This window comes from Patiria miniata, unplaced genomic scaffold (assembly GCF_015706575.1).
Source record: "Patiria miniata isolate m_02_andy unplaced genomic scaffold, ASM1570657v1 HiC_scaffold_9, whole genome shotgun sequence".
Taxonomy (NCBI): Eukaryota; Metazoa; Echinodermata; class Asteroidea; order Valvatida; family Asterinidae; genus Patiria; species Patiria miniata.
The window spans coordinates 8,732,156-8,804,244 of record NW_024037076.1 but is presented as its reverse complement, the minus strand read 5'-3'; the positions used below and the strand labels follow the sequence as shown (position 1 = coordinate 8,804,244).

The 72,089-nt window shown below is 40.2% G+C and overlaps 2 protein-coding genes and 1 long non-coding RNA gene across 3 annotated transcripts; 2 read left to right on the top strand and 1 right to left on the bottom strand.

The window, feature by feature from the left end:
- Positions 1 to 19,304: 19,304 nt before the first annotated feature.
- LOC119720559 lies at positions 19,305 to 28,275 on the top strand. Its single transcript, XR_005270098.1, has 4 exons — positions 19,305 to 19,577; positions 23,420 to 23,589; positions 25,656 to 25,734; positions 28,067 to 28,275. It is a non-coding gene; the product is annotated as an uncharacterized LOC119720559 (long non-coding RNA).
- Positions 28,276 to 33,831: 5,556 nt separating this feature from the next.
- On the top strand, positions 33,832 to 58,835 carry LOC119720558 (neogenin-like). The gene is made up of 10 exons (XM_038190272.1): positions 33,832 to 34,184; positions 37,957 to 38,088; positions 41,547 to 41,733; positions 44,032 to 44,153; positions 46,086 to 46,394; positions 47,377 to 47,679; positions 49,032 to 49,298; positions 53,984 to 54,130; positions 54,890 to 55,030; positions 57,289 to 58,835. The coding sequence occupies exons 1-10, from the start codon at positions 33,983 to 33,985 to the stop codon at positions 57,747 to 57,749; spliced, it is 2,271 nt and encodes a 756-aa protein (XP_038046200.1). The 5' UTR covers positions 33,832 to 33,982; the 3' UTR covers positions 57,750 to 58,835.
- Positions 58,836 to 60,439: 1,604 nt separating this feature from the next.
- On the bottom strand, positions 60,440 to 66,270 carry LOC119720425. Its single transcript, XM_038190090.1, has 5 exons — positions 65,850 to 66,270; positions 64,155 to 64,259; positions 62,729 to 62,827; positions 61,164 to 61,418; positions 60,440 to 60,687 (listed from the first exon to the last, which is right to left on the bottom strand). Exons 1-5 carry the CDS (start codon positions 65,962 to 65,964, stop codon positions 60,440 to 60,442), a joined length of 822 nt encoding a protein of 273 aa, XP_038046018.1. The 5' UTR covers positions 65,965 to 66,270.
- Positions 66,271 to 72,089: the final 5,819 nt, after the last annotated feature.

The following is a 72,089-nucleotide window of genomic DNA, read 5'->3' as shown; positions in this document are numbered from 1 at the left end:
ACTGTCTGTCATTTACGAAGAAACTTTGAAAAACCCTGCTCATCTACATGTAATTATGCCCCCCCCCCCAACAAAAAAAAAAACAACCAATTTTTGTCACACTATAGCGCTGCATAAGCGACAATTCAGGTCCCTCAATAATAAAAACAGTTGACGTGTGTGTATAAGAAACACCATTTGATAAATAAATTAAGGTACTCGAATCAAGATTAGCGCTCCAACGGCTCCATCATTTCGAGGATTTGTTTTACCCCGACTTCGCGCGAAAATTTAACGCAAACGTAAATTTTTAAGGAAAAAAACTGATACCTGGTGCACGTTTATATTCGACCATGTTCTTTCCGACAGGACGAAAGTTCGCCAAAAATCAGTGTTTCGTATTGTTTACCAGCAATATTATTTTCATCTGGGTCACCGAAAATCCAATAAATCATGCCTTAAAATTTCCCACATTTATGGAGAAAATGTTGAAACACCTTGTTTGGTTACATCTGATGTGGTGGTTTGTTGGCATAGCCTGCACGTATTTCCAGCAATGATAATAAAGCCATCGAAATTTGACCAAACTGGCAACATTCATGTCAATGATCGATCAGGTTCTACGTTTGTTTGAGACACACCTAGCATAGACCTAGGCCTATACATACAGTTTTTCTGTTGGAAGAAGCTTCTTGAAAAGAAGCATATGTGACTGACTCAAATTTAAATTATGTATCCAGAAATTCATTCGCACGGTAATTACAAAATGTACACGCATGCCGCCGAATTGTCAAGGTGTTATTGTGGGGACGTTTGTGCTGTACTATCCCTAACTATCCCCACATCATGAAAACCGCCATTTAGAGCCCCAAAGGGCGCGTTCCGGACGAAAGTGTCCCTTTAAATTCTTCAGGGTTAACTCTTTAATGCCGGGAAAATTATCGATATTGAGTGACTTTATATTAACCATGTTGTACCAGTGAATGATTAGAGAGAACACACGTCTCATCTCCAATGGTTTTTCAAAAGTTCCATGCGAGAAAAAAAATGCTACCTCTGTCAAAAACAATTTCGCAATGATTTTGTCAAACCTTCCCCAGCTTTCTCTATGGGGCAAGACGGGATCGCAGTACGTCCATGATACGACCCTCCCCTTTTCCCCTCGCTTTTATACCACGCACACTATAAACTAACAAGGATCTAATAACAAAAATTATGTTTTAAAGCTAGTGGTCTTTCTTTTCCCTCTACCTATCGTTAAACAAGACGTATAGTTACACATGCATGGCCACGCACAAATTTCATGTATGACTATGAACTTGAACACTACTAAAAGCGAACCAACACATCAACTTACCTCTAAATCCGCAGTGAACGTATTGAAAGCAGCACAGCTGTGTTACCAAGAACAGAAGACACATTTCTCCCTCAGAACCCAATCGCCAGTGAAGACGATTCCCTTCCTTCAGCATTTTGAATTTGTATTCCTTTCATCTATTCCTCAGTGGATGAAAACTTGAAATGGAGGAACGCTTGCACAGCTTTGCCGATCGCTCCAATTCACCCTAATGGTACTGATCAATTTTATGGCGTTGGCACCTTCGCGTTCAATTAATAATGAACAGTTCCCTTGGCAACGAACTCCGTTTTATGAGGCATTTACCGAGAGATCTGACTTTTACCGAACCTCCCAATTACCCGGGCTATCAAACTAACGGCGCAGCTTGCTGGCCGAATTTTTCTTCACAACATTGTAGCTATGTTTATTAATTCAAAAACAAGCGCAGCACGTTGACGATTGAACAATTATAGAGATCTATGTCTGTTTGCAACAGAACATAGGGCTTTTCTACGGAAGCCCGTTCGTGCCAGATTTTAAAAGTGAAAAAAAAAATATTTTTATTGCGAAATAACGCAATAGTTTTGTGAAATAACGCAATAGTATTGCGAAATAACGCAATAAATGTATTGCGAAATAACGCAATAAATGTATTGCGAAATAACGCAATAGTATTGCGAAATAACGCAATAGTTATTGCGAAATAAAGCAATAGTTACTGCGAAATAACGCAATAGTTTTGCAAAATAACGCAATAGTATTGCAAAATAACGCTTGCGAAATAACGTAATAGTTCTTGTTCAATAAACCCATTTTTTTTTGAGAAAAAATGCATGAGTCTGAATGATTGAACCTATAGGCGTACTTAGGGCTACTTTAGGCCTACTTATAGGAAATTCTCACGTCATATTTTTCTGACAGATAAATTTTTATGGTGTATAAAACCCACTCTGCATGGCGGATCCTGGATTTGTAAAGGGGGTTAGCGGAGGACAAGTAATAAATAGGACCAACGAGATTGTTATTTCACGAATCTTAGGAAACATTGGGATTTTCTACCCAGTTGGCATTTTTCCAGACGGAAGATGATGGTTAATCATCCCAACCATCCCCATAACCCACCACTGCCTAATGACCCCCATAAAACACGTTTTAGCTTTGAGAACAAATGGAGACTTAAAAGTACAGTTCTTTTTTTAAAAACTTTTAAAAATTCGTTCAGTTCTTTAACAAGCTTAAAAAACTCTTTTTTAATTCATATCAGAATACGGCTTTGGTGATTATTGATGCAAGGCATCCTTTTATCAGTTAAAGTTGAATGGACCGGTTATGTAATTTTGGGAGGGGGTTATTGCGGGGAAAACATTTTAAAGTTGGAAAATCATTCTTATGTAATTATCATTCGTTTAAATGTATTAGTTTTCTTCAGCGTGGTGGAATGCTGAGCGTATTATTGATGCATCCCCCAACCCAAACAACCATTCCTCAAAACATATCATTATGTCAGTACAATTTCCCCTGCATTGTTACAATACGAATGCACTGTGGATGCACCATTAAATTCAAGTGATTATTAACATTCTAAAGTTTGTTTCCTTCAGGTGCATGGGAAAAACGCAGTACTTGTAGTTGCGAGGGAATCATTCAGTTCTCTTCTGTCAGCACGCGTTTGTGCTTGGTGGCCATATTTTGAGTCGGTTGTGTTTAAAAGAAAAATCAGAACGCACATGATTCAATAGGGGGGTGTGAAAAGATAATAAAGCCCTTAAAACTTGTTGCCCCTTTCCCCCCGGGCAAACATACCACAGAAATGTCTTTTATGGCAACGTTTTCTGAAAAGATCAAACATAGGCCTTCTGGTTTTCAGCACCCCGCCCCTTTCAAGCAAAACCGTACCAAGACAAGAGCACAATGGATAAAAACGCAATGACGAACAGGAACTTCAAGAACATTTCATCAAATTTAAAATGGACAAATAATAAAGGCCAAACTGAACATCCGGGGTGAAGTTTGTGCAAGACAGTATTGCGTTATCTCGCAATTTGTATTGAGTTATATCGCAATAAGTATTGCGTTATTTCGCAACACTATTGCGTTATTTTGCAATAGTATTGCGTTATTTCGCAAAACTATTGTGTTACTTCGCAAAACTTCGCCGCTTTGTCAAATGCTGGCAAGTTAAGTCACGATGGCCTTGGCGAAAGGCTAAGGGAAACTCGGCATGAATCTCCACGAGAGACTATTAATTATATTTTAGCCAGTGACTGAAATGTATATACGATGACCCAGAGGGGACATTGGGAACATGAAGATTTTTGCTACGTATTACGTACGTACGTATAATACCTGCATACGTATAACACGAAACAAAAAATCGTCATGTCCCCGATGTCCCCTTTGAGTCTTCGTATTAAGTAATGCGTGTAGCGAGGCCACAATACAAAAGTGATCTGATAATATTTCTTTGGATCGCTTAAGAGTTGGGGGCTGTCAGATAAAAAAAATAAGTACCATTTAACGGCACCGTCGTTCAAGGATAGAACACGACAATGGGGAAAAGTTTTTTTTTTTTTTAGATGAGTTGGACAATAGGAGACGCCAATGTGATGACGTGGTTCGAAAGAAAGAATCTCAAGTCTGAACCGTGTGTATTCAATCCACCAAACCTTTCCTGTTTTTGCTGGTACAAGAGGGCCAGCCGAAAATTCTCTTTGTATCTATTGTAAGCCCAGATCTAGAAGCTCAATTAATTTTAATTGCATTCTCCCGGCGTTGACATCTTTATGATATTTTAAATTACTTTGTGGTCCACACAGACAGTTCTCAGAGACTCTCTGTCTCCATTTGTAAGGTAACACTGGGCTTGGTCGTAGAACCTAAAACCACATCCTAGATTCTTAATATTTGCTGTCCTTGGTTTAATGAACTTACACACAATCCATTTTGTTTCATTTCTGTATTTAATCAGCCCCTCTCCCCTTAAGTCTTCACTCCTCTCCTCTCGTCTCTTGTCTTCTCTCACTCTCGTTCTGAACGTCCACCAGAACCAGCTCTCTGTCAAGTGATTTTAGTCTGTGCTTCAAATAAAAACACATAGACGCGATGATCCTTGTCAGGAGTTTTATTTCTTCAAGTGTTCAAATTTTTGTTCTGTTCAACTTCTTCTATCCGCTCTGGCTATACCCGCGCTACGCGGAGACATCATTTTGAAAACATCTCTCCTGTTGATAGTAACCAAGACTCTAGCACTATGGCGTGTCAAACGTTGCAATATTCAATATTTTGCAATATATATGTTGGATGTTCAATATGTGTTTGTTATCTTTTACATTTATGTGCGATGTTCAATATAAGTGTGCGATGTTTTATATTTATATGCGATTTTCAATATGTGCAATGATTTTGACGATATAAATGTGCGATATTTTCAATATTATGTTCGATTTTTTGCATTAAATGTGCGATGTTTTTCGATACAATTGTGTGTGTTGTTTTACAATATATTTGCGATATTCTCAAATATGTTAGCAATGTTTTACACATATGTTTGACATTTCGAGCTATTTGTATTCGAAGTTTCATCGGTATGTTTGCATTCGATCTTTTGCAATATGCATTTGATGTTTCCCTTTCCTTCGATGTTTCGTTAAGAGTCAAAGTCTGGTTACTAGACCGCAAAAGTCTGACCATTTTGCCTAAAGTCAGTGTATGAGACGTCAGGGGATCGCGTAAAGTGATTAGAGCCAGACCTAAACGGTAAAAACCGGAATTGTGGGTAATTCTTTAAGCATACGCAGTGCGTTCATCATTGTTTGGGCAGTACCCCCAGCTCTGCCTGTACAACCCATGGTGTTATGTGCATCATCTATGCATTGAGGAGTGCATGACACATGGTCTGAGCTCCAAGGCCGATGTGCACCTGTCCCGTTTAATGATCCAGTTACCTGATAATTTGTTAGCATAAGCTGAATGTAAAATTGGGCAATATTAGATGTTTATGAAAAAATTCAAATTGTAAAGGGTTAACCTTGCATTTTTTTTTTTTGCAAAATAGGACACAGTCAGATGATTCTGGAAAATTGCAGATTGTTGTTAAGGCTAAACCCTGTATTTCTAGCAAAATTGGGCAAAAAGAAATGTTTATGGCAAATTTTAAATTGTAAGAAGTGTACCTTGTATATTTAGTAAAAATTTGGCAAAATCAGATTTGTATGAAAAATCTAAAATTTGGAGCATATTTTAATAAAATTGGGCAAAATCAGATGCTTCTAAAAAATCCAGATGTAAAGTTTCCACAAAAACAGCTGTTGAAAAAGAGCCCAATGATGAACTTTACTGAGTCTGAGGTCTATCGAGGGGACGATCCTTATTTCAACTCCTGGAGATTCGCTGACTGTCTCTATTTTTCTTTTTAAGAAAGTCGAAATAGCTGAAGAGGGAGGTGAGAATCTATATGTGCCCAGATACAAAGAGTAGAAATCTACGCATCTGCCTTTTGAAAATACACAATTGCGGTGTTTATTGTTGCGTAATGATCCGCCTAGCACACGACTGTTTTGCACATTAGGCTGTGTTATGCAGCTTCCTAACAAACCAAACACACTGGGCTCATTATATCGACTTGTTTTTACCCATTAAGGTAAAGCAAATGGACCCAGTAATCTTCCCGGCGCGTTTGCTCACCTATAAAGACAACTTTTCTCAGATTAAGTAAAATTCTAAGGTAACGAAATGGCCGAGTGGTTACGATTCGTCGTCCACGGTTAGCGGGGTCCCGGGTTCGAATCCCGCTGGTGTCTTTTTGGTTTTTAACGAATGAGTTCAATTATTCACTATAAGAGATTTAATTTCCCGTCGTCAAGTACCAACAGTACCTTAGCTTAATCGGTAAGCACTGCTGCTGGTACTGTCCGCGAGTTCCAGGTTGGCGCCTTCGTACAGGTTCAGGGCATGTGGTCCACTCGGAGGATCAGGGCTTAGGGGCCGCCCTGTTCCTCCCTTAGCTCTTTGCTTTTACATGGTGCCTGGCCCTCCGGGGTTATATGGATGGATAGGGAAGGAAGTGTGTATTGGTCGGGGACGCCGAGACCCCGGAAGAGAACTAAGGGATCGGCTGGGGCATTGTTATGGCTCAGACCGATCCCTGAAAGCTTGACTAGCACATAACTTTTTGATTTTTTTTACCCTTTATCTTTTATACTTTGGGTTAGTTTGATATCTCCTGCTGCTCGGCAGGTCTACAGGAAGTATCAAAATTGAAACAAAGGTGTATGTCATAAATCAATGAATATTTCATAATTGACTATAATCAAAACGGAGTCTCGTTTGATCAATTTGACTATCATTATAAAATGACGCGATTGCCAAGTGACGTAAGAAACGCCATAAATTATACCGGGAAAGAATAAAGATGTACATTGTAATATAAAAATTATTCATACATCTTTCAAATAACGTGTCTTTAATTGTGAGCATTCCAAACAATACAGTAATTCGCAATGGTATTAGAATGGTATATGATAGCACGATCAATGCGTCTCTATTAAATTTAAAAAAATATATAATTAAGGCCCCTATGTGTGAAATATTCTTTGATTGACTATGAGCATTCCATACGAATGAGTTGATTCGCAAAATATAGCAACAACAAAAGAGAAAGGAAAAAGAGAAAATTCCTTTACCCTAAGACACTTCATGTATTGATTTAACAGTTTGCAAGGGGTTAACCTTACATTTTAGCAAAATTGTGAAATATCAGATGTTTCTGGACAATTGCAGCTTGTAAGGGATTAACCTTGCATTTTTAGTAAAATTTAGACGTTTATGAAACATTTCAAATTGTCAGTGGTTAACCTTGCATTTTTTAGCAAGATAGGGCAAAATCAGGTGTTTATGGAAAATTTCAGTTTGTAAGGGGTTAACCTTGCTTTTTTTAGTGATATTTGGCAAAATAAGATGTGAATGAAAAATCAAAAATTGTTAGGGGTTAACCTTGCCAAATTAGGGCAAAATCAGATGTTTCTGGAAAATTGCAGATTGAAAGGGGTTAACCTTGCTTTTTTAAGCGAAATTGGGAAAAATCAGATGTTTTTTGAAAATTGCAGATTGTAAGGAGTTAACTTGTCATTTTAAGCAAAATTGGGCAATATCAGATTTTTATGAAAAATCTCAAATTGTAAGGGGTAAACCTTGTATTTTTAGCGAAATTGGGCAGAATCAGATTTTTCTGGAAAATTTCAGTTTGTAAGGGGTTAACCTTGCTTTTTTTAGTGATATTTGGCAAAATAAGATGTGAATGAAAATTTCAAATTCTAAGGGGTTGAACTTGCATTTTTAGTAAAATTTGACAAATTTAAATGTTGATGAAAAATCTCAAATTGTAAGGGGTGAACCTTGTATGTTTTAGCAAAATAGGGCAAAATAAGGTGTTTATGAAAAATGTCAAATTGTTAAGGGTTCACTTTGCATTTTTAGCAAAATTGGGAAAAATCAGATTTGTATGAAAAATCAAAAATTGTAAGGGGTTAACCTTTGCCAAATAAGGGCAAAATCAGATGTTTCTTGAAAATTGCAGATTGAAAGGGGTTAACCTTGCATTTTAAGCAAAATTGGGCAAAATGAGATTTTCATGAAAAAACTCAAATTGTAATAAGTGAACCTTGCATATATTAGCAAAATTGGGCGAAATCAGATGTTTCTGAAAAAAATTTCGATGCAAGGAATTAACCTTACTTTTTCTTTAGTGAAATTTGGTAAAAATTAGATGTTTATGAACAATTTCAAATTGTAAAAGATTACCCTTTGCCCAATAGGGAAAAATCAGATTTGTATAAAAATCAAAAATTGTAAGGGGTTAACCTTTGCCAACTTAGGGCAAAATCAGATGTTTCTGGAAAATTGCAGATTGAAAGAGGTTAACCTGGCATTTTTAGCAAAACTGGGCAAAATGAGATTTTTATGAAAAATCTCAAATTGTAAGGGGTGAACCTTGCATTTTTAGCAAAATTGGGTAAAAACAGATGTTTCTTTAAAAGTTCAGATGTAAGGGGGTGAACCTTGCTTTTTTTAGTGATATTTGGCAAAATAAGATGTGAATGAAAATTTCAAATTCAAAGGGGTTGAACTTGCATTTTTAGTAAAATTTGACAAATTTAAATGTTGATGAAAAATCTCAAATTGTAAGGGGTGAACCTTGTATGTTTTAGCAAAATAGGGCAAAATAAGGTGTTTATGAAAAATGTCAAATTGTTAAGGGTTCACTTTGCATTTTTAGCAAAATTGGGAAAAATCAGATTTGTATGAAAAATCAAAAATTGTAAGGGGTTAACCTTTGCCAAATAAGGGCAAAATCAGATGTTTCTTGAAAATTGCAGATTGAAAGGGGTTAACCTTGCATTTTAAGCAAAATTAGGCAAAATGAGATTTTCATGAAAAAACTCAAATTGTAATAAGTGAACCTTGCATATATTAGCAAAATTGGGCGAAATCAGATGTTTCTGAAAAAAATTTCGATGCAAGGAATTAACCTTACTTTTTCTTTAGTGAAATTTGGTAAAAATTAGATGTTTATGAACAATTTCAAATTGTAAAAGATTAACCTTTGCCCAATAGGGAAAAATCAGATTTGTATGAAAATCAAAAATCAGATGCTTCTTGAAATTGCAGATTGAAAGGGGTTAACCTTTCATATTAAGCAAAATTAAGCAAAATCAGATGTTTCTGGAAAAAAATCCAATGTAAGGTATTAACCTTGATTTTTTTTTAGTGAAATTTGGTAAAAATAAGATGTTTATGGAAAATTGCAGAATTGTAAGGGGTTCAGATTGCATTTTTCTTTAGCAAAATAGGGCAAAATCAGATGTTTATGGAAAATTTCAAATTGTAAGGTGTCAACCTTGCTTTTTTAGTAAAATTTGGAAAATTTAAATGTTTATGAAAAAATTTCAAATTGTCAGTGGTTAACCTTGCATTTTCAACAAAATAGGGCAAAATCAGGTGTTTATGGAAAATTTCAGATTGTAACGTTAACTTTGCAGTTTTAGCAAAATTGGGCAAAATCACATTTGTATGAAATATCTAAAATTGTTACGGGTTAACCTTGCCAAATTAGGGCAAAATCAGATGTTTCTGGAAAATTGCAGATTGAAAGGGGTTAACCTTGCTTTTTTAAGCGAAATTGGGAAAAATCAGAAGTTTCTTAAACAATTGAAGATTGTAAGGGGTTAACTTGGCATTTTTAGCATAACTGGGCAATATATGATTTAAATGAAAAATCTCAAATTGTAAGGGGTGAACCTTGTAATTTTAGCGGAAGCTTTACATCTGGATTCATAGAAGCATCCGATTCTGCCAAATTTTAGTAAAATATGCTCCAAATTTTGCTAAAAAAGCAAGGTTAACCCCTTACCATTTTAGATTTTTTATACAAATCTGAATTAGCCAAATTTTACTAAATATACAAGGTACACCTCTTACAGGTTAAAATTTTTCATAAACATTTCTTTTTGCCCAATTTTGCTAGAAATACAAGGTTAGGCCCTAACAACCTACAATTTTCCAGAATCATCAGATTTTTTTCCCAATTTCGCTTTAAAAATGCAAGGTTAACCCTTTATAATTTGAAATTTTTCATAAACATCTAACTTGCCAAAATTCACTAAAAAAGCAAGGATAAACATCTAATTTTCCCAATCTTATTCAAAAAGCAAGGTTAACCCCTTGCAATCTGCAATTTTCCAGAAACATCAGATTTTTTTCCCAATTTCGCTTTAAAAATGCAAGGTTAACCCTTTATAATTTGAAATTTTTCATAAACATCTAACTTTGCCAAATTTCACTAAAAAAGCAAGGATAATCCCTTACATCTGAAATTTTCCAGAAACATCTGATTTCGCCCAATTTTGCTAAAATGCAAGGTTAACCCCTAACAATTTGAAATTTTCCATAAACATTTGATTTTGCCCTGTTTTGCTAAAAAAATGCAAGCTGAACCCTATACAATTCGCAATTGTTCATAAGCATTTAATTTTTACCAAATTTCACTGAAAAAAAGGAAGGTTAATTCCTTGCATCGGATTTTTTTTCAGAAACATCTGATTTTGCCCAATTTTGCTAATATATGAGATTTTGCTAATATATGCAATTTGAGATTGTTCATAAAAATTTCATTTTGCCCAATTTTGCTTAAAATGCAAGGTTAACCCCTTTCAATCTGCAATTTTCCAGAAACATCTGATTTTGCCCTAATTTGGCAAAGGTTAACTCTTACAAAGTTTGTTTTTTTCATACAAATCTGATTTTTCCCAATTTCGCTAAAAATGCAAAGTTAACCCCCTTACATCTGAAATGTTTCAGAAACATATGATTTTGCCCAATTTTGCTAAAAATGCAAGGTTCACCCCTTACAATGTGAGATTTTTCATGAAAATCTGATATTGCCCTGTTTTGCTAAAAATGCAAGGTTTAACCCCTTTCATTCTGCAATTTTCCAGAAACATCTGATTTTGCCTTAATTGGGCAAAGGTTAACCTATTACAATTTTTGATTTTTAATACAAATATGATTTGTCCTAATTTTGCTCAAAATGCAAAGTGAACCCTTTACAATCTGAAATTTTTCATGAACACCTGGTTTTGCCGTATTTTGCTAAAAATGCAAGGTGAACCCTTACAATCTGACATTTTTCATAAACACCTGATTTGCCCTATTTTGCTAAAAAATTCAAGGTTCACCCCTTACAATTTGAGATTTTTCATCAACATTTAAATTTGCCAAATTTTCCTAAAAAAACAAGGTTAACCCCTTACAATTTGAATTTTTTCATTCACATCTTATTTTGCCAAATATCACTGAAAAAGCAAGGTTAACCCCCTACAATCTGAAATTTTCCAGAAAGATCTGATTTTGCCAAACGCGCTAAAAATACAAGGTTCACCCCTTACAATTTGAGATTTTAAATATAAATCTGATATTGCCCTGTTATGCTAAAAATGCCAAGTTAACCCCCTACAATCTTCAATTTTCAAGAAACATCTGATTTTTCCCAATTTCGCTTAAAAAAGCAAGGTTTACCCCTTTCAATCTGCAATTTTCCAGAAACATCTGATTTTGCCCTAATTGGGCAAGGTTAACCTCTTACAATTTTTGATTTATCATACAACTCTGATTCGTCAAAGTTTGCTAAAAATGCAAAGTTAACCCCTTACAATCTGAAATTTTCCATAAACACCTGATTTTGCCCTATTTTGCTAAAAAAAAAAAGCAAGGTTAACCACTGACAATTTGAAATGTTTCATAAACATTTAAATTTTCCCAATTTTGCTAAAAAGAAAGGTTAACACCTTAAAATTTGAAATTTTTCATACACATCTTATTTTGCCAAATTTTACTACAAAAGCAAGGTTAACCTCTTGCAATCTGAAATTTTCCAGAAAGATCTGATTTTGCCCAATTTCGCTAAAAAATGCAAGGTTCACCCCTTACTATTTGAAATGTTTCATAAACATCTAAATTTTACTAAAATTGCAAGGTTACCCCTTACCAGCTGCAATTTTCCAGAAACATCTGATTTTTCCCGATTTTGCTAAAATGTAAGGCTAACTCCTTGCAAACTGTTAAATCAATACATGAAGTGTCCCATTTGACCTTTTTAAAACAAATTATTTTTCCAGTTTTTAGGGTAAAGGAATTTTCTCTTTTTCCTTTCTCTTTTGTTGTTGCTATATTTTGCGAATCAACTCATTCGTATGGAATGCTCATAGTCAATCAAAGAATATTTCACACATAGGGGCCTAAATTATATATTTTTTTAAATTTAATAGAGACGCATTGATCGTGCTATCATATACCATTCTAATACCATTGCGAATTACTGTATTGTTTGGAATGCTCACAATTAAAGACACGTTATTTGAAAGATGTATGAATAATTTTTATATTACAATGTACATCTTTATTCTTTCCCGGTATAATTTATGGCGTTTCTTACGTCAATTGGCAATCGCGTCATTATATAATGATAGTCAAATTGATCAAACGAAACTCCGTTTTGATTATAGTCAATTATGAAATATTCATTGATTTATGACATACACCTTTGTTTCAATTTTGATACTTCCCGTAGACCTGCCGAGCAGCAGGAGATATCAAACTAACCCAAAGTATAAAAGATAAAGGGTAAAAAAAATCAAAAAGTTATGTGCTAGTCAAGCTTTCAGGGATCGGTCTGAGCCATAACAATGCCCCAGCCAACCCCTTAGTTCTCTTCCGGGGTCTCGGCGTCCCCGACCAATACACACTTCCTTCCCTATCCATCCATATAACCCCGGAGGGCCAGGCACCATGTAAAAGCAAAGAGCTAAGGGAGGAACAGGGCGGCCCCTAAGCCCTGATCCTCCGAGTGGACCACATGCCCTGAACCTGTACGAAGGCGCCAACCTGGAACTCGCGGACAGTACCAGCAGCAGTGCTTACCGATTAAGCTAAGGTACTGTTGGTACTTGACGACGGGAAATTAAATCTCTTATAGTGAATAATTGAACTCATTCGTTAAAAACCAAAAAGACACCAGCGGGATTCGAACCCGGGACCCCGCTAACCGTGGACGACGAATCGTAACCACTCGGCCATTTCGTTACCTTAGAATTTTCCTCAAACTGAGAAAAGTTGTCTTTATAGGTGAGCAAACGCGCCAGGAAGATTACTGGGTCCATTTGCTTTACCTTAATGGGTAAAAACAAGTCGATATAATGAGCCCAGTGTGTTTGGTTTGTTAGGAAGCTGCATAACACAGCCTAATGTGCAAAACAGTCGTGTGCTAGGCGGATCATTACGCAACAATGAACACCGCAATTGTGTATTTTCAAAAGGCAGACGCGTAGATTTCTACTGTATCTGGGCACATTTAGATTCTCACCTCCCTCTTCAGCTATTTCGACTTTCTTAAAAAGAAAAATAGAGACTGTCAGCGAATCTCCGGGAGGTGAAATAAGGATCGTCCCCTCGATAGACCTCAGACTCAGTAACGTTCAACATTGGGCTATTTTCAACAGCTGTTTTTGCGGAAACTTTACATCTGGATTTTTGTAGAAGCATCTGATTTTGCCCAATTTTATTAAAATATGCTCCAATTTTTGCTAAATAGCAAGGTTAACCCCTTACCATTTTAGATTTTTCATACAAATCTGATTTTGACAAATTTTACTCAGTATACAAGTTACACCTCTTACAATTTAAAATGTTTCATAAACATTTCTTTTTGCCCAATTTTGCTAGAAATATAAGGTTAAGCCCTAACAATCTGCAATTTTCCAGAAACATCTGATTTTTCCCGAATTTGCTAAAAAAAATGCAAGGTTAACCCCTTACAAGTTGATTTTTTTCATAAACATCTAATATTGCCCAATTTTACATTCAGCTTATGCTAACAAATTATAAGGTAACTGGATCATTAAACGGGACAGGTGCACATCGGCCTTGGAGCTCAGACCATGTGTCATGTACTCCTCAATGCATATATGGTGCACATAACACTATGGGTAGTACATGCACAGCTGGGGGTACTGCCCAAACAATGATGAACGCATTGCGTATGCTTAAAGAATTACCCACAATTCCGGTTTTTACCGTTTAGGTCTGGCTCTAATCACTTTACGCGATCCCCTGACGTCTCATACACTGACTTTGCAAGGTTAACCACTGACAATTTGAAATGTTTCATAAACGTCTAAATTTTACTAAAAATGCAAGGTTAATCCCTTACAAGCTGCAATTGTCCAGAAACATCTGATATTTCACAATTTTGCTAAAATGTAAGGTTAACCCCTTGCAAACTGTTAAATCAATACATGAAGTGTCTTAGGGTAAAGGAATTTTCTCTTTTTCCTTTCTCTTTTGTTGTTGCTATATTTTGCGAATCAACTCATTCGTATGGAATGCTCATAGTCAATCAAAGAATATTTCACACATAGGGGCCTTAATTATATATTTTTTTAAATTTAATAGAGACGCATTGATCGTGCTATCATATACCATTCTAATACCATTGCGAATTACTGTATTGTTTGGAATGCTCACAATTAAAGACACGTTATTTGAAAGATGTATGAATAATTTTTATATTACAATGTACATCTTTATTCTTTCCCGGTATAATTTATGGCGTTTCTTACGTCACTTGGCAATCGCGTCATTTTATAATGATAGTCAAATTGATCAAACGAGACTCCGTTTTGATTATAGTCAATTATGAAATATTCATTGATTTATGACATACACCTTTGTTTCAATTTTGATACTTCCTGTAGACCTGCCGAGCAGCAGGAGATATCAAACTAACCCAAAGTATAAAAGATAAAGGGTAAAAAAAATCAAAAAGTTATGTGCTAGTCAAGCTTTCAGGGATCGGTCTGAGCCATAACAATGCCCCAGCCGATCCCTTAGTTCTCTTCCGGGGTCTCGGCGTCCCCGACCAATACACACTTCCTTCCCTATCCATCCATATAACCCCGGAGGGCCAGGCACCATGTAAAAGCAAAGAGCTAAGGGAGGAACAGGGCGGCCCCTAAGCCCTGATCCTCCGAGTGGACCACATGCCCTGAACCTGTACGAAGGCGCCAACCTGGAACTCGCGGACAGTACCAGCAGCAGTGCTTACCGATTAAGCTAAGGTACTGTTGGTACTTGACGACGGGAAATTAAATCTCTTATAGTGAATAATTGAACTCATTCGTTAAAAACCAAAAAGACACCAGCGGGATTCGAACCCGGGACCCCGCTAACCGTGGACGACGAATCGTAACCACTCGGCCATTTCGTTACCTTAGAATTTTCCTCAAACTGAGAAAAGTTGTCTTTATAGGTGAGCAAACGCGCCAGGAAGATTACTGGGTCCATTTGCTTTACCTTAATGGGTAAAAACAAGTCGATATAATGAGCCCAGTGTGTTTGGTTTGTTAGGAAGCTGCATAACACAGCCTAATGTGCAAAACAGTCGTGTGCTAGGCGGATCATTACGCAACAATGAACACCGCAATTGTGTATTTTCAAAAGGCAGACGCGTAGATTTCTACTGTATCTGGGCACATTTAGATTCTCACCTCCCTCTTCAGCTATTTCGACTTTCTTAAAAAGAAAAATAGAGACTGTCAGCGAATCTCCGGGAGGTGAAATAAGGATCGTCCCCTCGATAGACCTCAGACTCAGTAACGTTCAACATTGGGCTATTTTCAACAGCTGTTTTTGCGGAAACTTTACATCTGGATTTTTGTAGAAGCATCTGATTTTGCCCAATTTTATTAAAATATGCTCCAATTTTTGCTAAATAGCAAGGTTAACCCCTTACCATTTTAGATTTTTCATACAAATCTGATTTTGACAAATTTTACTCAGTATACAAGTTACACCTCTTACAATTTAAAATGTTTCATAAACATTTCTTTTTGCCCAATTTTGCTAGAAATATAAGGTTAAGCCCTAACAATCTGCAATTTTCCAGAAACATCTGATTTTTCCCGAATTTGCTAAAAAAAATGCAAGGTTAACCCCTTACAAGTTGATTTTTTTCATAAACATCTAATATTGCCCAATTTTACATTCAGCTTATGCTAACAAATTATAAGGTAACTGGATCATTAAACGGGACAGGTGCACATCGGCCTTGGAGCTCAGACCATGTGTCATGTACTCCTCAATGCATATATGGTGCACATAACACTATGGGTAGTACATGCACAGCTGGGGGTACTGCCCAAACAATGATGAACGCATTGCGTATGCTTAAAGAATTACCCACAATTCCGGTTTTTACCGTTTAGGTCTGGCTCTAATCACTTTACGCGATCCCCTGACGTCTCATACACTGACTTTAGGCAAAATAGTCAGACTTTCGCGGTCTTGTAACCAGACTTTGACTCTTAAAGAAACATCGAATGAAAAGGGAAATATCAAATGCATACTGCAAAAGATCGAATGCAAACATACCGATGAAACATCGAATACAAATAGCTCGAAATGTCAAACATATGTGTGAAACATTGCTCACATATTTGAGAATATTGCAAATATATTGTAGAACAACACACACAATTGTATCGAAAAACATCGCACATTTAATGCAAAAAATCGAACATAATATTGAAAACATCGCACATATACATGTATATCGTCAAAAACATCGCACATATAAATTGAAAATCGCATATAAATGTAAAACATCGCACACATATATTGAACATCGCACATATATTGTAAAACATCGCACAAATATATTAAACATCGCGCAAATAATAAAAAACATTGCACACTTACATTGAACATCGCACATAAATGTAAAAGATAACAAACACATATTGAACATCCAACATATATATTGCAAAATATTGAATATTGCAACGTTTGACACGCCATATAGGACTGGTATAATCAATCACCGCCTACGATAAAATACTTGTGTTACACTATCTCAACGACTCATTAACTGACAGTTACTGAGAATCGGGTGATTGGGAACCACTAGTCTAGTAGTAGTAGGGAACCACTACTACTAATGAATCCTTTTGTAAAACAATTGTTTTCAATCGACAGAGGGCGCACTTCACAGGACCACAGCGCGCATATATCGCGAACGATATCCGCGGTACATTACAGAAGTACAGAATCGTTCGCGCTAGAATCGATACTCGTTGAATAAACACAGTGAATAAGTATCGAATACATTGCAGAATCGACAACAGGTTTTTCATCGCGGGCTGTGCCTGTACTAGTGCAATATAATTTTCGCGCGGAGAAAAATATTCAACGAAGGTTTTGGAACCAAGACTATGGTACCACCCGATCACAGTTTTAATTAATGTTTTGTTTGATAAGGTCCGTTAATTAACTCCGCCAAGGAGGTCATGTTTTCACCGGAGTTGATTTGTGTGTTGGTTAGTTGGTTTTTCTGTGAACAAGATAACTCAAAAAGTTATGAACGGATTGTTCATAAAAATCTTTTAAAGGATGGTCATTGGTACCAGTACAAACGGATTAGATTTTGGAATTGATCCGAACCTGCGTCTGGATGCAGCATTTAAAAAAAATCATTTGTTTTACCCATCATATGGGAAAACTTTCACCAGATCGCTCTGTGTGAGCATGAGCTCCGTGTGCGTGGCACTGACCCGGTCACTCTGTATTATCACCCACCTAATCTAACCACACAGGTCAATAGACAAGACCATTTTATACAATGGGGGAGTGGAAAGGTAGACTGCAGTTTGAGTTGAAGAATGTGTATTACTGTCTTACACGATATAAAGCGGCCAACATTGCTATTTTTCCATAAATGTTGACATTTTAAATGTGCAATATAATATGGAAATCCAGTGGATATGTGAGTATTTCTTTTGGGTGTACTGACAATATGGCGTGGAATGGAGGAGTACTTTCTAGTTGTAAATGTTCCTTATCATAATTATGGTGAATGGACATGAATCAAATCAAATTAAGGGGGAAAAAACAAAACCCGATCACTGTTTTCAGGTCGTTAACTTTTGTTATGGACGATAGTTCCTCGCGGCTTTAGTAAACGTCCTCACATCGGCGTCTGTAATTGTCAAACTCATCTAAAAAAGAATCGGTTAGGCCAAAAAAAAAATATGTCGGTCTCTGGTCAGCGCGCGCGTCGATTTTGATCATGCGCGTCGATCTTTTTTTCCCCAAAATGTTCCGCGGTAGCTTCAACAGCGCCCTCTATTTCCGCACCTCCTCATTTTTTTTTTACCCAAGAGCACCAAGGAATGGGAAATTGCACCAAGGCAAATAATCGAAAGCACCAAGGCAAATTATGGAGGACACCAATGTACATGAGGACACCAAAAGAAGCAAAATAGTACCCCACCTTGTCTGTACAATCCAAGCTTGAAGAAAAAAAGAAAAAAAGAAAAAAAAAAAAAAGCCGCGTGGCCGCGTCAATTCCGGAACTTTGGTCTGACCAGAGACCAAACATTTTTTTTTTGGCCTTATTTGCGTTTTCTATATATCCTTGTTGTTCCTCATTGCGCAAATGTCTGCCAAAGCGCGACCTCATCCGGCATTTGGCAGACGCGCTCAATGCCAACCTTTTTTTCCAAGAAACACTACTAATGAAGCTACTCCCTCCATGTGAATGTGGTTAGGGAAAAATCTCTACCACTGCCGTCCTTCCTAAAGCAAAATAGAGCCGTATCCAATAATATGTAACATCTTTTAACAGAACATTTATATAAAATGTATTTTGTTGCCATTTTTATGTTTTTGAATAAAAAAAACTAATGCGTTGAATTGGCAAAAAAGGGTACAACTCAATTCAATAGGATATTCTCTTTTTTTATATATATATTTATTGGTGTTGGAGTGGTAAGATGGCGGACGATGACGTCACTTCTGACACTCATTGGGCTCTTCAGGCGTTGTATCAAATACAATACCTACATATGCATTTGCACCTTCGTGTTGGTGATTTAATTAATACTCCATTACTAAGCGTGGGCCCTATTTCATTCGTTGTCTCTCTTTTAAAGGTGAATAACTTTTGTACTGCTAGAAAAAAAATAGCAATTATTTTGTGAAACTCTTTCGAGCCAAAAACTCGGAAATATCAGAGGGGCAGTAGCTTTAAAGTTTTAACATTCAATATGAAATATCTCCTTGGGGGGGGGGGGGGGGGGGGGGCTTTACAGCCTGTTTAAAGGTCATGAAATAATACAAGCACTGGATATCCTGTGTAAATGCCAGATATTACAGACATTAAAACCGGACATTTTGCAACCGGACACTAAATGTATTGCCATTATAAAGGAGCTTATCACACAAGGGAAAACCCGGGGAAACTCGGACGGAACGGGGAAACCCGGCGACAGAACGGGGAAACCCGGCGACAGAACGGGGAAACCCGGCATGAACTTTACGAAAGACTATTGATTTTATTAGCAGCCATGACTGAAATGTATATACGAAGACCCAGAGGGGACATTGGGGACACGAACATTTTTGCTACGTATTCCGTACGTACGTATAATAATACCTATACATACGTAACACGAAACAAAAAAATCGCCATGTCCCCGATGTCCTTTTTGAGTCTTCGTAATAATGCGTGTAGCGAGGCCACAATACAGAAGTGATCTGATTATAGTGTAAGTTCCAGACAAACCTGTTGATATTCGTGTGACTGACTCTGGCAGATATTACGCAGCATTTATTCTGTAGGCCGTTGTGTGAGTGGAGGACTATTTTGGCCAAGGTAAGTCATATATTATTCCGTAGGCTACTAATTATGGTTGTTTATGGTATATATAGCGCATGTTCGACGTTTGATTCATGGTCGACGTATAACTTAAAAAAAAAAAATAATCTCCTGTTATCGGAATCGGTTATATGTTATGTCGTATCTTTTAAAAATATGTTTGGAGCCGCCGTGCTGATGACAATTCTTTTGCTACACAAGCAGTACACACTTGACTACAAGCCAGTGTTGTAGGACTCGAGTCCAGGACTCGGACTCGAATCGGACTCGAGTCACATTTTTCGTGACTCGGACTCGACTCGAGTCACATTGGAAAATGACTCGGACTCGGACTCGACCATGATGACTCGGACTCGAGCTTGGTGACTCGTGACTCGTGCCACGTATATTCATTAAAAGAAAAAAACATAACGTTGCGTATTTGTGCGACGAACGTAGCATTCTTTTTTACACCATGCAGGGCTCTGTGCCATGCCAAAAATTGTCCGGTATCATGGAGGAGCGTTTTTAGGGATGGGAATTAAAAGGAAAACACATTTTGGGTATAAACAACATGTGCACACACAAGGTGAACTGTATACACTGAGATTTGAATGGATGATTGAAAAATAATTTTAACCAAATTGATTGGTTTGGTTAACAACTAATTAGAACAAGTGACTCGTGACTTGGACTCGAGGCTTGTGACTCGAGACTCGAGACTACATGGGCGTCGCCAGGTTTTTTTCTAAAGGGGGGCAAAATTTGTTTTTGCCAAAAAATGCTTGTATTTCTCAACGCATTTTCGATTTATCAATTTAAGAGGGGGGCAGGGACATTTTGCCCCCCCCCCCCAACTCATTAAATTACACCACTTTGTCTTCGCGCCTCTTTTTCGTTTTTCTTTTTTTCTTTTTTTTTCTTCATTTTTTTTCTTTCTTTTTTTTTGCTTTTCCGGGGGGGGGGGAAGTGCCCCCCCTTACCCCCCTCGCGACGCCCTTGCTTGTGACTCGTGACTCGGACTCGGACTCGAGGCCGAGGGTCGTGACTCGTGACTCGTGACTCAGACTCGGACTCGAGGCTTGTGACTCGTGACCCGATCGGACTAGAGGCTAATTGTGACTCGGACTCGGACTCGACGTTGGTGACTCGACTACCACACTGCTACAAGCAGTAGGCCTATATTCATAAAAAAAAAAACGACACCCGTGCAGCTTTGCTGAAACTCGAGTATAATAAGTCAGAAAAATGAGCACAGTCACATATTGTCAAAATGTCATGTTTTTAATAATGATTATTTATAAGTTTTTATTTTTGCCTACGTTTACGTTCTCCTGCGATGTATGTCCAGATATGGCCGCCGTCTTGGTTTAAAAAGCTTGTCAGTATATTTTGTGGAGTACTTGTACTGAAATCAGACAACTACGTTCACAATGGCACAATTATAACCCCTGTAATGTGTCACAATGGCGAAGGTTGCACTTCTCAATGGATTTGTACAGAGGTCAAGGCTCAGTCTGGCTTTTTGTATCGACGCAGTGGTGCGATCATTTTTTTTTTATTCACCCAAATCACCGTGTTTACCAATTGAACCGATAGGTTTTCTGCTAACTAGCCAACCAAGCTTTAGTTCACACACCCAGTGCGTTACGGTACGTTTTAACCTGATCTGCTGCGTTCGACACGTACGGCATTATAGTCTTGTGGTGTTGTTTTAAATTCTAAAAGGTTCAAATGGCAACTATCTGCTGAAAAAGCATACGACCCCTTTGCGACGAACTGCGGTGGAGGATCATGATATAACAACGTTCAATTTCCAAACGCACAAGTCTGCAGTTAATGTAAGTGTTGCCGTGTGTAGGGCCTACATCAATGCGGAAGGAATTATTGAGCGGCCGGAACTCCTTATTAAAATGTTCGTTTTTTTTTTCTTTTTTGAGGGGAACAATCATGGGTCAATTCTTTTTTTTCTTTAGTTATATTTAAGCCAAATTATTGCCTTTATATGCCCAAAATTGGCCCAACCTGCAAAGCACGGACAAAAACAGCATTAACATTTTTGTTTTCTTCAATAATCTCGCTGAAAAAAAATGTAAATAATTCGTATACAGGGCGGCTATTTTTTGTTGCCAAAGTTTTTTTTATAGTGGGGGTGAATGGGCGGGGAGGGGGCAAAATAAAAGAACGCGAATCGAATTTCAACGCCCGTTGCACTGCTGCAAAAATATTGCTCTTTCCCATTCAACACTTGTCTGTATCAGTATTTTTATATCAGTCAGTTTCCATGTTTTTGTGTTTTCGTTGAAAATTTGTTAAGCATTTTATGTGCTTGCTGCAGTGCAATTTCACTTGCACATGGATAATATAAACATCGCCGTGCATTTTGTTCATGTTTCTTACATTTTTTGTTCAGTTCCTCTTTCGGTTTACTTGTACTTTTGCTTTTGCTCGCACATTCTCTTGTTAATCATTACTCGTCTTGATTGTTTAGGTAATACTGCGAGGTCATTGCTCGGCCAAAGACAATAAAGTGTTTGTTTTTCCTCGTTAGTCGTATGACTATAATGTTCTGACAACCTTTCAGCAACCGAAAAATAACCCGGAAAACTAATGCCCAGGATCTATAGAATCACATTTGGATCGTTTTGAAAGCTGCTGCTATGCCAAAATCAATGTAGCTGTAAGATCTCAATCTCTGATGGCTTCCTTTATCATAAACGTTTCCTGGTGGTAAACTCTATCATGGGCGTCGCTAGGATTTTTTTCTAGAGGGGGGCAAAACATATTCCTTTTGCCAAAAAAATCCTGAACTTCTCAACATATTCTCGATTTATGAGTTTTAGAGGGGGCAGGGACATCTTGCCCCCTCCCCTCTCCCGCCCCAACCCGTAACATTTACACCAATATGACGTGGCGCCTCTTTTTCTTTCCTTTCCTTTTTTTTTTTCTTCCGTGCGTGTGAGTTTGTTTCTGCATTCAATAGGGGACGTTGAACAATAGAGGACAATAGGGTACGTCTCCAGTTTCCCGAAGTTTTTCAATTTACGACCGTGTACACTTTAAACATTCGTAATCTTCATTTTGCAAACAATTTGGCCCATACAGGTTTTTTGAAAAACAGTGCAGTGTTGAACCGTCGTCCGGTTCATGTGTACAAGAATTTTTCAATTGGTTTCATAATGCTTTAAGGTTTTTCCTTAATAACGAAAATCAGCTTTCGCACCGTGATTCCGATATGTTGGTATATCTTCGCTGGTCCCATACAGTGGGCCAGCCTGCAGGCCTTTTCTATCTCACTGACTCAACCACTGACTGACTCACTCACCGGCTGCCACTTGCTCTGGGAGTCGGGCAGTGCTGTTGTATAGGATTATCCCGTAACGTGGGCTTAATTCGGCCCAGTTTGTAAACCAGATGCATGAAAAGACTTCCGGTGAACAGCACCATTCTGAATTACTTGAACCAGCTTTACTAAGCGTTTCTGGTCTGGTTTGGTTATTTTTTAATAAATATTTTCCTGGCCGGTTTTAAACACTCTGTTTGAGACTGGTTGGAGTCTGTATGCTGATGATTACTCGAGCGATTTGAAATACCGTATTGCGCATGCCTACGTGAGGATTGCGAACGTTCAACCAATAAAACGGTAAAAGGCGCCGGATTTCATATAGGAGTTTAAATTTAATGTGACACTGGAAAAGTGTTAAAAACCAGCTAGCCGGTCTTTATCGAACGTTTAACGGCCACGTGACGGGCTCTCGACCAGTGGGAATGGGTAAACTGTCTTAGGTTTTCTGAATGGTTAATTGATGTATGTATCATACGCCATGAACCATAAATCTCTGTCGCCTTTTTTTCTCCAGGTTGATCAAAGATGGCGTGTACGATCCGGCACCTGCAGTTAATGCTGGTAACGGTGAGCGTCATAGTGACATCATCGGTTGTATCCAGCCAATTGACGAATGATGAGTCCAACGCATACGATGAGGCATGCTTCGTCCCTCCGTCAAATCGACCTGTTGACGTAGACAAGGTCATTAATTGATCCATCAGATAATTACTTTTTTCGGGGGGGGGGGATGTTGTGTTGGGGGGCCGCCCGGTAGTCCGATAGTCTGAAGGTTATTCTTTAGTCAGAAGGTTCGATAGTCCGAATGCACAAAATTTCCATAAGAGGAGGTTTGTTAGTCCGAAAATGAAATAAGGTTCGTTAATCCGAACATTTGATGCAATAGTCCGAAGGTTCATTAATCCGAAGGTTCAAAAGTCTGAAGGTTCATTTTTCCGAAGGTTCGATAGTCTGAAGGTTCATTTTTCCGAAGGTTCGATAGTCTGAATATCGAATAAGTATAATCAGTCCGAAGGTTCATAGTCGGAAACGAAAATAAGGTTCAATAGTCCGAAGGTTCATTATTCCGAATTGACAATAAGGTAATTCGAGAGTCCGAAAATACTATAAGGTCAGACTGTCCGAATCGACAATAAGGTCCGATTTTCCGAATCAACAGTAAGGTTAGATTGTCCAAAGTGTCGTACTGACGAACTGCAATGCCCATTCGGACTATCGAACCTTTTTGTCGATTCGGACTTTCGAACCCTATCGTCTATTCGGACTAACGAATCTTCGGATTAATTAATCTTATTCTATTTTCGGATTAATGGGCCCTCGGACTATCGAACCTCGGACTATTGAACCTTCATAACGAACCTTCGGACTAAAGACTCTTCAACCTTCGGACTGTCCAACCTTCGGACTATCGGGCTGTAACCGTTGTGTTGACAACTGCACCAGAGCAGGAGCCATAGGTCGTGGGTGTATAAGTCCCACTCGATTTAACATGTCATTTTTTTGTTCGCCAGCTGTCTGAAAGCACAGTATACGGGCGAGTCAGAATGATCTGGACCCAAATTAAAAAAAAAATGATAAATATATATAGCAATAAATTATCAAAACAAGTGCAAATGAGATATGCTACAGGCTGGTAGTTTGGATAAATTTCGCGATAGTTTCATGTACATGTATATCCATTGTACCATTTAGAAGAAAAGCGCCAATAAAGAACACAAAAGCATCCCGACCACGGTTCCATGTTTCAACACATTTATAGAAATCGTGTATTGATGTGAAGAAGGTGCAATAAATAAAGCTATAGTCTTATGGTGACTGACTCACTTGAAGTTATTGACACATTTAGGGAAACAAAAGGCAAAACCAATTCCGTGTGCATACTGGAAAATGAGCCACTTAAGTGAAAATGGCATAACTCCTCACCACAGCCACTAAAGTATTTGACAAATTCAAAATTCCTGTGGAATCAAGATAATGACCATTCATGTGAAACACTCAGTTTTTCTCAATATATTCTATTTGCCAAAACAAAAAATGGTGAAATTGGGTCCAGATCATACTGACTCATCCTGTACTCATAGCCGAAGAGCAAATCTCAACATTTAAAGGCATATCGGAGCATTGTTTTTCGTGCAATTTGTTCGTTTAATTCTAACACCACTCAAAGTCGAAAGGATAAAAGAAAAATGTTCAGAACCCACCTCATATTACACTATTTGAGAAAAGTAACAGTGAAAAGAAACACGGTTTCATCCACAGAACTCTGTAAACACTAATGGGTAAAATACTGTTGGGCAATATAATTTTACCCAACATTGGTTTGAAATTACCTCATTTGGGTAAAAATTGTCCAACTATTTGGGAAGAATTTGCCCAAGAATTCAACCTGTTGATATGTTGACCAACGATGGTCTATACATATCAACCCATTTTGCAGTATTAAAAAAAAATCACCTACATTTCTCGGTTTCTTCTAAATGACAGCAATGCAGGTGGAACAGTTTTACGGGGTGTTTAGCACCAGTTATAGTAGTCCTACGATATTGAACGCAATTAAGGTTTATGATAATTAGGTATACTTTTGGGATAAATGCAAATGATCCTATATGCCTTTAAAGAAGCCACATTTACTTTTTCATTCCAGCGTCAACTTCATGTTAACGAAGTAATGCAGACAGCTAGCTCAACGAACCAACCAACCAACAAATACTAATTTACTGAACCGCATTTCTATCTTTTGTACACTTTAGCTTTTCCTGATAAACGTTTCTCTTCCATCATCCGTGACACATGTGGATTTGAGATACTTGAGCTACCCTAACGGATCGTGTGAGTGGCTTGCATAGTTTGTCTTTCCCGTGACAAGTTGGTTAAATTTGCTGCCAATGTAGTAGTAATAATACAAATTTACTTTTAAAAAAAATATGAAAATATTTTTTTTTTATTACACGGTGCTATTTACGACTTATGCAAATTAGTCACCATTCCCAAAAGAATGTCGGTGTCACCTTTTCTAAATATCGTCTTTAGGGCTGTAAGAATCTATCTGCCGAGCTTGGTGCTTTGGACCAGTCGGTCACGATTCCGACTATATGCCATCTTATACTCGCGCCATTCCCTAGACTTAGCGTAAGTACAAGAAAAGATGATTTTTCCCCCCAAGCTATAAGGGAGCTGAATAAGAATCAGACAAACAAACAAAACTCCCTCGTAAATATTTGTAAACGGGTCAGAAGCTCAATATTTGTAAACGAAGAAAGGGATTATCATGAACTTGCTAGAATTTCACTTCAAAAGGATGGAACCCTCATCAGCGCAATGCCACCGCCGGACGATGGTCGCGCGTCGCGAAACAGTTAATGAGACAGAATGGGGCAAGCCTGGTTAGGTTAATTGCTTGTACGAGAGTGGCTCTGAATAGTCAACTGCTTTATACGAATGAAATGTATCGAAAAGAGTGACGTAACAGCATTCATGTGAACAGCGCGATGCAGTTTTGCGCAGCTAGCTTTGAAAAACAAAGCAACTCCCACTGCGGGAATCAATGGCCCGATCTTATTGCAACTGAATACAATGCACATCGTGTTACAGAGAAGCGCCCACTGAAATAGCCTAGTGGTTAAGCTGTCTGACAGCAGACCCAAGGTTAGGGGTTCGAATCCCCACGGTGTCATTTTTGTTTTTCAGCGCACGCGGCTTTGTTATTTAATTTAAGAGTATTAGTTTCCCGTCGTCATTCACCAACAGCAGTTAGCTCGGTCGGTCGGTAAGCTGACTCACAAGTTGGGACTGTCTGCGAAGTCCAGGTTGGCGTCTGCGTATAGGTACGGGGTTCTTTTGCTGACTCGGCAGCAAGGCTTAGGGTGCCACCTCGTTTCCTCCCTTTATGGTGCCTGACTTTCGAGTTACATGGATGGACAGGGAAGGAGGTGTGGTGGGCTGGGTACCGAGTCCCGGAAGAGTTCTATATGGAAGTCGGTAAGGGGCTCATTGAGTTAGGGTCATAAGTCCGACTCCTGAAGACTTGGCCATCGCCACATAACTTTTTTTGTTTTATTTTTGTCTATCCAAGCTAGGATGATTGCAAGAATGATTAATATGTTATATTGAGAGCTTGTTCTTGCTTGAAAATCCAATGCATATAACGTAATAAATAAAGAATTGGCCCCCTCGACACCGAAAGTCTAAACATTTGTTATATTTAGTACCCCAGCAGGTTCCGTATAATCGTGGGTCGCGCGCAAATCGTCGCAACTAAATTTTGCATCAACATGTTGGTAAAAGACTGTGCTATAAGCAAATGTAGGAATGAAGGCGGAAATCGGCAGCCATCTGTAGACCTATTTCCCATGTTGTCTGAAAAGACTTTTGAATTTGAAGTTAATTTTGATACATCGGCAGACGGAATGCGACTGGCCAACGTCACTGCACCGGTAGTCGCGGTAGCGGCAGTAGACGCGGAAAGGAACTGAAGATGAGTAGGAACTGATGACACCTGTAATAAGGCTGATGGGGAAATTAAAGTGGAATTATGAAAACGAAACTTGTTGGATAAAATATCACTGGAAGTTCAGAGCGTGTGCAGTACGGGGCCGGGGCGGCGGAACCGGGGGGGGGGGGGGGGGGGGGGGGAGGGGCAGAGGTTTGTTTGTTTACCCAAGCGGTCCCGCTTGCGGACATAAGTTTGCCCCTCGAGCATAAATGTGCCCCCTCCAGATAAAAACAAAAGTGGCCCTAAAATTTCTGATAATTTGTTTTCAGTAGCCATTTCCAAAAAATGGTATAGAGAGTTCTGATACGAACGAGGAATATGAAAACCGAGCCCCAAAACCGTTACATTGTGCCCCGACTTGAAAATTGGCACATTATGCGTAGTTTGCGGAATGGCCGGGTTTGAAGAGCGCCCCCTATTTTGGAAGATGGTACCAGGTCCCCCTCCCAATCTACTGCTTGATTTTACGGAGGCCAGGTGTCAGGCGAACAAAAAAACGTGTTGACATTTCAGCACAGATGTGCCAAAAATAAAAAAATACTGAGCAAGTGCCCCTTTTCGGTGATGCCCCCATCTCATTTAACTATACATTTTTTATTGAATGAGAAATTGTACATTTTGCAACATTTAATTAACTGCTGTCTTTTGTTTCGTTTTGCGTTCCCGTAGGTGGACTCGACATATATGTACTTGTGCCGAATACTAACCTTTACATCGAGTTCAAGGGACTAATTGAAAGGGAAGCAGGGCAATTTTTTAGCCACTGCAATTACACCGACGACATCAAGCCACAACAGTTCCATGGCAAAATATTGTCACTGGGCCTAGGTATGTAGCCAACAACATACAATACTATATCAAGATTGTCAAAGTTCGTCTTCACGGTGGCTCTACTGAGCACATCCTCTTCATACAGTAAACAACTGCTTCGGCTCATGCTTCCGAAACTGCAAAATCTCCTAGTAGGGCTATTCCAAAGTTGCAGGCGTAAGGTGGCTTCCCCCCCCCCCCTACCAGTGATGAAATCTTGATCCTGTGAAGTTGAGTTTTGTTTCGATTGATTTGGGCTTCCCTGATATCTTGAGGTAGGAGATTCCATTGTTCATTGGGAAGGTTACACATTCGGTGTAAATTGCCGGGCCGGCCACCATACCATGGCTCCTTGAGAGGAAAGCTGACTTGATTAAAACAGTCTTCATCACTCTTTGTTGCACGGTGGGTGAATGAAGGTGAAGATGATTTCCGTGTTTTTATTTGTAGGCCTACCCCTTCTGAGTTCCACCAATCAAATGACAAGGATATGTATATCGGTTGTTTAAAGACTACTAATATAATCTGGCGATGGCATATAGCCCCATAAATGTGGCCAATTTACTGGACTACCTCCGTAAATAAAGGCCACACTTGGAACATGTACCCGAAAATGTAGAACTTTGTCAAGTTTTTTATATTCAAACTGAGACTTTTGTGTAGTTTATTTATGCTTTAGAAGCACACTCACCCTCTGTAAAGCGATAGAAAATGTATTCCCCTTTTGCAGACATATATTTTTCGTGTAATTTCGTGTTGGAATTTAGGTATAGTATACGCTAACGTGTGCAAAATGAACCGATCGAGTATGAGGACAACACTGCCCTATGCACCGTGCTGGTGCTGTGAACTCTAGGCCTAAAGCATTTTAAATCTTGCGTTTATACGAACGATTTGCTTGTATCTACAATTAATTCCACTTTCTCCCATCACAGTCTCTCAGAAAAGCATTCCTGACTGATCCATACATATCTCTTGAAAAAAATTCGGAACAAATGGTTTGTAGGACCTCTGGAATGAACGCCCTCTAGTAAAAAATCCATAAGAAAGATGAACACTTTTTTTGTGGTGGCGCGCCTCGGCCTCGTTTTATCCCTAATAAAAGTAATAATCGACAACGTAAACACGAGTGCTGGTTTGTAGCTGTTTTTTTTGCATGATTTTTGCATCAATTCACTTGGAAAACATACGATTTTTTTTAACTAAGATATATATTGTTTTGTAGAAGTTCTGGGTGTAAGGATTGTTCAGAAAGGAGGAAATTGAAATGGAATTTTTGGAACCAAATGCTAAAATCGTTCATACTTTTCATAATATCGCGTCCCGGCCCCTGTCATTAACGGGAACGCTATAGAACTCTTTTTTTCTTCGAATTTTGTCTTTGGTCGGTCGTACTATCGCCCCCCCCCCCCCAGCCGTTTCAAATCATAGGAAATTGAATTTGTATTTTCACGAACATCCAGCTCAAAATAACAAAAGGTGCAAAAATCACCGCAAAAGTATCATAGATCCAGTAATTCCTATCCCTAGCCCTTCATGATTGGTAAGAATTTTGGGCAGGAACCAGTTTGTAGCGTCACATAAACATTCTGGTAAAATCGGCCCTCCATAGTAACATTAACGTTTTTGACGCAATTGGCTCTCCATAGCCCAACGCGCCACTACATGTGTATTGACCTCGTATTATTTTCATGAATTTTGGCTGGTGCTTTCTGTGGCCTTTTCAGCCAGTTTATCTACACTTTTTCGTCACCAAGAGTTATATTTTGTTTATCATCGTTTCTAAATTGAGGTAACTCCAGTATTGTCGGCATCTCCATCGCAGTTTTCGACGAGATGCCGTCCTTTTGTTAATATATATTACTACTAACTTTTGACCCATGGCTACTCCCATGTGCGCGTACACAGTGCACACGCATGATCCATTATTGCTGTTGTGCCCATTCTTAAAAATCACGCAATCTTAAGAATGCGCGCGCATTCTTAAGAATGAGCGCGCATTCTTATAAGAATGAGCACGCGTTCTTAAGAACGCTCATTCTTAAGATTGCGTGGGAATATCACGTGCACAATTTATGAATTTTGCGCAATCTTAACAAACATTGCACGACATAATTATGTTAAATGAAATGTAATAACGGAGGACTGGGAACTAGTCTGGGAAGTGCTTTGTTTAGGCTAGACAAGTTACAAGTCCCTGTATGTATCATATGCATGCCACGAAAAAAAAAAAACGATGTCCAGAAGCTGCCAAATTTGCTCTTTTGACTAGATAGAATCCAGCTCTGCGACGTAATGGTGGGGTGTGAACAATAAATTGGTGGCAATTTAAATGGGAAATAGCATTAGCACTAGGGATGTCGCAGTATTCATTCTCATTCTTCACATTCTTCATTCTTACGTCCCCCCCCCCCGCTTTTTTTATCCCAAAAATCAGAATTCTTTCCACTATTATTATGTCTCTTATTTTTTCCCGGTCCCCCCCCCCATATCAATACGCCTATACTTATCATATCCACTCTACTTTTCAGCGCCTTGCGTTGCAACAGTATATTTATTAAGAATCAGTGAACGAGGATGCAGGTAGACTTGCCAAGCGCAGCAGGTGCTCGGTATCGACAAGACCGTTATATATCTTGTCGCGCATTCTTAAGAATGTGCGCTCAATCTGGAAGAGTTATTTTTTGCGAAGATTGTGCAAGGATCCAGTTGCACAATCATAAGAATGTGCACGCGCATTCTTAAGAATGCGTGATTTTCAAGAAAGCGCACAACATTGCCATGATTGTGTAGAGCTGTGTGTACGGGCATCATGTTTATTGTTCTTCGTTCGGTACAACCATTGGGAAAATGTCCATACTGGCTCACCACTTTAACTGCCGCCAAACACATCAATTTTCACCTCACTTTGTGATTTCACCCAAGATTAATCCAGGAAGCTGTGTAAATGTGAAAAAAAATTAGGCAAAATGTGTTTTTAGAGCACATTTTGGATGCACACGTCGTGCAAAACTAAGTTAAGCACAAGTAGCCGGTCAAAACTAATTGAGTGGCTAAAAGACAGCGGTATGTTATACGCATGACATAGACAACCATGACCTCGCATGAGCCAGCCAATGATAGTGCAATACGTCATTATGAATATTTATTTTCTCATGAATATTTAGTTTACTTCAATGGCTACTTCAAATACGTCCAAAGATTGATTATTGCAACAGCGATCGTGCGCGGCCTAGCGGTTAAGAGTCTGGTGTTTCAAGCCAGAGTTCGAGGTTCGAATCTCGATGAAAAGTGACTGATTAATAAATAGAAATAAAGGAAAGGAGAGGGTGAGAGTAGAGGAGGGAAAGTGGAGGGAATAACCATAAAGGATGCAACTTTTGGCGCTTGGAAAAAAGGTGATGATCCAGTATGGAATTTTTTCAACTATGCAACTTTATGTCGACATGGGTTCCCAACTAGACCCAAGTTCTGTCATTCGAGATGCAGGCAGGAATTGAGCTTTGAAGTTTGAGGGAGGATGCAGGTCAACTCGGTCCGAGTCAACTCGATCCCATCAACTCGGTTCCAGGTCTACTGGAACTGGGTCCCAGGTCAACTTGGTCCCAGGTCAACTCAGACCGAGATGGTTTGGGACCGAGTTGACTCAAAACCCAATTATCATGTGTGGCTATGCGTACGGTACATTAATGTCATAGATAAAATCCCATATCGGTCCGTAGCCTGTAGACCTACATGTATGTAGAAAAAAAAAACATGAGGAACGTTATACGATGTCATGTGCAGTGGCATTTTGGAAAGGGAAAGATTCCCATATCTGGCCATCATAAATTTTTCCCTTCAGTGACCTATCACTCAGCTATCAGAAAGTGATAATATGTCCTAAAACGTCAAAATTAGCAGGGAAAATATTGAAGTACATTTGTACATGTATTTACAGAGAAAACACTTAGAAATGTTCAGACCAGTCTCGTAGTCATACTAGGGTTTGTGCACAGGGTGACAGGTGATGGCCAGACACCACTTCTTTGGAGTTTGGGTGTGTACAAAGTCTATGGAGAGTTGAGTGCATCAAGTTTTTTTTCTAACAAAATTGGAAATGCTTCGGTCCCACTCCCAGATTCATCATCTTTGCAACATTTTTGCAATGACTGACCTCCATTGAGAAACTCTATGAATGATGAAAAAAGTGTATCAGGATGCAACATTCTCCCCATACAGTTACTTCACCTTATTTATTACGCTCAGCGCTGTGATTTAAAGGGAATATACAGTACATCATTTGCTTTTGCTGTAATTTTCAGAAATGGATGGAATAGGGGGGTTAGAAATATATAGCAAATATAGTTACACTGACTTTTTTGAGGTTTTGGGTTCGAAAATGCTATAAAAACCAAGAAAAACCATCATTTTCCTGTAGTCTGGTTCCCTGACTCCATATAAGAAGAAACAGAGCAGTTTACATACATTGGGGAATTGTAAGGTCAGGGAACCAGTCTAGCTGGCTCGTACCCGTTCATAGGTTTGTAATCGATTGCAAACAAGTGCGATGGTCAATTGGGGCCAGTATTTGAAAAAAAGCCAGTTTTTTCCAACGCTGATCGGCCGATCAGCGTTGGAAATTGATACAAAAATACCACTTTTCTTGAAAATGACAGTATACCAGGTGCCATGATTTTACAGGATGCTTTACACTGTCATTCACTAACATTCCAGCAAGGTATTTCAAAATGATTGGGTAGTTTTATTTTTTGATGTTTGCAAATGTTGTTTTTTCCCTTTAACTCTTACAAGTTACAGTGTATATATGCAGTGATTGTGATATGTCTTGAAAATGTTTGCAACTCTCAACTCTAGAGGGATGCGGGTCATATGTTTGCTAGAGAATCCAGATGTAGATGTAGTCTGAAAATTTGGGACTCTCATACTCTGTATGAGAGTCCCAAAACGTAAGGTATTGAAAACATGCAATTATAGACTGGCACCTGAAACAACTAGTCCAAACACCGCTTCACTGAAGCCTTCAGTACTGCATCAATCTTTATGTGGCATGAACCGGGAACTAGCTATTTTAATTACACATTTCTCCATAGTCGGTCACCATACTATAATGACACTGAATGAAGAGGTCATTCTTTTCAAATAGTTGGACGATGGTTGGACATGTACTGGTCTAGTCTGTAGCCTCATTTTGAAATCACTTGACTTCCCCCTCATGTGCAAAATATTGAAGAAAAGTCTCATTTAAAAGTTGAATTGAGTCTGCAATCTTGGTTGGTGATATACTGAGGGCCTTTGATTGGTCACCAATCCAGGTGACATCAAAGTGCCCTGTGATTGGTTTGGCTGATGCTTTTCCTAAATTCATAATTGGCAGCCTCAAACAAAGCGTTTGTGACAAGGATGTTTCCCAAATTGAAAGTGAAATTTCTCTTTTCTCCCAAAATGTAAACATGTACATAACCACCACCATTTGTAAATTTCCAATTCCCACTGAAGCCTACAGGGTCGCATAAGGCAGTTTGAAGACTGTTTTGGGGTGAAATCTGAAGATTTTTATTGGGGGTACGATTGAAAATGGTAAAAAAAAAAAGTTATTAGTAACGCACATGACGCAATAATAAGGCTTTGTACCTAGGACTCTACTATCACCCGACCATGTCCAAATGTTAAAAAAGGCGATTCTTAGAGTCCTAGTTACTCGGACTATACATGTATGTAGAAATTGTAGATGTAGAACCGAGCATTTATGTATAGTATTTTGTCATATCTGTCATGTCCATAGGAGAAGCTGGTAAGGTGGCTCCAGATGAAGAATTCATCCGAGTTCCCCCTGGATGGATTGATGAAGGAATAATCTTCAAATTGCAAATTGACTACATTGCTGCAGGAAAACATGATCTGCACTGCAGCCTGCAATACCTGCACACGATCAGCAACTCTCAGTATAACCTCAATGTCACGCTTCAAATTAATGGTAATGTACAAGACTTCAATTAATTAGAGACATTGTTCCCAACATGAAAAGTTGTTGGGGCATGTTCTGAATACGGTAAATTAATTTCAAACTGTTTGACATGTTAGATGGAATAATGGTAAAAATTAAGATACTTAATTATAGCCTAAATGCCTCTGTACAGGGTGAGTAAAAAAAAAAAGGTGAAACCCAAATGTCGGGACCATTGTTTTAGTGGAGTTCTGCATGTGGCCCTTTGAAAATCTAGGATGAAAGCCCAATTCATAAGCTTTCTTTTAGTACAAGAATCATTCAAATCACTCATAAATGTATTTTTCAAGTAACAGAATTTTAAACACAACCACCGTTTTAAAGAGATAGTCCATCATTTGTAAAAGTTGCTGAATCATGTTTTGAATTGAACCTGAATTCAGCGTCCGAGACACGTTCTCACTGAGCCGGTTGCAACTATACACGATGTCGTGCTCTGATCCGACGAATTATAGCAAACAGCAGGCGCATGTGCGTTGTGCCAATGCTTGTGCGTGCTTCGCCGGATAACAAAATGAATTACCGGTACTATTTTAAATTTTCCTACGGTGCGTCTTAAGACGCACCGTTGGAAAGGCCTTCTTTCATTGATTACTTCAAAATGACAGCTTGCCAGAAAGAATAATTTCACAGGGAGTTTAGGCCCCCCAAAAAAGTCTCCGGTTTCTGGTATGGAGCTTGCCCAAAAAGTGGTGCGGCGATGCGGCCTTTTTTTTTTTTACCTGTTTTTTTTTTGCTTCAAATGTCGGCTGATGACTGCAAATGGTGCCCGATTAAACTTAGTGCAAATATATGGGAGTCCAGAGAGGCCACATAAAGCTTATTCTTGATCATAACCCCATCTAAAAACACGTTAACATTATTGTGCAGCAGCAGGATTCCAGTCAAACCAGTGAGTTTGGTGGTTTTGAGACATCATCTTTTATTGAAAAAAAACCTTTTTGATTTTACCGACGTGCATGGCCAGGGCAACACGCGCGCATACCAGAAACCGGAGACTTTTTTGTTGGCGCCTTACTCCCCTTACTATCTTTCAACCAAGTATGTTTTTCAACAATAATCATGCCAGTTACTTTTCGGATGGCTGCAAATGATGGACTCTGGCTTTAAAGTTCTGCCCACAGATCACAAGAATGTTCATGTAAGTGTTCTTTCAGCAAAACGAAAACAAATCACTATGGATGTGTGTGAATTGTTTTCATTCTGCTGAAAGATCACACACCTTTTTGCGATCCTTGGACAGAACTTTAAAACAGTGGTTTGGGTTTAAAATTCCGTAACTTAAAAAGTCATCCAGGACAGATGACAACATGAGGGCATGAACTGTACAATGCATATTCATAACCTTGCCCATAAGGGCCTCCGCGAAAGGTATACATATTCAACGCGCAAAACCAGTCCGCCGTTTTGAAATCCCATGGAGGAATGTTTTTGAGACGATGTTTGTGGGAGCTGAAGACTGATCGTTGTTTCTTGGCCGGATGGATGAAGATTTCTAGATGAATTGGAACAAGTCCTCTACGAGCAGGTACCCTAACTTTGGAAATTTCTGGCCTGGATGAGAAGATAATCGCGCTCAAAGTCGGTAGTAAATGCGCTACATCAGTCTTCGGCATCCAGGGGGACATTTTCTGCACTGGCCATATTACAACGCTTGTGATAGTGCATAGCCAGAGGTATTCGGGCTTGACTTCACTGTGCTCCAATGTTTGGTTGTTTTTTTGGATGCCCAAAAAGATCACGTGCTGATTCAGTGCAAAGCCAAACTGTTTAATGAAAACACCACGTGCATGCGCGGGCAGTCCTGGTTGCTGGTGAAGTTGCACAGTACGGAAATGTTTGGTGAATCCAAATATAGCGAGTCAAAAGTTACTTTCTACTGTAAAGAAGCAAAGTGACAAATACCCTAGTAGCTGTGGGAGATGTTGGAGCACCCCTGGACTAATGATGTGCATCGTGTCGGGTTGACCAGGCCAAACTGACCCGAAATGTTAGAGATATAAACTGAATCCGAACTGAAACCGATCTTAGGCCAAAAAAAAAAAATTCGGTCTCTGGTCAGACCAAAGTTCTGGAATTGATGCGGCGATGCGTTTTTTTTTTTTTGCCTTTTTTTTTCAAGCTTGGATTGTACAGACAAGGTGGGTACTATTTTGCTTCTGTTGTGTCCTCATATACATTGGGGTCCTCCATAAATCGCATTGGTCATGTTGGTGCCCTCCATCATGTGCAATTTCCCCATTCCTTGGTACAAACATTTGAGGAGGTGCGGCAATAGAGGGTGCTGCTGTAGCTACCGCGGACAAACTGAAGAAAAAAAAGGTTGACGCGCATGATTAAAATCGACACTCGCGCTGACCAGAGACCAACTAATTTTTTGTTTTGGCCTTAGCTCCCTCAAACTGACCCAACCTGACCCGACAAAAAATAACTAGGTAAAACTGGCCCGAACAACCCGAACCCGAACCAACTCGAGAAAAAAAACTGAATATCTGGCTTGGACAAAGTGATCACTTGTTTTTGTGCCTGCCCTTACCCACGTGGCGTGAATTCTTGTGCAAAACCATTGTCTCTCTCTCCGATCTGTCATACTCAGTGGGTTGATAGAGAGTAACTCCGCTTATTGAACAAACGCAGGGTATCACCACGCGGTATCATGAAAGCTGTTACAATGTATCTATTTCGCTGTCAGTCCCCATCCGACTGGCGAAATAAAAAATTCATTTCTTTTTTTGAATTTTATATTGTTTTCTCATTTTTTAAGAGAAGTAAAGTCCAAAACGTCATAGCGTACATATCCGATGTGGATATTGTTTGGGGAAAATAAAATCGCGGCCTGGGCGGGTAAATGTTTTATATTGTATAAATACAGCGTGTGTCAATAAAAACGCAGGATTAGAAACAAAAATATTAAGAATATAAACCACCCCTATTCATCATAATGTTAACCCTATTTTCAAAGTACCTTTCCTTCTCTTCACTATGCTTTTTATCCCATCTCATTTGGACAATCCTGTCCAGAGATAGAGTACATTGAAGAAGGGTTATAAATTCCAAGCTGGTCTGATTTGTGAAATCACACATACCTAATGAAAGGTTTGAATTCAGTACAGGTGAAAGTATTTGTGGATCACAAAGAAGGACATGTGTGGCAGGATTAGGCATTGATATGTCAGAGACGACATTCATGATGCTTTGAAACAATGATAGTCCAGTTATTCAATTTAAGTGATACTTATCATCAGTTGTTTCAAAGAAAGTTTTGTTCTGGTTTAATTGTCTTCAATGCATACCTGCATTGTACATAACTGGTCGTTGTGTTAAGGTCATTGAATCAGACCAACCCGCTTCAGAAGGGCTTCACAAAACTTGTCATAACTTTTGAACCAAAAGTCCAAATTCCACCAAACAAAAATCTTGTCAAAGATGAAATTATGGACAATCAAATCCTTATCAAATTAGGCACACCAGTAGCATAATTTTCTCAGAAAAAAAAATCGCTTTGAATCCTGCGTTTTTATTGACACATGCTGTATTGTTCTCTAGACAGCCATCAGAGTGCGCGAGACGAAACACTAAGTTCAATGAGTGAACATCCGAAGCTGCTGTTGGTGAAACTTATAATCAGTGGGTTTGTTGTTCAAAATTCAATGCATTCCATTAGTTGTCTTTGTTCTAGGTCTTCTTCATCCGTTCTCTTGCCATCTTCAAAGCTTTTACGTGGTTAAATTTTCTTTATCAGGTTGTCCATCCGGCAAATATGGCGGCAGATGTGAACAAGATTGCTCTGAATGTGCCCCGGGAGTGGAATGCCACAGTTTCAATGGCGTGTGCATGTGTCCCCTGGGTCTACAAGGAAGTCACTGCAACCAAAGTAAGGCTGTACAGATTTACATGCTACTGTTAAAATTGGGCAAAGTTGATCTTATATGCTTGGTTTGCTCATTCCATCAAAATATTGCAGAACCAATTGTACAAGGCATGACGGTTTGACTGGTAACCTGGGGGACATCTCTGACTGGAAATCTCCGCTATTTAGCGGATTTCCGCTTTTTTGTTCAGCGTGCCACATTTTGTTTTCTGCTTTTTTTCTTCCGATGGTTCAGATTTCCCCCCGCTTTTTCCCCCGCGCGTAAGCATTGATTATATTTCCGTTTATTTTATTTTCCGCCGCCGCCGAACGCACGTGATCCGCTCTCTACAAGATCTGGGGTGCGTGCAATCGCAAGCAAGTATTCAATGTACATTGTACATACGTACATCGTACGTGTGTACTATACGATGCCATGTGCATGCATTTTTCAGCTCGAAGCCGCGTGTGTACAATGTATTTTACACAACATGTAAACAGCATCCGGGGAACCAACAGTCATTGCGCTGTGATTGGCTGCAGATAAATATGAATATTCACACATGCGCCATGAAGCGCGTTGGGACTCTTTGCGGCCGTTCCTGTGTCAATGCATGTAGTGACACGCGATGATCTCCACAATAACTCGCTGTAAACATCGTCTTGTTGCAAATATAAAGCCTTGAAATAAGACTAGTAAATTGTCGCCGTGCCGCGCCGGTAGAGGGCATCATGCAGGGCAAAGTTCATGTGTGCATTTCATTGCATGCACGCACGCATGCTGCGTGTATTCCGCTGCATTACGTACATGTACATGTACGTTAGTGTGTCGTTTCAAATGTTTCGAACGTATTTTGACATTATTAATTCCGCAAGATGTCAGTGCAACACAAATGTGTTATTATCCAAAGAGGTTCGGAGTTTGATACGGACATTGACAAGACTGATCCTCAGGTTACGAATCCGTGGAAATGGATTTGGATGGAACACATGGTTAATGGGCAGAAATTAAGCGACTCGATCAGAAGCCGAGACACGCGATGACGATGTGTATCATCTGTAGTAAGGAGTAGCTATATTTCAAAATTTTTCCGGGGCTCTTGGGCGGGCCCCGGACCCCACGCCGTAAGGGCTTCACGCTACGCGCTCGCAGGTTCGGTTATTTACAGGTTCAGCGATTTTCAGCTACTTTTTTTTTACTCCACTCACACCCCTGATAGTCCAATGCCCCATTGGTCCGACGCCCCATTGGTCCGACGTCCGATTGGTCCGACGTCCCATTGGTCCGACAACCCATTGGTCCGACATCCAATTGGTCCGATTGGCCGATTGGTACGACGTCCCATTGGTCCAATGAGCTCTCCGTGCGCTACCAAAAGAGGGCGCCCTTTTACCTAACAACGACGTCCCATGGGCGGGACATTTCGCTGGTTGACGCGCACCTTTCCTTGTGTGTGACGCACGTACACCAGGGGATTTGTTCTATTTACACGCAGTGGCCGCGCTTCGTGGCAAATGAATTGCAGTCAGGCAAGATGGCGTCGGTCGGTCACCCCCAACTGTACTTCCTTTGCCGGTGAGGGGGTGCTTGTGAACGGAGCGGATAACCCTTTGCTCTATGCGTTCCCTTGGTCTATACATCCCATTGGTCATGTTGGTCTGCCGTGCCGTTTTCATAAAACTGAATTGAATTTGAGTTTGAATTGCTGAATGGTAACACATAGCATCTGTGCTGATAAAAATTCCATGTTGTCACCGGCTGATGTACTGGCAATGCCGCGCTGCCCTATTCTGCAAATTTGACGTCCACTTGTTTTGATGTCCCTGTTACATCTGCTGCCTTTGATTTTTCGTTTTCACTTGTCCTCCAAGCTACTATGAATTGGAATGTCTAATGATACTTAAATGTCGTTTTTGAAATACAAGGTACATGCAGGTACTGTACGTACCAATTAAGGTAATGACAAAAAAAGGTCACACTTTGGACCCTATAGAATTAACTCTTTCGCTACGGAATTTAATTTCCCTTTTTCGTCCCAACTGGACGTAATTAAAAGCTGAAAATTCCGCCGAGCGTCGATGTGGGCGCCGCCATCTTTGAATGTATCTCCGTAAACAAACTGCTCACAATAACAAAAAGCGCGACCCGGCCAGACGGAGAGCCGCTGGCAGCGGCTCAAACTAGGGTCAGAGGTTATACGATATAAATTATGTAGATATGGCCCACGTCATGGGGATACCCTGTTTATTCATAGCGACGCAACCGAGCCGCTGCCGGCGGCTCTCCGTACGACCTGTACAATTTGTATGTGCCGCTGTCAGCGGCTCGCCGTAGCGAAAGAGTTAACCCACATTTTAGATTAATTTTAGCGTGATTCATTATTTGCACAAGGCTAGTCAGTTGGGCATTATGTTACTTCAAGGACTTGATTTTCAATAGTTGACTAGATTTTCAAACAAACACCTCATTTTGCTACTTGTGTGTCCCATGACGATTTCATTCCATAAAACATTTGGAAACATTATACAAGCCGTTCTCTGACTCTATGGACCATATACTCACGAGAAGCCATTTTGGTTGGTTCCCAGTGTATTTTGTACATTGTGAACTATTGAATGGGACGGTGCCAGATATATAAAACATTATAGCCCCACTTTCATTTCTTTTTAAAATGTGGCTTCAAACATTAGGGTATGTTTAAAGGGAATATACATCATTTGCTTTTGCTGTAATTTTCAGACATGGATGGAATTGGGGGGTTGGAAATATATAGCAAATATAGTTACGCTGACTTTTTGAGGTTTTGGGTTCGAAAATGCTATAAAAACCAAGAAAAACAATCATTTTCCTGTAGTCTGGTTCCCTGACTCCATTTAAGAAGAAACGGAGCAGTTTACATTATATTGGGGAATTGTAAGGTCGGGGAAACCAGTCTAGCTGGCTTGTACCCGTTCATACATATGTAGTGTAATCGATTGCAAACAAGTGCGATGGTCAACTGGGGCCAGTATTTGAAAAAAAAACAGTTTTTTCCAACGCTGATAGGCCGATCAGCGTTGGAAATTGATACAAAAATACCACTTTTCTTGAAAATGACAGTATACCGGGTGCCATGATTTTACAGGATGCTTTACACTGTCATTCACTAACAGTCCAGCAAGGTATTTCAAAATGTATTTTTTGATGTTTGCAAATGTTGTATTTTCCTTTTAACACGTTTAATAACAGAATTTTAAATAATTAATCCCTGTAGCAGACTGGTATAAATTTGTTATACTTTATAAATTTGCAATATATGTCATTGCTTTTATTTCTCTTCGTAAGTTCCAAAAATGAAGGTTTTACCTGAAATTATAATTTAATGTGGCCGACTCGTGAATAAAGTACTGAGGAGTGGTGGTAGAATCAGGTAGATTAGAATTGATTGAGACATGTCTAGATTACATTTTTTAAGATGTCTTTGTCTATTTTCTTCTCAAAGGTGATCCACAAATCAAGGTACTGGAGCCTATGGAGACTGAAGCCTATGTCACCTATGGAGAGACATTAACTCTGAATTGCACAGCGTATGGCATGCCGTCTCCGAGGGCGTGGTCCTGGACCAAAGATGGACAGAACGCATCCCTGCCGGCCACCACCCATGAAGAGACAAAGCCCTATTCTCCAAGGTTGGCTTTTGTTCAGTTCACTTTCTACACTCGCCTGTTTTTGATTTGCATTTTACAGTACACTTGATTTGAGCACCGCCCCTTGACGTTTGGACCAATAACAGTGATGATAAATATGTCTCAGACATGCATGCACAAACCCTAACTTATTGCCCGGGCCCAATTTCACGGCGCTGCTTAACAGTTAGCAGAAAAGTTGTGTTTAGCATAGCAGAAAAATTTGCTAACCTTAAGCACTATTTCACGGCGTGTGTGTGCTAACAGTCACGCGTGCATGGAGATTGCTATTGTTACGTCACTAAGTTAAGCAAATTTTTCCTCGGAAGTAAGCGTGCCTTTTGCTGTGAAGCTTATGCTTACGGTCTCCATGAAATAGACAAAGGCTCTGTTAGCAGAAAATCGTGTGCTTAGCAGCGCCGTGAAATTGGGCCCTATGAATCCATCAAAATTCACACCCCTGTTTTGTAGGATTTGGGCTGATTCAGGATACCTCCATAGTGAAAAACTAGTTGGGGGTTTCGATGGATTCAAGGACAGTAATCCTAGCGGCACTGCAGGATTTTAATGGATTCAGGATACTTTGCATATTGAGCAGTTGGGGGACTTTGTAATTTGATGGAGTTTAAAGGAAATATACATCATTTGATTTTGCTGTAATTTTCAGAAATTGGGGGGTTGGAAATATATAGCAAATATAGTTACACTGACTTTTTTGAGGTTTTGGGTTCGAAAATGCTTTAAAAACCAAGAAAAACAATCATTTTCCTGTAGTCTGGTTCCCTGACTCCATATAAGAAGAAACAGAGCAGTTTACATACATTGGGGAATTGTATAAGGTCAGGGAACCAGTCTAGCTGGCTTGTACCCGTTCATAGGTGTGTAATAGATTGCAAACAAGTGCGATGGTCAATTGGGGCCAGTATTTGAAAAAAAAGCCAGTTTTTTCCAATGCTGGTCGGCCGACCAGCGTTGGAAATTGATACAAAAATACCACTTTTCTTGAAAATGACAGTATACTAGGTGCCATGATTTTACAGGATGCTTTACACTGTCATTCACTAACAGTCCAGCAAGGTATTTCAAAATGATTTGGTAGTTGTTTTTTTGATGTTTGCAAATGTTGTATTTTCCCTTTAAATGTATGTACTACACTGGTGGATTCTGATTTACTCATGAGGACACCAGCATTTTTTGACAAAATTAGTGGATTTTGGCAGATTCAGGATACTGATAAAAGTGCTCGGGGGTTAGGGTTAATGACACGCACGTTTGGAAAATGCGGATGTGGCAGTCATATATCTATAGTGGTCTATTGGCGATGGGCAAGCGGTGTTGCCTCTAATCTCTACATGTACGTGTATGTATACATGCAGAATCTGGTGAAGCCCAAAATAAAATCATTTTTCAGAGGGCTGCAGCTGACGCCCCCAAAAAGAATTAAAGGGTTTCTTGGTTGGAATATTACCGAAAAGTTTAAAATTCTTTTTGGGCCCATCTCTCAATTCTTATCCGGGATGAGTTTCAGGCAAGTAGGCCTACAGTGTACAGCAGGTAGAATCGTTCACTTTGTCCGGAAGAAGGTCTGCATTTGTCCCGGACATGCTCCAGGGAAATTGTCCTTAGCAACTGCATGACTCGCCAATTGCTCATTGCGAAAAGATTATTGTGGAGAAGTTGTTCGGAATCTCGCAACTTATACCTGACATGCATAAAGTGTCCGCAACTTGTCTGTAACTCGTCCAAAATATGGAGTGCTGTGGCCTCGTGGTTAAGGGCACTGATTCGTGGTCTGTTGGTAAAGCTGCAGGTCGTGGGTTCGAGTCCTGGCGGGGTCATGGTGTGTGTGCCCTTGAGCAAGGCACTTTGTCACTCATTGCTTCTCTCCACCCAGGAGTAAATGGGTACCTACATGTATGAGGGCAGTGATGGTTATTGTGATTGAATTAGCTTCCTTGCGCCTAACAGGCAGCATCGAGCTGTATACTCCCCAGGGAGCTGAGATGGTATTTGGAATGTTTAATTGGCCCAATGATTAGGGGTAATAATAATGTAAAGCGCTTTGATCTTAGTTAAAAGCGCTATATAAGAACCTGTTGTTATTATTATTATTATTATTAAATATGATTTGAGACGGACCCTAAAAGAAAATTGAATTAGTTGATATCGCCAGGAAATTTTTTTTTATTCAGTTACCGTTTTTTTCAACTGCACTCTCAGTTTTTAACTGAACTTAACAAACCCATCAACATAATTCACTTTGTAGTTTAATCTTTGTAATTTTTTTATTTTTTTCAACAGTCCCATTGCGATAACCAGTATTGTCCATGCACAGGATACATCTGCCAATGGCTGCTACGTGTGTGAATTTATTGACAGGGATGGTAATTCATACAGACAGCGTGTGAATGTCACCGTCATAGGTAATGCCAGGCACATTGTAACAGTTGTGTCGCTGTGGTGTCAATTATAGACCTACAAGGAAGCCATTTCGATTGTGTTTGCTGAATCTACGTTTTTTTTGGGCAAGTTCGTGCAAGAACTGTTGTTAAAGGGAATGTACATCATTGGCTTTTGCTGTAATTTTCAGAAATGAACTATTTGAGGGTTAGTATAATAGATCAAATATTGTTACACTGATATGTTTGTAGTTTTGAGTTCGACAATGCTGGAAAACCAAGAAAAAACAAAAATGTTTGAGTAGTCTGGCTCCCTGACTCCGCTAAAGATGAAATGGCTCAATTTAATTATAGATGCCGGAAAATTGCAGGGTAAGGAAACCAGTCTAGCTGTCCTGCACCCGTTCATGAGCATGTAACCAATAGCAAACAAAATTTGGACTGAAAAAGGTAAATTTGGAGCAGTAGTTGAAAAATAGTTAGGTTTTTCCAACGGTGATCGGCCGACCACCGTTGGAAATTGATACAAAAATACCACTTTTCTCGCAAATGACTTCACACCAGGTGCTATAATTTTACATGATGCTTTAGACTGTTATTTACCAACATCCTAGTAAGGTATTCGTAAAAATTTGGTAGTTTTGTTTGTCAATATTTGCAAATGTTGTATATTCCCTTCAACCATAGTTCGACTAAGTTAGCCCGAACTCTGTCTAGTCGACAATGGTTGGACTATCTAGTCGACTATTATGGAACCAGACGACGGGCCACGGTTCCATCGCTGGTTACCAATTGCCGCGCGCATCATAAAGCACAATGGGGAGCTAGGACCAAGACATTTCTTGATGACGTTTTGACCATTGTTTGACTACAGGCGTTTGCATGTTGCTAATAGTGTGCAGGCGTAAGTTATGTCACTAACAAACCACTAGTGGACTAATAGACCTTGCCTGAACTTGCTCCTATTTTGATTGGAGTGTGTTCCCGCTGAGCCTTACGTTTAATTTTTTTTTTAAATGTGGATATCATTCGGTATATTTAATCACAAGTTTTAAATTATTCATCAGAGCAGACTGGTATTAATTTGTAATGAACTTTTACTTTGTTGCTTTCATTTCCACTCGCAAGTTCCAAAAATGAAGGGCTAACCTCGCTTTCAATTTAATATGGCCGACTCGTGACTAAAGTCTATTTGGCCATATTTTTGAACAAAAGGAATGCGCTGCTGTGATGCCATTGTCTGGGTACAAACAGAACAAAAAGATTTAGTTTATTGAAGCGGTTTAGTACCTTTACTTCAATCAAAAACTTCAAGTTGTAAAAATATATTTTTTTTCCGTATATTAGCAACATGTAATTAACGTGCGTTAATAACATTAGATTCACATCTGTGTATATATCCCCCAAAATGGCGTTAGTGCCCTCCGTCCGTCACTCAAAAATAAGACCAGTTACAGTATATTTGGACCATATGTGATGAGGCGTCCTGGCAACATGAGACACAACTGAGGTCAAAATGAGGTATCAAGAAAGTTTGTATAATTTGTTGACATGTCAAAAAAGTAGGAAACTGAGAAAAGACCTTCAAAGGCGTAACTGTTTTGTAGTCGTGAATATAAAAGATGCCTAATATTTTTCCTTAAAAACATGTTTATTCCACACTCTTTCTACTATTTCTTAAAAATATGTGCAGTAGACCTCTAGACTATCAATATCAAAATCACCACCATTTTTTTTTTGCTTCATTTTTCTGTACTATATGGCCTGTACCCACATCTGTCTCATTTTGACAGAACGCCTTACATACATACATGTACCGTATGTACATGTATATCCTTGCTTTTTGAATGTGGCATCCAAAAAAGAGTTTTTTAATATTGTTAATTTTTTAGCTTTATATTGTTATGAGCTTCCAATGTGTCCTCACTCTTTGTGTTTTTGATGGTTTTTCTGTAGCCATTCCCGAACCCTTCATACGCGTCCCTCAGAACCACACCGCCCTCGTTGGCGGCAACGTTACATTCACCTGCGAGATCGAGACGGAAGCCGGGACAATCCGCTGGGTCAAAGGTCACAACCGACCCCTGGACCAGATGATCACGGACCAGGCCGACCAGTACGAGATACTACAGCCCTCGGTGGGCGTGTCCCAGCTTCGTATCTTAGGGGTGGGGTTTGAAGATGAGGGTGGGTACAGATGCCACGCAGGTCATACATTCAAGTCACCAGATCTGATCTATGCCGAGGTCGTGCTCGGAGTTCAGTGTAAGTAGGGCTTTCTGCATCATGTTCATAATCGTATCCAAGTTATAATTATAACCCTTAGGCCAAAAAAAAAAGTCTCCGGTTTCTGGTATGGAGCTTGCCCAAACAGTGGTGCGGTGACGCGGCTTTTTTTTTTTTTACCCGATTTTTTTGCTTCAAATGTCAGCCGATGACTGCAAAATGGTGCCCGACTAAACTTAGTGCAAATACATGGGAGTCCAGAGAGACCACATAAAGCTTATTCTCGACCATAACCCAATCTAAAAACACGTTTAAATTGTGCAGCAGCAGGATTTCAGTCAAACCAGTGAGTTTGGCGGTTTTGAGACATCATCTTTCATTGAAAAAAAACCTTTTTTTCATTTTGCCGACGCGCATGGCTACGGTGACGCGCGCACATACCAGAAACCGGAGACATTTTTTTTGTTTGGCCTTATGTGGAATTTTGTACCTGATGAATTTGTTATTCACAAAGAACTGTGGACGATCGATGAGAAAATCTCAAAATAAGGGACAATGTGATCATCAGGCAAATGCTTGCTATGCAAAAGGAAATAGGCTCCCTCTGAAAAATATAGCACATGTTAACATCCATTTTAGGCATTGCCAAAAGTATCTACTTTGCATTATGCGAAAAGAATATTATGCGAAAAGCAACTTTAGTGACAAAGTGCCTTGCCCAAGGGCACACGTCGCACCACAACCCCAGGCGTGCTGGACTCAAACCCACAATCTGTGGAATTACCTGCAGACCATGTATTCAATGCTCCAGACCATGAGGCCACGATACTCCAAAATTAAATTATAGTACCAGTACGATATTTAGTCTAAATAAGCTTTCTAATAATAATTCGCTATGTAACTTTTGGGTAAATGCAAATGATCCTATGTGCATTTAAGAGTGGTCTATTTTAAACCTGAAACATACTTATTGTCATAGCAGAATATTCATGATTTCGTGTCTACCTGTATGTCCTATCAGCGGATCCCTACCCCGAGTGTTCGTTCCAAGACGTCATCAGCATCATCTCAGGCCAGACACTGACCCTCCGATGCATCGTAACCCAAGCCAAGCCAGCGCCCAGGCTGACGTGGCGCATCCAGGAACATAGCGTGCTGCCCGAAACCTACACCAAGCTGTCGGAGGATGGGTACTCCTGGAACGTCAACACGTCCGTCCGGTTTGTGCCCGCCCCGAGGGACGACGGCAAGAGGGTGACGTTCTCCCTGGCAAGTCCGGCATGGAATGGGTCCAGAGAAGTCATGGCAACGCTCAACGTTTCATGTAAGAAATATGTTGTCCTAGTGATTTCATTAGGACTATATTTCCATTTCTATCCGACGTACAGATCGTTGTTATTTGATTGTTGGAACTCACATCACATGACATTCGTTATTGCTCCCATTCACGCCGGGGCTCAAAAAGTCCCATTCGCCCATGGGGAATGGGAAATACTATTCAACAGTTAGGATCATTCTTGTTCCATGACGCGGTATTTGTGTGCAAATGCATGCTGGTGTGCGCGTTCAGCGTTAAGTGTAATGCGTAGTTTTCCAAAGAGCCAGCGCAACAGAGTTGAGTACAAACAGTTTCCAACAATTTTGTATTGAAATACAAGTTCAAATATATCAAATGACAAGGAACTATATGTCATTTATATAAAACAAATATTGAGTGGCTTTAAATTGTGAAATGGGGGTAGTATTATCGCTCGGTAAAATCTGGATTTTTCCAGTTCACTCGGCTTTGCCTTGTGAAATGGAAAAGTCCAGATTTTACCTTGCGATAATATTCCTCCCATTTCACTCTTAGCCACTCAGTATTTGTCTACTGTTCAACCATATGACCATATACTGTTCAACTGATTGAAAACTTATTTGATTGGGGAGATGGACAACTGTTGGTGCATAATGTTTATTTTGTGTAAATCAGGTCCAAGGACTTTTTGACTTTCATTCAAAAGTGTAAGTTGTATAGTCAAGCCAAAATTTTCGTAATCTTTCCCCATTCAACATGCATACATGTGTACAGTCCACAGTGATAAGGCAATTTTATTGCCAGCTTAATTATCTCTCTGCGAAATCAGCACAACTTTAAAATTTTGCAGACTATGAAGTCTTTGTCTGCAGGTAGTAATTTTTGAAACACTTTTTTATTTCAATAATTAAATTCTGTTCCTGGGTCCGGAAATTGGGCACCAGTTCAGCCATTAGTGTTTCCCAACGTGGCACACCTGAAAAAATCTCAGAAAATCCCATGTGAGCATTTTGAGCAAGTTGATAAATTCTGATAAATCACTTTTATTTCCGCTCACATTCCCAACTACATGTATGTCCGAAAATTATGTTCTTAATGTTGGCGCATTTTAAAAGGGACCGTAATGTGCACGTTGAAATGAAATTGGAAAATCACACCAAAATGGAATTTCTGTGGAACTTAGTAGCGGGCACGTAAACTCAAGATTTATGAATGGGAATGTTTGGAGCTTGATGAAATTTCACTTCTTGTGAAATTTGAGGTAAACGTTTTGCTCTAGCAAGGCACTAGTTCGTTCGGGGCTGCGCCATGTTAGGGTACATCAACTTGCCTTAAAAGGAATTAATTAGACAAATTTTATTACATGGGCCTTTTAACAGACGTGCCTATAGTGACCGTCAGTCCCGACCCAGTCACTATCAACAAAGGCGAAGATGGTACCATCACCTGCTCGGCCCAAGCCAACCCAGACCACATGGGCTATACCTGGACCCTCCGATGCCCAAACAAACGCGCGACTAATGTCTCCACGGGCCCAACGTACACGTTCAAGAACATCAACGTGGACTACGACAAGGCCAATTTGACGTGTTCGGTGGGGAATGCCATCGGCAGGACTGAAAAGACTGTGCAGATCAAAGTGACAGGTGAGCGTTTTGCAGAGAACACGTTTTTGAAACAGATGAAGGAAAGAATGTTATCATTGCATTTGTCTCAAACTGTCAGTACCACAGTTGACTTCCTGCATTGTGTTGTACCCCATTATTATGTCTGTAATACAATACACTACAGATGAGCGCAGATTTTCACTGCCTCATTCATGTTCATGGTAAAAATGTTCAACTGAAAAAAAAAAGAATCCTGGCATGGGTTGTGGGTTACAACTTCATTAAAATAAGAATTCAAATCAACAAATGAATTAAACCACAAGTCTCTTAATGTAATTGAAAAAGATAACAATGCAAACAACGGATGCTTCAACATTCAGTGGGTGATTTTTTTTTGGTGGGGGGGGGGGGGGGGGGAGGTGAACAAAGAAATTGACTGGAGCAGGGTTTGAACCTCCAACCACCGGATTACCGTTCATGTGCTCTACCAACTGAGCTATCCAGCCCTATGTTGTTTTTTTTAGTTAAAGGCTTCATTACTCAACTTTTTGTGAGAAAGGAACAGTGTGCCCACTTAACCACTTCGCGACAGGATGATTTTGACATTGACCGGACCCAGGCGCGGGGCTGTTTTTCACGAACCTCGATGCCAGACGGGTTCAGGCCGTCATCTGTGGGTAGCACACCCTGATATTTCCGGCCTCGCTCGCTGTGAGCCGGTCACAGACAGATATTTCCGGCCTCGCTCGTTGCGTGTTTAATAATAATAATAACAAAGCATTTGTAAGGCGCACAGTATCTGACAAAAATAGTCATTCAAAGGCGCCGGTCAGTGAAAAGTCAGTGTGTGTGAAGGTAGAGGTCATCATGTGTGAGAAAGAAACTGATTGAAGAGGTGGGTCTTTAGTTGGCGTGTGAAGAGAGATAATTGGTGTATTGCCCTTAACTCGTCTGATAACGAGTTCCAGAGACGCGGTGCAGAGCTGGAAAATGCACGGTCTCCGTAGGTCGCCAAACGAGTCTTCGGGACAAACAGTTTATTGGATGACGACGACCTCAGACCTGGTCTCAGTTGACGATGTTGAACCATTTCCTTCAGATACAGTGGGGCTAAACCATGAAGAGCTTTAAAAGTAAGAAGGAGAACTTTGTAATGGATGCGGTACTGGATTGGTAGCCAATGAAGTTTGCGCAAGATGGGTGTTATGTGGGAAGATGATTTCGTTCTTGTGAGTGTGCGAGCGGCAGAGTTCTGGACAAGTTGGAGACGTTTTATCGTATGTTGTGGTAGACCTACAAGTAGGCTATTGCAAAAATCCAATCTGGATGATATGAAGGCATGGATGAGTTGTTCTGCGGCAGAGAATGTAAGTGAGTTTCTTACTGCTGCTATACGTCGTAGATGTATGTAAGAGGACTGACAAATAGAAGAGACATGTCGTTCAAGGTTCATTGACTTGTCAAAAATGACACCAAGATTGCGGGCTTCAGAGCAAGGAGCGATATGTGTATCTCCTATGCGTATGTCAGAGATGTTGACTTTGTGTCTGATGTGCTGAGAACATATGACAAGGTACTGTGTTTTAACTGCGTTGAATTTGAGGAGATTGGCTGTCATCCACTGTTGGATGTCTTTCAGGGATGTTTCAAGAATACTGTGTGTAATAGTGTCATCACCAGGAGAACTTGGACAGAAGGTGGCAAAGAGTTGTGTGTCATCTGCATAAAAATGAGGGTGTAGGCCATGACGTCTTGCAATGCGCCCTAAAGGAGATATGTATAATGTGAACAGCAGAGGTCCTAATACGGACCCTTGCGGAACCCCATGTCGGAGAACTGACCGATCAGACAACTCTCCTGATATGTTGACAGCCTGAGATCGATCTTGGAGGTATGATCTGAACCATGAAAGTGCAGATCCCTGTACCCCAAAGTGATACTGTAACCTATGTAGCAGGATTTTATGGTCAACGGTGTCGAAGGCTGCTGAGAGATCTAGCAGAACCAGGAGAACAACCCTTTTGTTGTCAACAGCGAGCATTATGTCGTTGTGAACTTTGACAAGTGCTGTCTCAACACTATGGAACTTAGTGTACGCTGATTGGAGGTTGTCCCGCAGGTTATGTTGAATGAGATGTGCATTCAACCTGGCTGCAACTACTCTCTCAACAACCTTCGACATAAAAGGCAAATTTGAAATTGGACGATAGTTCTTTAGATCATTAGAGTCCAGTGATTTCTTCTTGATGACGGGTGTGATGAGAGCTGTCTTGAAGCATGTCGGGAAGTGACCTGTGGCGAGTGACTTGTTGATGATCAGTGTTATAGGGTGAAGCAACACGTTGATGTGATCCTTTACCAATGATGTCGGTATTGGGTCAAGAGGGCAGGTCTTCGTCGGTGCACTCTTGACGATCTTCATCACTTCCGTGTCTGATGCAGGTGCTAAGGATAAGAGGGGAGATTGGCAAAATTCCAGATCTGCCTGCGCAGGATTAATGCCGGGATCCATTTCTGCTAAGTCATTTCTGATCTTGGAGATCTTGCTGTCGAAAAAGTCAGAAAAATGGGTAGCCATCTCATAGGGTGAAGAAAATGATGGGAGTATGGGTGTTGTTTTCTTGTGCAGAAGATGGTTTATGACCTGAAAAAGGGCGCGTTGGTCACCATCACAGCCTTGGATTTTCTCTGAGTAGTAATTCGTCTGGTAATACCTGTATTTGGATTTTACCAGATCTCTCTGCGATTGGAACATCTCACGGTGTATCTGTAACTTGGATTTTCGCCAGCGTCGTTCAAGTTGACGACGCTTGCGTTTGGCCTCTGCGATGTCATTGTTGTACCAAGGAATTTTTGGTTTATCTACAATTTTGCAGGTTTTGGGGGGAGCGTGAGAGTCAAGCAGTTTACAGAGTACAGAGTTGTACTGGTCGACTAAGGTGTCTGGCGTATCTGCAGGGCATGTGATGAGCGGAGATGTGGCAATGTCATCCTTAAATTTAGTGGGGTCTATCGCAGTGATCTTCCGATACGTGATTTTGTGCCTCACATATCTTGGTTTACGCAAGTCCAACCGGCAATGGACAGCACAATGGTCAGACACAAAGTCCGATGTGTCAACAGATTGTACGAGGGTGTCGAACTGTCGCGTGATCACAAAGTCTATTGTGTGACCAGATGTGTGAGTTCCAGTGGTTACCAATTGTTGCATGTTGAACTGTGTGAGGAGGTTACCAAAACGCCGGTCATTAGCTGAAGGGGTGCTGGTGGTGGCGTCATTGTTCCAGTGGATATTGAAGTCTCCTAGTATAATAAGCTGCCCAGTGAACAACGCATACCGATCAAGAAGGGAGGCGAACTCATCCATGAACGTAGTTAATGAGCTGTGTGGTGGACGGTACAACACAATGATTCGGAAGTGCTTGTTGTCATGGTTATGAATGTCAACTTCCATAGATTCAAAGGAAGATGGCGGTGGATGGCTACACTGCTTGACAACAGACGCCGTCAAGCTAGACTTGTAGACTAGTCCGACACCACCACCTCGACGCCCTTTTCTGGGGATATGTACCAGCTTATATCCCTTGGGAGTTATACTAGCGGTGTTCCGATCTTGTTCAGCACGAAACCATGTTTCTGTTAGAGCTAGGATGTCAATGCTATAGTCACGAATGTGATCTATAATCAAATCTGACTTATTACAAGCAGATTGACAGTTTATCAGGCCGAGGTGTGTCATAGTTAGGGCATTCTTGTCAAGGTGTTTGGTCGTATCCCCTTCTTTTCGTTTTCCTCCCCGGCAACCCCTATGTTGATGGTGCCTTTTAGTGATACCAAGCGATCTAATGTTATCGAACACTTTGGTGGGGAGTTTAGATCTTGGGTTGGTCATTTTGACTTGGATGGTTATCAGTTCATCCTTGGTATACTGCAGCCCTTTCCCCGTGTACATGGTTGATAGGGACAATGTAGTAGCAATTGTCAATAACAAAAGACACTTACACCGTGCGTGAATCATGGTTAGAGACCAGTGGCATATAGCTGTCGAAAAGCAACATCAAATGTCACATTACAGAGTTCCATACTGATGACAACAGTTTGACAGGAATGGACAGGAACCCAACACACACCTGATGTGCAATCTTGGAGTCATCAAGAATTGACGCAGTGGTAGAAAATGTGACTTTTCAAGAGACCAAAATGTGGGGCTGCCTCAAGGCGCACACCGTCAGATATCCATCATCCGTACCGAATTTCGCAAAACCTTTGCGTGTATACACGGCATCCGACGTGAAATGGTTAAATAAACATTTTTGTGTGGTCCCACAAGCGAACAGACATTTTCATTATTTGATGTTATAAAAAAAGTTATCGTAATTCACAAGAAACAAAAATTTGAAGAATATTTTGTCTTTAAAAAAAAAAAAAAATTAAAAACTGCCTTATCCTCATCACCTAGTGCAAAATTGATACCATTCAGCAATCACTAAAAGACTGTCGAATTATATTCCCAAATTATGTGATTGTGCTGCCCATGGTGGATTTTCTCTATTGTGATTTGCTCATCTTTGAAGAAAACTTGTCCTGAAGTTGCGATAGAACCAAGATTACTGCTATCAAGATTTTAACATAAATAACAAATACAGAATAGACATGTTAAAAAATTTAACAGACATTACACTTTCACAATAGTTTCTTTTTAATTGTTTTTGTTTTTCCCACAGACAACAGTATCTCAACTGGAGCCAAGCTAGGTTTCTCTATATCAGGAGGCCTGTGCATTATCATATTGCTGCTAGCGAGTATCTTTGCTCATCGCTACCGCAAAGAAATCAAACTGTGGCGGGCACGAAGAGCTGGCAAAAACAAAGGTAAAGAAAATGAATAATAAAACTCATTCTTAATCCTTTTTTTTAAAAGAGTAGTAAATCACAAAGTAACACTCAAGTGCACTTGAGTGCCCGACACGTATGTGTATTTTACAGAACCGCTGTATTTTTCGTCATCACCAAGTAACACCCGGCGCAGTGCGGTACTGCATACGCGTACTCCATACATTTCCGTTTTCGCGAAGTAACAGTGATTTTAATTTTACCAGTAAAACAGTTTTTAATTAAAATTTTATTGAAGTCCACAAGTATATGGATGGATTAAATTTGTGTCAAACCTTTTAAAGCATTTTTCTGTGAATTGTATTACCGCTACATGTACATACTTTTTTCCCTCACTTGCTCTGTACAAAAGTATAGGAGATTTCCAAAGTTCAGCTTTTTTGACACCTTTTCCAGCTGTTTTCAGCTATATTTATCAGTGGTCATTCACACTCCTGTTCGTGAAAACGAAAACCATTATATTGCATGTCTGCTTTGCGCGCGCACAGCGGGTGTTAGTTTTTGAAACCAAAATTGTTGATTATGTGGTTTTCACAAAGTAACACCCAGTAGTGCGTGAGTGCTATTGGTAGTTCGTGAAAACGGTGACAAAATGTTCTCTGCTTTCAGTTGTACATGTAATTGCCAATTAAATCTCTTTCTGCCAATGGAAACGAGTGAACATACCTCATCTCCAACTTCTAAGATGCTTCCTGACTACATATGAGACAATCTTTGTTTGTGTGTGTTCCAATCTAGAAGACAAAGAGTTTGATGTCTTCATCTCCTACAAGAGCAGCAGTCCTGATGAGGAGTTTGTGATGCGGGACCTGATACCCCGTCTGGAGCAGGATGGATACCGCGTCTGCGTCCACTACAGATACTTCCTGCCTGGAAAAAGTGAGTGTTAGCTTGTTTGCCTATACAGTGTGTATCAAAAACAATGCAAACAAAATATTATACAAATAATGAATGTTTGTGAGTGCAATGGTAAGAATAATTTCATGAGGTGACAGATGAAATGTTCCTTCGTCTCGTGGAATGGAACATTTCATCTGTCACCGAATGAAATTATTCTTTCCATTGCACGAACGTGAAACATTCATTATTTGTTTTATATAACACCTGAATAAATCCTTGTCATCTGATTGGTTGACTTTTAATAGCCAATTTATTCAGGTTAAAAACTGGTTGAGAACAATCATATTCAATTTATCTCGATTTAAAAGAGTGCCACCACCAGCAGCAGTGACACCGTGCAATTGAACTTGTATTCACCGTGCAATAGAAATTCTATTGCACTGTGTGCTGTGCGCCATGCGCACGCCGTGCGTTGGTATGAATAATTCAATGGCATGTGATCAACGATCCACCAATGGTTTGAAAGATACGTAATTCCACTTTAAAATGAGACATCAAACCTCTAAATCCGATAATTTTTGACAGCGTTATGAGTAATTTTTCAAGAGAGGTCAAATTGACCATGGGACAAAGTTTTCCATTTCAGGCATTGGGACAAAGGTAGCCTAATTGCCTCTGTGTGGATAATTGCCCGGCCTTCAAAAGATGTGTTTAGCGAATAAACACAATTCTTAACACTTTCTTGCTATCAGTTTATAAACATGTTTACATGCCAAACATTTTTAATATGAGGTGATAGCAAGAAAGTGTTTAGAATTGTGCATACTCTTTAAAGACATTTTTGTAGGCAGTCAAATATCCACACGGAGGCAATTAAGCTACCTTTGTCCCAATGCCTGGAATTGAAAACTTGGTCCCATGGTCAATTGGACCTCTCTTGGAAAATTACTCATAACTCTGTCAAAATTATCGGATTTGGACTTTTGATGTCTCATTTTAAAGTGGAATTATGTATCTTTCAAACCGTAGCTATATTATCTATGTTGGTTACACATTCTACGTCTAGCATTCACTTATATTTTGTTTGCATTTTGTTTGATACACACTGTATGTAACTGACCTTATTAATTCATCCAGGGAGTAGAAGATTCAAGCATTTCATTTAGGGCATCCCTTTTTATTATTTCTGTGGTTCTTTTTTTCCCCGCTGAAATAGGGTCATTCGGTCAGCCAAAAAATAAATGTCTGAAGAAAAACTAAATTGTAATTGCACCAGTATAGCTGGTTAAATTAAATGATGCCGAGTGCATATTGTCTCTTGATTTGTTTGTTGCAATGAAACTATCATGGGTTGATATCACTGAACAAGTTATTTGAGCCATCTTTGTGGCAAGATGTAGTTGACCATTGATCTCCATTAGTGAGACTGGATAGCACATAGCACCCTCCATCTTGTGCAGGCACACGTAGTCATTGGTGAAGGTTTGAAAGTTTGAAATGCGTTCGTCACAGACAGACCACGCAGCACGTGCACGTCACGCGTGCACGTTCGTAGACGTTAAACCTGCACTGTACTAATCAGCTGTTTGCGTTCGCATTTTCCAAATCTTCACTGCGCGTAAGTATACGCGTGTCCTATCCAGTTTCTACTAATGGAGATCAATGTAGTTGACTTTACATTGTATCGTGATCCCTGGCTACATGGCATTTGTGGGTTAATGGCTGCTAGCATTGGACAAAGATATTGATTAAATTGTACACTCAACCAAAAAAGAAAGTCCCCCTTAATCCTTTTTTGTCTAAATCAAACGCTACTGGGCACATCTTGCTCAAATGACGACTAATCAGTACAGCAATCCTTAGCAACCCAGCCATAATCTTTGGCCCAAAACAGTGATAATGTGTACACAATTGTGCAATTTATGACAAATGGTACCTAAAAAAGTTGCACTTTTGCATACGTGCAAGGTGAGTGTGAACCACAACCTGCAGGTATACAAAAGTGCAACTGTTTTCGGTATCATTTGTCATAAATTGGATAATTGTGTACACATTATTACTGTTTTGGGCCAAATAAAGTGTATGGCTGGATTACTTAGGAATTTGTGTACTAATTAGTCATTATTTGAGCGAGAGGTGCTCCGTAGTTTATGAGTTCGACAAAAAGTATTGGAAGGGGGGACTTCCTTTTTTGGTTGAGTGTGTATTGAACATTTATAATAAAAGGCCATGTCTTCATTTAACTTGAAGCAAAATGGAGCTTAATTGTCATATAATTGTATTGATATTAATTTCAGGTATCATTGACAACATCTCGGATGCGGTCCATCGCAGTCGCAAGACGCTCCTCCTCCTGTCTCCGGGCTTCATCGAGAGCGAGTGGTGCTGCTACGAGTTCCAGGCTGCCCTCTCCCAGATGCTGCATCTTCAGACGGACCTCATCCCGGTCATCTTCAAGGACCTGGGCCCCCAGGAGAACCTGTCCCCAGACCTGCAGACCATCCTGCGTACGCTGTCCTACGTCACCTGGCCGGGGGCCATCCAGGGAGGCCGGTACCAGACCCAGGAGGACCTGGACTGCTTCTGGTCGCTGCTGTGGCAGTCGCTGCCGGCGAACCCACTGGGACGGGAGGAGCCTGTGGAGCATCATCCGGCCCAGCTTGAGAGGGAGATTAATCTTGAAAGTCGTAACAGAGTGGAGGAAGATGCCGGTGACCTGAGCTTGAGTGGAGATCAGGTTGTGTTGCTGCATGATTGAGATTAATCATTATACATGTATAGAGCATCTGCAAGGATATTTGTGACCTACTGTGGCAAAATGAGGAGTGTCCCCCAAAACCTTGCTTTGAGTATACACGCCTGAAGTTGGACATACTAGCAAAATTGTGTCAAAATCGATATTGATTGTTTTGCATTTTTGAGTAGCCAAGGTGTCCAAGATTCACACTGTGCAGTTTTGATTGGAAAAAATACCTAAAGGGAAAGCAACTGGTCCCGATGGCATAAGTGTTAAGCTTCTTAACATGGGTAACATTGCTGATCTTTATAACAACTTCATCATGCTTTACAAACCATCGTTTCCTATTCCCAGAGTCGTAGAATTCATGATGTACTTTTAACAAAAAAAATGTGACTGTATTAAATATTATTGCATAGTCTTGACATTCGTGAGTTTTTCCCTTCATTTTTATTTCCTTTTTATAATTGTATAACGTCTAAGTGATATCCATCAATAATAATGTAATAACATTTTTTTTTAATTTCCTATTCTCGCATGACAGACTGCACCGGATCACTCCTGTTAAACCAGGAACCAGGGTATCTCTTTCTATTCTTTTTCAGAAGGATATCAATCCCCATGTTATGCAAACACTTACAAGATCTGAACTTTGTTTGAAGAACAATAATCGTATGGGATTAAAAAGTACACCATCTCACTACTCCTTTCAAGATGCATACCGCAATCACATTTTTCCTCTTCTCATGAATTTACAATTGGAATGTTTTGTTAAACGGCAAAACAAGTATTTATCATATTTTTAGGAGTCTCAATCCTCTTCAAAAAGTTCTTATGTCGTACGGGCAAATGAAAATCATATTATTTGTCTTACTGCCAAAATTTCATTTTTATTAATCAAAGTATTCGACCAAAGGATAAATACGGTAGCATTCCCAAATTACCCTCAAGATAGATTACATGCATATCTCTTTGATCTACATGTCAAAGTGTAGTGCAATTTCCATATTATGCAGTCAATATTACTCATAATATTGTGCAGTACCTTTTCCAATTTTCCATTTTTGTAATAAATATGCATGTAACATTTGCTGTTTCACATTTGAAGTTGAAGTTTCCCATTCGTGTCCTTTATTTTGACTGCAATGAATACAAGTCTATTTTAATAATGATTACTATTCCTCACTCTGTAGCCTCCAAAACCATATTTCCTCCTTCCTACCAAATATTCAACCCCATCGCCACTGGCTGCCCCCTTCCTGCCTCCTATATAGTGAGATTCATGGATACGCCATTGAAAAGATCAAACCGAGTTTCGTCTGAAATACCTAATTGTACATTTGGTGCATACAAACTTTTGGGCGTAACACCTCCAAAACCAGAAGTTCAAATTGATAGATAATAGTCTAGCATTCAAAATTTGTTTTGACCTTTCCAATGAGACATTGCACGAGAACTTCGGCCTGTACACAGAAAGTTTGACAGAGTTGTGTTTTTTCTACGCTATAGCGTAGACACCCCCCCCCTGCAAAAATTCCTGGATCCACCCCTGTCTATTGATTCTGAACCCATACACAGAGTCGATCGAAACTCGGGACTTAATTCGTCAAGTTCATCATGACGCTAATCGCGTGTTAAGATGTCCAAGGTTACGGACTAGGCCTCTACATGCAAAATTTACATTAACCACTCTTATACGTTGCTTTTAACAGCTTAATATATGTTGAATCATTCCAATGCAGGGATTGGGGTTCAAGGCGTGGATGTTTTACCCTTTATACCCCTTTTATCTGACGTCAAAGCTGAGGACAGGTTTTTGTTCCTCTGGTATTACGCATGGTAGTCAAATGGCTTACGTGTAGATCTTATTTTTGACAATATCGTGACCGACTGGTCCAAATAATTTTTTTTAATAATTATATTTTTTATTCTACTTACCTCCTTGCTTAAATGACATTTTCTAACACATCTAAGTGACTGCATAATTATGAGGACACATGGAAGTTCCAATATGGCTACCATTATACCCTCACGTTGAGCGCATTCAACCTTTTCCCCAGATATCAACAAAGCGTCTTGCCAAACCTCAGTATGGATGAGCGTCAAATTCACAAAGTTGGAACAATACCCTATAACACAACTATGGACACATCATGTGAACAATTACAACATCATGATATTTAGCGCTGTCTTTTTAACAGCTTTAAAAATAATACATCGCAATTATCTATACATATAGACAGTATAGTCCATTAGCTTTTCAACAACAACAACAAAATGTCCAATCATTTTATTGAGTTATGGCCAATTGAAAACGAATACCGATTTTTTATTTTGTCCACGGCAACTATTATTTTGACTGCCGCAATAAGAACACGGACTGAAACTTGATTTTTGTGAAAAAAGGCTACCAAGTCCAAGTAGAGGGCAGAGACAGAGCAGCAAAGTAAATAAGAAGTTAACCACACAGTTTTGAATTGGCCATAACTCAACAAATATTTACCCAAAAGTAGATATTTTTCGTTATTGAAAAGCCAATGAACTATACTCTCCAAACATGTATCGATATTTGCGATGTATTTTTTTAAAAGCTGTGAAAATGAGGGAACATCGGGTTCGTGTTTTTTTTTTAAGACACCCTGTACAATTTCGTCTGAAATTATTGCATTTTTATACTTTCTGATATAAACAAGGTCCATCGAAAATCCGAATCAGTTGAGTGCGCTATAAACCGCGAATTCATCGTTGGGTGTCATCACTATGTCCGTTGAGTTGAGATTGTAGAGTCGGCACTGCTTGAGACTCTTGCCGAAATCGAAGGAAAAACAGTCGGTCTCCTTCGTGCATAAATCGGCGCAGGTGGTCAAGGATCTGGTGGTCTTGGTCGACAACGGGTTGGGGTTGTCGATCAGACCCTTCTTGTGCAGCCTCTCAAATTTGGTCGACTGAATGATGCGAGCTGGGAAGAAATAAGACGAATAAACAAGATGGGGAGTGCGATTTAAATACCAGCTTTAAATCGTACAAGTATAATAATTATATGCACGTGTTTAAAGCCGGCGGATGACGTGCAACGCGCAAGCTACTACTTCTCTCCCCAAGTTATATTATTAATATCGGAGTTCGATTTTTAGCAAAATACTTACATTGAGTGCACATTTCTGGACTAGGCTGCCCCGTGTTCCTGCCCTCCCCCATCTGTGGTGTAACTTACGCCACTGGTGCCCGTAGCCTTAACAAGGGTAGTGCACAAGCAATATCTTACACTCGGCTATTAACACTACATTTGGGACAAAATAGTGCAAATGTAGGTACGTGTTAAAATCTGCACAAATTGTGATAAATAATAAGGAGGGCCCAGCACCGCCTTTGGCACCCCCGCCCCCATCCCTGAGATCGCCAACCATGAAGACAACGATCAGAAAACTTTCTTACGGTCACATGCTCTGATGGTCGTGTGCTCCTCCACGGTCAACTCGGCAATTTGCAGGATCGGCGTCGTTACCCCGGAGCTCGACGGATCAATGTCCAGGCTGACGTACCGAGCCATGCGGGGCGTGTCGCACGGGAACTCGGTCACCGTTCCTTGCGAGGACTGGGCCGCGGTGGCCGGCGAGCTGCACGGTCGATTCTCGGCGTAGTTGGCGCTCAGTCCTGCTCGCACCACGGTGCCGAGGAAGCGATTTAGCCCTGGGTTAAAATGGGGGAAGATTCGTGCGAATTTAGACCTTTCATGAAATGATGGAGGAGTGACTCAGTCATGTAGTTGATTTGTATTTGAGAGGTTGATCCGAGTTTACACGTTTTGGTTTTTAAAATTTAACACAAAGGTTTTACCTCTCTTGTAGAGATAACATGCAATGTACATCGTCACCGACACCACGAAGTAACACCCATCTTCATACCAGTAAAAACTAGCAATCGGAGAAAACGGCAACTAAAGTTGAACGCCTTCTAAAACAACACTTTGCGTCAAAGCGACAGAGTATTTTCAGTTGGGTTTCTCGTTGTGGACACTTGATGAATTGAATTAACTAAATCTGCTGTTTTTCACCCGTTTGTGTTTGAAATAAACAAGAAATAAGAGAAAAAAGATGAGTGTTAGTTCGTGAAACCGAAAAGGCTGCGAAACTGTAAATTTTCGTTTTCACGAAGTAACACTCTTCAATGTATTCAACACGAGGAAAGTGCAACTTCAGGTCAGCGCGCGCGCGCTCATAAAACTTATTACAAGAAGAGTGTTACTTCGTAAAAACGTTTTTGCTCACTTATGAGCAGAGTGCGCGCCATGCATTGCAATGGTGAATGGAACTTGAGTGTTACTTCGTAAAAACGAAAATTGTCACTTTTGCGCAAAAGTTACCATGGATACTTAGCGTAAATATTAAAGTAAAGCTCTTGAAGCTTTGAAACTTCGTGCAATGGTAGGCCTTGATGAATAATGTTCAAAAAAAAAAAAAAATGAAAATCGAAAAAAAAAACATGGTTTAACACGGTAAAGTGTTACTTCGTGGTGTCGGTGACGACATGATAAATCTTCAAACTGCATCCTCCCATTGGATTCAAAAACCAAATTTCAACCAACGGCGTACTGTGGTCAAACTCATAACACTAACCCTTGAGGGGTCTCATTTTTTGGAGAGGGCACTCAATGGGCTTTTAACGATAAAAAAAACTCACTGCCTTCCCCAAATTCTGAGAGGGGCACACAGGGAGCACAATCGTCGAGCCGGGGCTAAGTTACACACTGATCAAGGCTCGAATGAAACAAATAGCCCCCAAAAAGGCAGGTACAAATCTAGTAACGGACCATTATTATTTTGTCTCTTTATTACTTACTTATCAACGTGATAATCACGTCCACCCTTACCCCAAAAGCCTGACTGCTTGCATAAAAAAAAATCGCTTAGTTTAAGACTTTAAAATCGCAATAAGTTTGATATCCCTTCACCACCCTGAAATATTCTATTAGTATGAGATCGTTATTGTCGTTACAATACCGCAGCAATCCAATCGGATCTGGACCGTGATTTGTCCCACGCAGTGTTCATTTTGAAGGTCGATTTTCCACCATGGATGCGGGTCACCACCATCATCAACTGAAAGAGATTTAAAAAGTCACAGTAACAATGTTTCGTCTGGTTCAATGGAAAGTGAAATACTAATATTATTTATAACAACGCCCACCTATAATTTTATTCAGGGCGCTGTAGTCGGCTAATTTCTTTAAGATTGATAGATTGTGCAGCTGGTTCTAGGACGATGTATTCTTAGCCGCCTAGTCAGTCAACTGAGTGAAGGGGGTGGTGTATTTAACACCCAAAATTGTGTAACGTGCCCTTTTGTACGCCGTATTTCCCTTCTTGACCAGCAGTCCCCACCAGTATTTTGTAAAGATTGCCACCCCCCCTTTTTGTTTACACAGGTGCCTTTGTTTGCACCAGCGGTCTTTTTTAACGAGTTTCCTATTTTGGAATTTCGTGAGAACGTCGGCAATAATTGTGCCGCCCTGAAAAGCGCCACCTATTGTCCGAGAGTGCCCATGGTCGTGCCGTTTGAACAGCGCCGCCATAGCCCCCCCCCCCCCCCCCCCCCCCCCCCCCCCCGCATTTAGATTTTACGGAGGCCAGGTGACCGGTGTATAAAAAAAACCTGTCTATCTTTCAGCATGGATGAGGCGAGTGCCCTTTTCACACCCCTCCCCCCTTTCCAGAATAAATTGACCTTGTTACGCCACTGCACCGTAGGTCAGTCAGTCAGACTAAGCGCAAAGAGGACTATCCGGTCCTATCCTCTTGGACCAGCAAGTCACATTGCACGATTATGGTCAATTACTCCTCCCACAAATTACAGCAACCCTCCCTTTACCTTTTTGCCCGCAATAATAGTAAATACAGGATGGGTAAATATAAAAAAAAAAATCGGATCTCACGCCGCAACGAATAAACTCCTTTGTACCGCATAAAAAAAACAGGCAACGCAACTACTAATTCAAAGCCCGGCAAGGCACCTGGCTATAATTTGCATGTGCAAGATGATTTTTGAACACGTAAATGAGTCCCATCCGACTGATTTTTTTCAACTTTCACTCGGGAGGTAACAACCTGAGTACATACAGTGTTTACACGTCAGTGAAGGGCAAAACTCATTTTGATTTACATCACCCCGACGCAAAAATTCCATCTTATATAACACGTAAATGATCCTGCACCCGGGTGAGAGAGCAGATAGTTGGAGCATACTGCTCGACACCTTGTAGGAATGTGTTTGGTCGTAAAGTGGCTTTTATATTCTTCATGCGCAGAGTAATAATGCGCGGAGGACTCGGGAAAGGACTACGTGTCTGCAGCATTATAACAACAGAGAAATGATTGTCCTCACTCTATCTTATAACAGAGAAATTATCCGCTACGTTTAAGAGCTTACTCGTGTGTGCGAACGTAGATGGAATTCCATCGATCGCCTTGTACGAAGGGAAAGGACTGCTGTGCGTTGTGCTCTGTGATGTTGGCTTTCCACTCAAAGAAATTGCTGCAAAAATAAATGAGTGATAAATTTCAAACAATATAAAGGAAGAAATTACAAAATGTTTTCCCCAAAAGGAGGAGACTTTCACAAAGAATGCTGCCCTAAAAAGAGAGTATGTTGGGTTAAACGTAATTTGGGGGATGGTATGGACAACTGTAGTAGCCTAGAAGTACATGGATAGGGAGGTTTGAACAACAGGTTAAAGGTTAGACGTAGAAACCCACTGTCTGTCATTTACGAAGAAACTTTGAAAACCCCTGCTCGTCTACATGTAATTATGCCCCCCCCCCCCCAAAAAAAAACCACCAATTTTTGTCACACTATAGCGCCGCATAAGTGACAATTCAGGTCCCTCAATAATAAAAACAGTTGACGTGTGTGTATAAGAAACAACGTTTGATAAATAAATGAAGGTACTCGAATCAAGATTAGCGCTCCAACGGCTCCATCATTTCGAGGATTTGTTTTACCCCGACTTCGCGCGAAAATTTAACGCAAACGTAAATTTTTAAGGAAAAAAACTGATACCTGGTGCACGTTTATATTAGACCATGTTCTTTCCGACAGGACGAAAGTTCGCCAAAAATCAGTGTTTCGTATTGTTTACCAGCAATATTATTTTCATCTGGGTCACTGAAAATCCAATAAATCATGCCTTAAAATTTCCCACATTTATGGAGAAAATGTTGAAACACCTTGTTTGGTTACATCTGATGTGGTGGTTTGTTGGCATAGCCTGCACGTATTTCCAGCAATGATAATAAAGCCATCGAAATTTGACCGAACAGGCAACATATTGACTGGCACCGCATGACATTCATATCAATGATCGATCAGGTTCTACGTTTGTTTTAGACTAACACACTTTGGCGATCCTAGCATAGACCTACATATAGTTTTTCTGTTGGAAGAAGCTTCTTGAAAAGAAGCATATGTGACTGGCTCAAATTTAAACTTTGTATCCAGAAATTAAGTCGCACGGTAATTACAAATGTACACGCAAACCGCCGAATTTTCAAGGTGTTATTGTGGGGACGTTAGTGCTGTACTTTTTAACGCTATCGCTAACTATCCCCACATCATGAAAAACGCCATTTAGAGCCCCAAAGGGCGCGTTCCGGACGAAAGTGTCCCTTTAAATTATTCAGGGTTAACTCTTTAATGCCGGGAAAATTATCGATATTGAGTGACTTTATATTAACCATGTTGTACCAGTGAATGATTAGAGAGAAACACGTTTCATCTCCAATCGTTTTTCAAAAGTTCCATGCTAGAAAAAAAATGCTACCTCTGTCAAAAACAATTTCGGGATGATTTTGTCAAACCTTCCCCAGCTTCCTCTATGGGGCAAGACGGGATCGCAGTACGTCCATGATACGACCCTCCCCTTTTCCCCTCGCTTTTATACCACGCACACTATAAACAAGGATCTAATAACCAAAATTATGTGTTAAAGCTAGTGGTCTTTCTTTTCCCTCGACCTATCGTTAAACAAGACGTATAGTTACACATGCATGGTTGTTTGAACGCACACATTTCATGTATGACTATGAACTTGAACACTACTAAAAGCGAACCAACGCATCAACTTACCTCTAAATCCGCAGTGAACGTATTGAAAGCAGCACAGCTGGGTTACCAAGAACAGAAGACACATATCTCCCTCAGAACCCAATCGCCAGTGAAGACGATTCCCTTCCTTCAGCATTTTGAATTTGTATTCCTTTCATCTATTCCTCAGTGGATGAAAACTTGAAATGGCGGAACGCTTGTACAGCTTTGCTGATCGCTCCAATTCATTCTAAAGGAACTAATCAATTTTATGGCGTTGGCACCTTCGCGTTCAAGTAATAATGAACAGTTGCCTTGGCAACGAACTCCGTTTTATGAGGCATTTACCGAGAGATCTGACATTTACCGAACCTTCCAATTACCCGACTAACGGCGCAGCTTGCTGGCCGAATGTTTCTTCACAACATTGTAGCTATGTTTATTACTTCAAAAACCAGCGCAGCACGATTGAAAAATTATAGAGATCTATGTCTGTTTGCAACAGAACATAGGGCTTTTCTACGGAAGCCCTTTCGTGCCAGATTTTAAAAGTGAAAAAAAAACCTTTTTATTGCGAAATAACGCGATAAATTTGTGAAATAACGCAATAGTATTGCGAAATAACGCAATAAATGTATTGCGAAATAACGCAATAGTATTGCGAAATAACGCAATAGTATTGCGAAATAACGCAATAGTTATTGCGAAATAACGCAATAGTTACTGCGAAATAACGCAATACTTATTGCGAAATAACGCAATACTTATTGCGAAATAACGCAATACTTATTGCGAAATAACGCAGTAGTTTTGCGAAATAACGCAATAGTATTGCAAAATAACGCAATAGTATTGCGAAATAACGCAATAGTTCTTGTTAAATAAACTCAATGTTTTTTGAGAAAAATGCATGAGTCTGAATGATTGAACCTATAGGCGTACTTCGGCCTACTTAAGGCCTACTTTAGGCCTACTTATAGGAAATTCTCACGTCATATTTTCTAACAGATAAAGTTTGTATGGTGTATAAAACCCACTCTGCATGGCGGATCCCGGATTTGTAAAGGGGGTTAGCGGAGGACAAGTAATAAATAGGACCAAAGACCTAAACAGTGACCAGAGATTGTATAACGAGATTGTTATTTCACGAATCTTAGGGAACATTGGGATTTTCTACCCAGTTGGCATTTTTCCAGACGGAAGATGATGGTTAATCATCCCAACCATCCCCATAACCCACCACTGCCTATTGACCCCCATAAAACACATTTTAGCTTTGAGAAGATCAAAAACATCAAACCCACACCGGATAACTATAACATGTTCACCGAACTTGTTAAGAAAACAGCACGAAGGCACATCCCCCGAGGCTGCAGGGTGGAGTATATTCCTGGTCTCTCTAAAGATGCAGCTGTTCTTTACAATGACTATGTTACAATGTTTGAAACTGATCCCTTCTCAGAGGCAACAACAGCAGCTGGGGAGAAGGTGATGGAAAGCATCTACCAAGAGCGCCAACAAACCTGGAACGCACTGCTTGAGGCAACAGACATGTCAAAGAACAGCAAGAAGGCGTGGTCTCTAATCCGCAAGCTTCGTGGTGATCCCAAAGTTGCCCCTCAACAACCCAAGGTCACTGCAAATCAAGTTGCGCATCAATTGCTCTTGAATGGGAAAAGCGGAAAAAAGCAGCAAAGGATCAAGCTAGACCGTAACAAGTGCACCGAAGACCCTGGAAGAGCTAGAAATTGGCTTGTCAAGTCTCAAACCAGGAAAGGCCATTGGGCTAGACAACATCGCGACTGAGCAGATCAAGTACTTTGGACCTGAGGCAAAGAAGTGGCTTCTGCAGTTGTATAACCACTGTCAGACAACACATAAGCATCCTAAGATCTGGAAGAAAGCTCATGTGATAGCGTTGCTAAAACCAGGGAAAGATCCATCAAGCCCAAAGAGCTACAGACCAATTTCACTTCTCAGCCATACCTACAAGCTGTTCGAACGCCTAATCCTTAATAACAGAATAGCTCCAACAGTAGACGAACGCCTCATCCCTGAGCAAGCAGGATTTCGTCCTGGAAAATCAACAACAAGCCAAGTGCTCAACCTGACACAACACATCGAAGATGGTTTTGAGAAAGGGATGGTAACCGGTGCAGTCTTTGTTTACCTGTCTGCAGCATATGATACAGTCAACCATAGATGTCTGCTTAGCAAGATCTTGGAGCTGACAAAGGATATCCGGCTAACAGAGCTGATTGAACTGAAAGTATGCTCGAGAACAGGCTGTTCTTTGTGGAGTGGGGTGGCAAACGAAGCAGATGGCGTAGGTTGAAGAATGGTCTTCCTCAAGGGAGCGTGCTTGCCCCCATTCTTTTTAACATCTACACCAACGACCAACCGAGAAGTGATGAAACATGCCGCTTTGCATATGCTGATGATCTGAGTGTTGCCGCACAAGATACGGACTTCTCAGTAGTGGAGAAAAGGCTGACTGGTGCTCTCAGTCAGTTAACACTGTACTATGAAGAAAACCACCTCCGTGCCAACCCATCCAAGACACAGGTGTGTGCCTTCCATCTGAGAAACCACGAAGCCAAGCGCCAACTTCAAATAACCTGGTCTGGAACGACTCTTGAACACTGCGAGCACCCTGTCTACCTAGGTGTCACCCTTGATCGCTGTCTCACTTTCAAGACCCGCATTCAAAGGACAAAGGCGAAAGTGAGTGCACGCAGCAACATCTTGTGCAAGCTCACCAATACAAGATGGGGTGCAAGTCCGCAGACCCTGTGGTCCACTGCCTTAGCTCTCTGCTACTCCACAGCTGAGTACGCGAGCCCAGTATGGGAAGATCTGCCCATGCTAAGAAGCTAGATCCAGTCCTCAATGCTCCCTGCCAACTGATCACAGGCTGTCTCAGGCCGACAAACACCAACAGCCTCTACACCCTGGCAGGCATAGCCCCGCCAGACATCAGAAGATCAGCAGCCAGCATGAAGGAGCGTCAGCGACAGACAAATGACGATCGACATCCTATGTTTGGCCAGACACCAGCACAGAGTCGCCTGAAGTCAAGGAAGAGCTTTCTGAAATGTGTAACTCCTCTTGAGGATGACACAACAAGCGAGGCACGAGTCACCATGTGGGCAGACAGAAACAACAGTTTGCCACCCTCGGCAACCATGGGGCTGATGGCTAGAGAGCAACTACCACCTGGTGCAGACGCAAGCTGGGCAAAGTGGAAATGCCTCAACAGTCTTGGTTCCAAGACGTTCTATCTGCGTTTGTGTACGTGTGTAATCATGATACTACATGTACTAATGAATACGTTTGTAAAACAATTGTTTTCAATCAACAGAGGGCGCACTTCACAGGACCACAGCGCGCATATCGTACATTACAGAAGTACAGAATCGTTCGCGCTAGAATCGATACTCGTTGAATAAACACAGTGAATAAGTATCGAATACATTGCAGAATCGATAACAGTTTTTCATCGCGGGCTGTGCCTTTACTAGTGCAATACAATTTTCGCGCGGAGAAAAATATTCAACGAAGGTCTTGGAACCAAGACTAGGGTACCACCCGATCACAGTTTTAATAAATATTTTGTTTGATAAGGTCCGTTAATTAACTCCGCCAAGGAGGTCATGTTTTCACCGGAGTTGATTTGTGTGTTGGTTGGTTGGTTAGTTGGTTTTTCTGTGAACAAGATAACTCAGAAAGTTTTGGACGGATTGTTCATAAAAAAATCTTTTTAAGGGTGGTCCTTGGTACAAGTACAAACGAATTAGGTCGTTTACTTTTGTTATGGACGATAGTTCCTCGCGGCTTTAGTAAACGTCCTCACATTGGCGTCTGTAATTGTCAAACTCATCTAAAAAAAAAATGCTATTTGCGTTTTCTATATATCCTTGTTGTTCTTTATTGCGCACATGTCTGCCAAGGCGCGACCTCATCCGGCATTTGGCAGACGCGCTCAATGCCAACGTTTTTTTCCAAGAAACACTACTAATGAAGCTACTCCCTCCATGTGAATGTGGTTAGGGAAAAATCTCAACCACTGCCATCCTTCCTAAAGACAAATAGAGCCGTATCCAATAATATGAAACATCTTTTAACAGAACATTTCTATAAAATGTATTTTGTTGCCATTTTTATGTTTTTGAATTAAAAAAAACTAATGCGTTGAATTGAGAAAAAAAAAGGGTACAAGTCAACTCAATAGGATATATATATTTTTAAAATATATTTATTGCTGTTGGAGTGGTAAGATGGCGGACGATGACGTCACTTCTGACAGTCACTGGGCTACTCAGGCGTTGTATCAAATACAATACCTACATATGCATTTGCACCTTCGTGTTGGTGATTTAATTAATACTCCATTATTAAACGTGGGCCCTTTTTCATTCGTTGTCTCTCTTTTAAAGGTGAATAACTGTTGTACTGCTAGAAAAAAAATAGCAATTATTTTGTTAAACTCTTTCGAGCCAAAAACTCGGAAATATCAGAGGGGCAGTGACCTTTAAAGTTTTAACATTCAATATGAAATATCTCCTTTTTGGGGGGCTTTACAGCCTGTTTAAATTGTGCGACAAGGGAAAACCCGGGGAAACCCGGCGACGGAACGGGGAAACCCGGCATGAAACTTCACGAGAGACTATTGCATTTATTTTAGCCAGTGACTGAAATGTATACGAAGACCCAGAGGGGACACTGGGACATGAAGATTTTTTTGCTATACGTGTTCGTACGTACGTATATAATACCTACATACGTAACACGAAACAAAAAATCGTCGTGTCCCCGATGTCCCCTTTGAGTCTTCGTAATAATGCGTGTAGCGAGGCCACAATACAAAAGTGAGTGGCACTGAGTGTCGTGTTTAGACCATGTGTAGTGAAAGTTCCAGGCAAGTCTGTTGATATCCGTGTGACTGACTCCAGTATTATACCTACTCGTTATACCTACTCGCTGCATTCATTCTGTTGGCCGTTGCGGGTGGAGGACTATATTTTGGCCAAGGTAAGTCATGTTCCGAAGGCTACTAATTATGGTTGTTCATGGTATAACTCATGTTCGACGTTTGATTCAGGGTCGATGTATAACTTAGGCCTATCGGAATCGGTTATTTGTCATACATTTTAAAAATATGTTTGGAGCCGCCGTGCTAATGACAACTCTTTCGATACAAGCAGTACATACTTTACTACTCTATTGTAGGACTCGAGTCCAGGACTCGGACTCGAGTCACATTTTTCGTGACTCGGACTCGACTCGAGTCACATTGGAAAATGACTCGGACTCGGACTTGGACTCGACCATGATGATTCGGACTCGAGCTTGGTACTCGTGACTCGAGTCACGTATATTCATTAAAAGAAAAAAAACACACATAACGTTACGTAATTGTGCGACAAACGTAGCATTCTTTTTTACACGATGGTGTCATGTCATGTCCGGTATCATGGGGTAGGGTTTTTAGGGATGTGAATTAAAAAGAAAACACATTTTGGGTCTAAACAACATGTACACACACAAGGCAAACTGTATACACAGAGGTTTACTTAAAAGACAGAATGGATGATTGAAAAAATAATTTGTGAAAAAAAAATGATTAGTTTGGTTAACAGCTAAGAACATGTGACTCGTGACTTGGACTCGAGGCCGAGAGTCGTGACTCGTGACTTGTGACTCGGACTCGAGGCTTGTGACCCGTGACTCGGACTCGAGCCTTGTGACCCGTGACTCGGACTCGAGCCTTGTGACTCGGACTCGGACTCGACGTTGGTGACTCGACTACCACACTGCTACAAGCAGTAGGCCTATTCATAAAAAACGACACCCTCGCAGCTTTGCTGAAACTCGAGTATAATAAGTCAGAAAAATGAGCACAGTCACATATTATCAAAATGTCATGTTTTTAATAATGATTATTTATAAGTTTTATTTTTGCCAACTTTTATGTACTCCTGTCATGTATGTCCAAATATTTTGTGGAGTACTTCCTGAAATCAGACAACTTCGTTCACAATGGCACAATTATATACCCCTGTATTGTGTCACAATGGCGAAGGTTGCACTTCTCAATGGATTTGTACAGAGTTCAAGGCTCAGTCTGGCTTTTTGTATCGACGCAGTGGTGCGATCATTTTTGTATTCACCTAAAATCACCGTGTTTACCAATTGAACCGATAGGTTTTCTGCTAACTAGCCAACCAAGCTTTAGTTCACACACCCAATCCGTTACGGTACGTTTTAACCTGATCTGCTGCG

Bases quoted from the DNA above. Each gene is read 5' to 3' on its own strand.
- LOC119720558 (XM_038190272.1), top strand. From the start codon at position 33,983: ATGTCCATAGGAGAAGCTGGTAAGGTGGCTCCAGATGAAGAATTCATC. The intron at 34,185-37,956 runs GTAATGTACAAG...TTTCTTTATCAG, and splicing joins TGTCACGCTTCAAATTAATG to GTTGTCCATCCGGCAAATAT. The intron at 47,680-49,031 runs GTAAGAAATATG...GCCTTTTAACAG, and splicing joins GGCAACGCTCAACGTTTCAT to ACGTGCCTATAGTGACCGTC.
- LOC119720425 (XM_038190090.1), bottom strand. From the start codon at position 65,964: ATGCTGAAGGAAGGGAATCGTCTTCACTGGCGATTGGGTTCTGAGGGA. The intron at 61,419-62,728 runs GTATTGTAACGA...ATTTTAACCCAG, and splicing joins GATCCGATTGGATTGCTGCG to GGCTAAATCGCTTCCTCGGC. The intron at 60,688-61,163 runs GTAAGAAAGTTT...ATTTCTTCCCAG, and splicing joins GACCATCAGAGCATGTGACC to CTCGCATCATTCAGTCGACC.